This window comes from Gopherus flavomarginatus, chromosome 9, assembly GCF_025201925.1.
Source record: "Gopherus flavomarginatus isolate rGopFla2 chromosome 9, rGopFla2.mat.asm, whole genome shotgun sequence".
In the NCBI taxonomy this organism is placed as follows: domain Eukaryota; kingdom Metazoa; phylum Chordata; order Testudines; family Testudinidae; genus Gopherus; species Gopherus flavomarginatus.
The window spans coordinates 53,140,635-53,195,685 of NC_066625.1; the positions used below are offsets into that span (position 1 = coordinate 53,140,635).

The 55,051-nt window shown below is 49.5% G+C and overlaps 3 long non-coding RNA genes and 2 other non-coding genes across 5 annotated transcripts; 4 read left to right on the plus strand and 1 right to left on the minus strand.

Annotated features, from left to right (window-relative positions):
• Positions 1-1,732: 1,732 nt before the first annotated feature.
• On the plus strand, positions 1,733-1,804 carry TRNAH-GUG (transfer RNA histidin (anticodon GUG)). The gene has a single exon. It is a non-coding gene; the product is annotated as a tRNA-His (tRNA).
• A 23,737-nt stretch (positions 1,805-25,541) lies between these two features.
• Positions 25,542-33,966, plus strand: LOC127057788 (uncharacterized). The gene is made up of 4 exons (XR_007776173.1): positions 25,542-25,650; positions 27,837-27,987; positions 31,322-31,413; positions 32,385-33,966. It is a non-coding gene; the product is annotated as an uncharacterized LOC127057788 (long non-coding RNA).
• Positions 25,634-25,705, plus strand: TRNAH-GUG (transfer RNA histidin (anticodon GUG)). Its single transcript has one exon. It is a non-coding gene; the product is annotated as a tRNA-His (tRNA).
• Positions 33,967-36,795: 2,829 nt separating the features above from the next.
• Positions 36,796-39,588, plus strand: LOC127057792 (uncharacterized). The gene is made up of 2 exons (XR_007776178.1): positions 36,796-37,752; positions 39,149-39,588. It is a non-coding gene; the product is annotated as an uncharacterized LOC127057792 (long non-coding RNA).
• Positions 39,589-40,156: 568 nt separating this feature from the next.
• LOC127057789 (uncharacterized) lies at positions 40,157-40,569 on the minus strand. The gene is made up of 2 exons (XR_007776174.1): positions 40,499-40,569; positions 40,157-40,383 (listed from the first exon to the last, which is right to left on the minus strand). It is a non-coding gene; the product is annotated as an uncharacterized LOC127057789 (long non-coding RNA).
• Positions 40,570-55,051: the final 14,482 nt, after the last annotated feature.

Consider the following 55,051-nt stretch of genomic DNA (forward strand, 5'->3'; position numbering starts at 1 on the left):
CCACTCCTGTGGCTCCCAGAAGCAGCCGCATGCCAGCCCCTGGCTCCTACATGTAGGGGTAGCCAAGGGCCTCCACGCTGCACACTACCCGCACCCCAAGTGCCACCCCTGCAGCTCCCATTAGCTGAGAACCACAGCCAATGGGAGCTGCAGCAGTGGTGCCTGCGGATGGGACAGTGCACAGAGCCACCTGGCTATGTTTTCACATAGGATCCAGAGAAGGGACATTCCGCTGCTTCTGGGAGCCACTTGAGGTAAGTGTGACCTGAGCCTGCACCCAAGCCTCTCCCCACACCCCAGCCCCCTGCCCTGATCCCCCTCCTGCCCTCCAAATGCCTTGATCCTAGCTGAGAACACCCTCCTGCACCCCAAATCTCTCATCTCCAGCCCATACCCGCAGCCAGAACCCTCACACCCCAAACCCCTGCCCTGATCCTCCTCCCACCCTCCAAACCCCTCAATCTCAGCCCAGAGCATGCTTCTGTACCCCAAACGCTTCATCCCCAGCCCCACCCCAGAGCCCACACCCCCAACCATAGCCTCACCCCTTCCCACAACCCAACCCTCCCCAGCCCTGATCCCACTCCCATCCTCCAAACCCCTTGATCCCAGCCCAGAGCACCTTCCTTCACCCCTTATCCCCAGCCCCACCCAGAGCCCTCCCCCCTTTCCACGGTGAGCATTCACGGCCCACCATACAATTCCTATTTGCAAATGTGGCCCTGGGGCCAAAAAGTTTGCCCACCCCTGCACTAGCCCCTACACTGCCCGAGAGCCAGGAGCCGAACCCAGCCAGGTTGTGAAACCGTCAGGCCTGCTCCTCAGGGGCGAGCACTGCCCTGCAGCTGCCTGTTGCAGAGCCCCCGCTGGCTGCTGACCCCTGCGCGGGAAGGAGTCCCGGTCGCTCTGGGGCTGCTGCAGGCACCGTGCGGAGACGGGCAGCCGGGCCCAGCTTCGCTTTACAGGGGCGGGCTCCGCTGCCTTGGCTCAGCGAGCGCCGGGCCCAGCAGCAGGCAGCGCAGCCCGAGGCTGGCAGCACGCAGGGCAGAGCTGGCTGGACGCGAGCGGGGACCTGCCCCAAGCCCGGCCGGGGGCTGCGGAGGGAACGGGGGTGTCTGCCCCGCGGGCGGCCCCCCTCGGCCTTGGGCGCTGCTCTGGGCGGGGCTGCTGGGCCCCGGCGGCGCTGACGGACAGGCCGGGCCCGCAGGCCGGCCGGGGCGCGCGGGGGGCGGAGCCTGCCCCTCATTCCAGACCCTCGCCCCGCCCCGGGGCTCCGATCCCCGGCGCGCGACCGACCGGCTCCCAGGTCCCCGCGCGAGGGAGGCGGTGCCAGGCGGGACGGCGAAGGCCGCGGCCGAGCAAACAGGCCCCACCTGGGCTCGCCCCCAGCGCAGGGGCGGGAAGAGCGGCCGGCCCCACCGCCCAGCCTAGCCCCGCCCTTACCATTCAGAGATGGCTGCCCGCGCGCGCCTGACTAGAGCGAACACGCGCCAACTGTTCGCGCCTAACGACACTTCCGGCTCACCCCTCCTCCCTCTCCGCAATCCCTTGGCTTGGCGCTGTGTGGAGCTCTGCGCCACGTAGAGCGCGCCCCCTTCCCATTGGGGGCCGCATGCGCCGTAGCTGTTCTGAAGACGGATCTTAGATAGGGCAGGCACTCGCGTGGTGACGTCATCAGCACCGCTCTGAAGAAGGCGGGCGCCAAGCGCTTACCACACATCCCCAGTAGCTCGCCGTGATCGTATAGTGGTTAGTACTCTGCGTTGTGGCCGCAGCAACCTCGGTTCGAATCCGAGTCACGGCATCGTTTCAACAGCGATAGCACGGCATGGGGGCTCTGTGACATTTTTGCTGGAGGAGCGCAGGCAGCACCCGCTTCTTATGGGTCACAGGCAGCCTGGCACAAGGTCGAGGGGCACCCTGGCACTGGGGAAGGAGCAACCCAGGCACGGCTAGCTGGTTGGGAGGCGCCTGGTCACAGCCAGCACATTATGGGGGGCAGGGCGCTAAGGCACAGCCAGGCTGTTACCAGGGCAGGGGGAACCCAGGCACAGCCAGCCTTTTTCCTCAGGGTTCAGCTTTTATAGATGTGGTGGCTGCAGAGAGTGAGAACCAAAGACTAATTAGGAGGAGCTGGTCACTCTTTTAGGTGACTGGCTGGTACCCAGCCATCTCCTTAAAGGCGTTGGACCCACATTGCTTATCAAAAGAAATGTAACATAACTTTTATTAAAACACTTAAAAACAAAACCAAGAAAACATTTTGTGACCCCCAGACACCCCTGGGTGCCAGCTGGCAGAGAGCACTGTGAGTGCACAGGGATTAACCGTGATCCCCTGGATCAGATATCTGCATAACAGTTCACAGAAGGGGGGCATGTGAGGTCACTACCGAGAGCCAGGCACCCACAGGTCATCATACTGCGAAGTGTCTGTGCCAATAATATTTCAGGAGTTATGCATATCCTCTTATTCTATTTAATGTTAATCATATTTCAGTGGGTTCGGCTCTGTCGGCTACAGTCTCAAGTTCAACAAGATTTAGAGTTCATAGGAACACACGAGAGCATAGGCAAATAACACAATTACAAGAGCATCTATCTTTTAGCAATGTTATTAAAGTTACCAACAAAGCTATAAATGTCATAGCATATACAATTCCTATAGATACATATAATGAACTGGTTATACCTACTCACATCCTCCTAGATAGTGTTAGAGTCTGTTGGCCCTCCCATGAATTGATCATCAATGTGGGAGCGGTTCCTGCTGGAGTTTCCCATAGGAAGTTCTATTTTCCTGCTCTGGGCACCCCTTTTTATATTCAAGTATAAGAGGGGTAGCTGTGTTAGTCTATACCCACAAAAACAATAAGGAGTCTGGTGGCACCTTAAAGACTAACAGATTTATCTGGGCATAAGCTTTCATGGGTAAATAAACACTTCTTCAGATGCATGGACTGAAAATTACAGATATAAGCAAAAATATACTTTACCCCTGAAAGCTTATGCCCAAATAAATCTGTTAGTCTTTAAGGTGCCACCGGACTCCTTTTTATACTGTGAGTCTGTCTATACTGTGAGGCTGGCTGTGCTTGGGTTCCCCCTTCACCGGTAATCTGTACATGAAAGTGTCAACCCTCTCTTTCCTATTGGTTTGTGTCCCCTGGAAACACAAGGGATCCCAAATTCTATAGGCTGGGTAGGTTTTGTCAACATTGACATACCACCTTTGTCTGTGGTTAAGGCATGTGTTAGAGACAATATTTGTTCTTACAGCATTTTATGATTTAACTTTAATCTTCCCAGCTATACTTTCGCCATATTACCGATTGGTATCTCTTTCCCATTATCTTTTGAGTTATCTCTCGGTCACTGACTTGCACCATCATTTCTTGTCTCCAAGGCCTAAAATAGCTTAGCTAGAGTCTTGCAGGCCTTGACCTACAGGTTTTTGCGTTTCAGCTTGTCTTATTCATGTCTACTACATAGTTCCTCTGAATATTGATCAATCTTATATTTTTATAATCCTGCAAATCAACTCTAACATACAGAGAATATATGTAATATAACACACTGATTAATCATAACATCACATGATAAATGGATACTAAACTAAAATCACTGGCTACATATGCGTCTATACAGGAAATGGTGTTCTTAAGGTCTGGAAGTTAAGGCAGGTCACCAGCAGGTGATGTACCTCAGATGTGTCCTTGTCAGGAGGTAACAGACCCTTATCTCTCTGGCTGGCCATGTGTGGATTGTCTGCCTCTCAATGGAAACCTATTTGCATACTGTGTCAGATACCAGTCAAAAGATGGAGAAACCTACAAGAAAATCTACAGGAAAAAATCATCAGGGGGAAATGTCCTGTTTATGAATAAAGACAAAGGATGGAACGCATGGGATCCTGCACTAAGGAGAGAAGCTAACAGCATGTTTGTCTTATGAAAGGAAGGTCCCAGCCAGCCTGGTGGTCAAATGCTGCATGGACTTTGGGTGAGCATTGCATAGCTTGTTAATTAAGTCAAAGTTCTTCTGGAATGCATGTTATGATTCTACTTTATATGTAATCATTTCTTTCCAATACTTTTACTTGCTATTACTTAAATCTTTGTTAAAATAAACTTTTCCTTACTTTCACTATAAACCTATCCAAGTGCTATGTGAAGCAGGGCGGTGAGCTGAAGTGGAACTGGTAAGCTGGATCAGTGACTCTGTGAATACTGTTGCAGAGTAGCAGCCATGTTAGTCTGTATCCGCAAAAAGAACAAGAGTACTTGTGGCACCTTAGAGACTAACAAATTTATTTCAGCATGAGCTTTCGTGAGCTACAGCTCACTTCTTCGGATGCACAGAATGGAACACACAGACAGGAGATATTTATACATACAGAGAACATGAAAAGATGGAAGTATGCATACCAGCAGGAAGAGTCTAATCAATTGAGATGAGCTATCGTCAGCAGGGGAAAAAAACTTTTGAAGTCTTCAAAAGTTTTTTTCCCCTGCTGACGATAGCTCATTTCAATTGATTAGACTCTTCCTGCTGGTATGCATACTTCCATCTTTTCATGTTCTCTGTATCTCCTGTCTGTGTGTTCCATTCTGTGCATCCGAAGAAGTGAGCTGTAGCTCACGAAAGCTCATGCTGAAATAAATTTGTTAGTCTCTAAGGTGCCACAAGTACTCTTGTTCTTTTTGTGAATACTGTGAGTGTTCAGTGGACCAAAAGATGGACACTCCAGGGAGATGCTTGAGGGCCTTGAGGATAGAGGGGTGCCTATCGCTAACTTCTAGAGAGAAAGAGTGAGGCCTAGAAGGGAGTGTTGCCCATGGCCAGAAGAGCTGGGGGGCTGACCACCTGGCAGGCACTGGCAAGCCTGCCTCATGCTAAAGCCAGGTGGTAGCGAGGTGCCACATAATGGGGTACTCTTGGAAGTGTTACACATATCACCAAAGCTCTGCTACTATTAATTCAAACTAAGAATATACATATCAAATCAAAGTCACACTATCATCATGTTAGTTAAATCATCAAATTAATATTACAAATAATTGATCCTTATCAATTCTAAGAAAGAATCTAAGGTGGCTATCCATTTGGCTATAAATCCCAACTAAAGAATCTTACCAAAGTCAGGCAGATCTTTAGTGTGGTGCTGGTCAAATAGTTTAATACTGAAACCAAATTATCTAATGTCTAAATCACAACTTCAGAGCCAGTTAGAGCTTCCTTTTTTAGATTTCAGTTCTAGGGTGGTGGTGTGAAGACGTGTCACACCGGCCCTGAGAGAGCTGAATTTGGCCAGCTAGGACCAGTCAGTCAATTAAGCTGCAAACAGAGGAGACAGGTTGTGCAGAGCAGTAGTTCCCAACCAGGAGTCTGGGCCTGCTGGGGGGCTGCAAGTAGGTTTTGGGGGTCCACCAAGCAGGGCTGGCATTAGTCTTGCTAGGGCCAGGGCAGAAAGACAAAGCTACAATGAATGAGGCTGAAGCCCAGGACCCCGAGCCCTGCCACCAGAGACTGAAGCAACTTAGCTTCGCGAGGCCCCCTCTGGCATGGGGGCCTTGGGCAACTGCCCAGCTTGCTACTTCCTAGCACCGGCCCTGGCTTTAATATGCAGAAGAACAGTTGTTGTGGCACAAATGGGCTGTGGAGTTTCTATAACATGTTGGAGGGCCTCAGAAAGAAAAAGGTTGAGATCCCCTGGCATAGAGGTTGCTAGTTAGGAGGCCTGTAGTTTCTCTCCCTGAGGTCAGGGAAAAGGAAGGGGGATAGGAACCCCTGAGAAAGGGTTTACCTAGTAAGCCTAAGAGAAGGGTCTGACTAGGAAGAATGGAGAATAAAAAATGGAGAAGCACCATAGGAAGTAGTCCACAGGGGCAAGAGCAGTAAGGTTGGTGTAGCTGCAGACCTTAGCTCAGGGATGGGTAAACTACGGCCCGTGGGCCATATCCGGTCCATCAGGGCCTTGGATCCAGCCCACGGGATTGCCACCCCCGGGCACTGCGGGCCCCATGCTGCTCCCAGAAGCAGCCTGCACCACATACCTGCAGCCCCTTGGGGAGCAGGGACAGAAGGCTCCCTCTGCGCGCTGTCCTCACCTGTGGGTACCTCCCCCAAAGCTCCCATTGCCCTGGCCCCGCTGTGTGCCCTGTCCATCCCAGACCTGCTCCAGGTAAGCGGCGCCAGGCCGGACCCACTCCCCAACTCCTCCTGCACCTTGCAACCCAAATCCCTGCCCTGAGCTCCCTCCTGTACTCTGCACCCCCTCCTGCATCCCAACATCCTTCCCTGAGCCCCCTCATTCATCCCGCACCCCTCCTCTGCCCCAACTCTTTACCCTGAACCCCTTCCTGCACGCCACACCCCCTCCCACACCCCACATTCCCTCTGCATCCCAACCCCCTGCCCCAGCCCTACATTCATGGCCCTGCATGCAATTTCCCCACCCAGATGTGGCCCTCAGACCCACCCCACCTTAGCTGCTTACTACAGATATAGGCACCAACTCCATGGGTGCCTGGGGCTGGAGCACCCACAGGGGAAAATTGGTGGGTGCTCTGCACCCAAAGGCAGCCAAGGTTCCCCCCCCTGCCAGCTCACCTCCTCCCATGAGCATGCCGAGTACCTACTTCTCCCTCTAGTTCCCAGCACCAGGGCCGGTGCAAAGATGTTTCGCACCCTAGGCGAAACTTCCACCTTGTGCCCCCCCCAGCAGCTCCCCTCCTCTGCCCTGAGGCACTCCCCCCAGTGGCAGCTCCCCACCCTCCGCCCTGAGGTACCCCCCCGCCCCAGCTCGCTGCTGCTCCGTCTCCACCCCAAGCACGCCATCGCTGCTTCACTTCTCCCGCCTCCCAGGCTTGCTGCACCTAAGCTGATTGGTGCCGCAAGCCTGGGAGGCGGGAGAAGTGAAGCAGCCACGGCATGCTCGGGGAGGAGGCGGGGCAGGGGTGAGCAGGGACAGGGAGTTACCCTGCGTGCTGCCCCCCTTACTTGCTGCAGGCGGCCCTCCCTGCGCCCCCCTGCCCCAGCTCCCTCTGCCTAAATGCAGGTGGCGACCGGGGCGGCCGTAGATCTGCCCACCGCGGTCGCTGCCGAAGAAAATGGCACCCCCCAAATCCTAGCACCCTAGGTGACCGCCTAGGTTGCCTAAATGGTTGCACCGGCTCTGCCCAGAGCTTCCCACCGCAAAACAGCCGTTTCGCAGTGGCAAGTGCTGGGAGGGAGGGGAAACGCAGCATGCTTGGGGAAGAGGTGGGGCCAGGGCGGATTTTTGGGAAAAGAGACCAGTAGGGGCTGGAAGGGGGCGGAGTTGGGGCAGGGACTTCGGGAAGGGGTTAGAATGAGGGTGGGGGTGTCGAGCACCCACATTGCTGGGAAAAGTTGGTACCTATAACTATAGGGCCCTGGACTGGAACCCAGAGTAGAGGACAGGCCTGGTTTCCCAACAGCCATTGCAGAGAGGTATTGCTTTGGGGCAGTGAATAGGAAGAGAGCCTGAGTCTCTATGGGAATGACATAGGGTGGAGGGCATGAGACTGCCTGATGCTACTTGACGAGAGAGACTTCGAAAGACTCCCCAGGAAGGGGAATCACAGCGTGACCTGGATGGAGGGCCGAGTCATGAAGCAGCCATACAGCGAAAGCAGGAGGAGAGCCAAGGGCGCCAATAAGGTAGGGTGCGGGGGCTGCTACCCCCACCCTGAATTTCATACAGGAGGTGTGCTCCCAGGTGAAGCTCTTAACTGCACATGTGAGTTCTGCAGAGAGGTGCTTCTCCCAGTTTCTGTCCCTGGGGCAGGGAGTCAGTGTTCTGTTTACAAAAAGAGGCAGAGTGATTAAGATAAGAAAAGGCTGGTAATTAAATTAAGAGTCTGGAAGTCCTTAGATGAATCTGTAAAACAGGAATCCCTCTGCAGGGGGGCAGGGTTGAAGAGAGAATGCAGAAGAAATACAGCTAAGCCCTCTGGGCCAAGGTTACATTCAGAAAAGAGGAAGCTGTGAGGGGCATAAGTGAAAAGAAGGGGCTAAAATCCAGGGAAGGACTAGCAGTGGTATAGAGAAGTGCCGTTCTACCTGGGGTACTTATGTGGCCCCATCACTATAGTATCTGAGCACCTCACTTCACAGCGCCTCGGTGAGATAGAGCAGTGCTGTTATCCCCATTGTACAGGTGGGGCACTGAGGCACAGAGAGACTAACAACCAGATTTTCAAAGGTATTTAGGCACCTAGTAGGATTTTCAAAAGTGCCTAGAAGGTTAGTTGCTTTGTAAACCCCACTAGATGCCTAGCTGCATCTTTGGGTGCCTAAAAACCTTTGAAACTCTGTCCCTAAGGCATTCCAGGGGGGTGGAGGACAGAGGGGGAAAGAGAGTAGAACCCAGGTCTCTCAAGGCTAGATCCCTATCCTCTGGACCAGAATTTCTCTCTGCTGCAAAGAAGAGGCCTCTGATGAATGGGAGCAAAACTAAGAAGGCCAGTTCTCTGAGACCCCAGCAATGGTCCCGGGTGATTGGGAAGGATGTCATGGTTGACAGTATAAAAAGCAGCACAGAGGTCAGGAAGGATGAAGAAAGAAAAAGAATGAGAGTCAGATGAGAGGAAAGCACTTAACCACCAATGGGTGGCAGATTCTGCCCCAGGCTGACTTGTACAGCATGTCTGCTGTGCAATTTTAGATTGTAAATGAAAACCATTTTGTTTTGTCATTTTTTGTTCAGAGTTTGAGAAAAGAAAAGAATGAGAAAGTGTCATATGAGTGTCAGATGTGATTATATATCAAATTCTTAGGGTTTCAGCTGTATTCAGGCCACTTCCAGAACAAAGAACAGAAATTGCATCCACAGAGTCCATAAAGTTAACAATTATTGTCATGATTTGTATTATTCACTGGGCACGATCTGTGTGCTCAGCACTGTTCAGAATATGCCAGAAAATGGAGTCTCTGAGCCAATGCATATAAGATGTGTAACTCTGGCTCAGATGGGTCAGATATTGAAGTATGGAGTGTATAGTTATTGATCACAGTTGTTATCACATGTTCACTGTGATGTTTATATCTATGAGTGGAGGCATTGATGGCAATAGACGTTTTATTTGATTAAGGACTAGAAGATTTGACCCTCCAACTTTCTTTCAAGAGGAAGAGCTGTCCAGACCACCTGTACCTGTTTATTTTCCTTTCCTGCCTGCAATGGCCCTGATATACCTCAGAAGTCTCAATTTTCCCCCCAACTTTAAAACGTGGAATTTTCTTGGTGTTTGATTTAAAATATTCTCATGTGAAAACTGCAACTCAATCACTGTAGTGTTGTGTTTAAGACCCTTCTCGAAATTAACTAGCCTTTAAACAGAAGTGAAAGCAGTGTTGCCAACTCTTTTGATTTTTGTCATGAGTCTCATAATTATTGTTTTTCTTAAAGCCCCAGCTCCTGGAGTCAAGTGATATGTGATGATTTCAGCCTTCATTCTTAAAGAAAAATGAAGTTTCTAGCTCTTGCGGCTGTGGAGAAAGCTTCAAAATGTGATCCCCATGCATCTTAAAGGCTCAAAAAGCAAAATGTAAATTAAAAAAACCACCACATCTATTATTTTTACATAATATCATTATTTTAAAGCCAATCTCATGATTTTTGGTGAGCCTGATTCTTGATTTTTGAACATTTGGGGTTGGCAATTCTATGAAAGTGTCAGTTTCATTGCTGTTTAAAGTCATTTTCTAGTCTATTATTTGTAATGAGGTAACACCCCTAGTGCTCCAGGTAGTGCAGTATAAACTCCCGGAACCTTACCCTAATAGAATGTTTCCATAAGTTAATGATCTATTCCAAGCTTGATGAACTGCAAAAAAGTGATAGAAAGTAATCTAGATTTTTCTACAATTGTTCCAATTGTTGTATTCAAGAGTTAGTAACAAATTAAGAATATACATTAAAATTTTAAACCTATTCAGTGCCCCTTAAGTGACTTGACACAAGATGTCAGAACATGTTAGCATTAGAGCTGAGTAGGTCTCATATTTATTTAATTTTCTTTCTTTGTGTAGGAATTAGAAATTATTATCTGACAGGAGCACTGTATCTAAGTTATTATCTGCAAAAAAACAAGAGTTTTCAGGTGCTCAAGTAGCCTCTGGAATCATGGTTAAATTTGCCCCTCGCCCCCAAAAAAATCTGAAATGGCACCCCTGAGGAGAGTTGCAATGGTGGAAGAGTAGAAAGGAGATGCTGAACGTGGTGGAGCGAATCACCAGAAGGGGGAACCACTAAGCAGTGAGTTGAGCACCCTGTAACTTTACTGGACAATATTTAGGGCTGTGGGGAACTTTTCTTTTTGGCACCTTCCCCATCTAAATGTTATAGGTGATCCCAGGCACATGGCATGCACACAGTCATTTTTACTTTCACTCCACAAAACTAAAGAATATGAAAAGGGTGGGTAGTCTCGCAGCTAATAAATATAGAAAAAGGAAAAATAAGGTACTTCAGATAACGGGGCTCATGAACTCTTCAGTTCTCATAGTCTCTTTTGGAGTAGGGGGTGGAGCTGCAAGCAAGGAGCCAGATGTCAATATTCTGCTGGTGCAGCGTTTCTTATTAGCAGGCCTCCTTCAGGTGCCAAGAGACTGATCAATGGCTGGAATGGCCTGGTTGTTGATGTCATGACTCTCTTTCCCCAAGGAAACCCTGGGGGTTCTGGAACATCAGTCTGGCCTCGGATGGCTTGTTGATCCACTAGGCAGGGAGGCATCTTGGCCTTCCTTTGTACTTGCAGTTTATGAATTTCACCAGCTTTGCCTTGTAGAACCTCCCTCTAAGGTCTTTGGAGAAATCAGATGTGAGGCCAACCTTGGAAATATGTGACTTGGTCCAATCATGTTCAGGTCATCCATGGTGATGGTCAACTTGGAAAAATCCCATTTAAATTAAGTTTTCTAAAATATTTGGTGTTTTGCACACCACAGGTCTGTGAACCCAGGGGGCGCCACCTCAGACCCCCCCCCCCCCCCAAAAAAAAAATCAAAAATCCATGACAGCACTTTTGAGGAAGGTGGCATGGTCTTATTGGGTCTTAAGGTGACAGTTTACTGAAAGCTCTGTATAAAAATCCTGTAAAAAATAGCTAATTAGAAAAACCCTAGCAACAAAACCTGTCACTCAACATTCATTCATCCATCAGAAAAAAAAATTACTTTAAAGTTTAATCAGTTTAATCATTTCCAGATTCTTCTCTGCTCATCTAAACACAGACACATATTCTTTCAAGATCTGGGCTATTGATCAAACAATGTATCTTTTGGAATCTGCATCTTGATAGAGAAAAGTTACTTTGAAGCTTATCAATTTGAAACTCATTTAAAATATACTATTTTAATTTGATACAATCTCTGTGTTCCCATAAAAGCTGTTCTCCTCACAGAAGCACCAAAGCTGTTGGAGAAGGTACAAGATCACTGCAGCCTCCTGCTGCAGCCCCCTAAGATGCCCAGCATTGGGGCTCAGGTGGCATGTAGCCAATAGTTTCAAGTTTCTGTAATTTACACAGCTTGTCATTTGGTGCAAACACAGCAATGCTACATCCTGCAGTTCTGTCCCTGGCTCTTATGTTCGTTCCTTTTATAAATTCAGTATGAAACACACTGAAGCTGATAAGGTTATAGGTTAAGCTCTCTTTTACAAGTTAGGACATGCTAATTAGCACATGCAATCTTAACTCTGTCCCCCCGTTACAAATTATAACAGTCTGGTTGTATGTTATCACACTGGCTTTCATCTATAATATAACCTCACACGTTTTTTTTCCTTCAGTCTTCGGAGCCTATGAAATACCACTTTCTTAAATTCATATCTGCACATCCCATGGAACACTGAGACGTCCTCTATTCAATGGCAGTAGTCACTGGGCGTATGTGCACATTGCCAATAGCACACTGAGAGGGACACTAAGCTCTGATAGTTCAAGCTGCAGCTAAATTTCTGTTTTAAAACTGAATTTTTTACCTTCTCTAAAATTCCATGCAAAGGCAGGTTGTGTGCAAATTGGAATGTCTGCAAAGGGGCCGGACAAGACTTTATAAGGACATTTTGAAGTCAGTTGAACAAAGTGTTCCCAAGATAAGGCACCTTCAAATTAGCTGTTTTCAAAAGTCTAACCCACGACACAGACCTCTACACCTTGAGCTAAAGGGGTACTTCCTTTAACTAACAGAAGAGTCTCTTATGAGTGTGATGCTGGCAAACCAGGTGTCATCTTATGCCAAGGTCCCTAGGCCTTACTTGAATACTGACAAACACATAGCAGGAATTCATGTAGTTCACCTATGTGCTAGTATTGTTAACATAGGTATTAGAATTGTAAAATGTGCTAAGTGTTTAGACTTTATTGAATGCTTGCACATTGTCCCATGCATTAATCTCACTTATAATATCTGTATCCCATTGTCAGAGTCTGGGGTGCAATCGTGTCACCGCTTACCCTGGAACCTTGAGTGCTTCACAAATGCTTTGCTGTTGTAGCTCCCAACCTGGGATGCTCACAAGCAGCCTCTGGTGACTCCCTGAGTGTGAGCTAGACAGCCCTGGTTCAGCAGCTCTGACCCCAGCAGCCTATCTACAACCCCACTCTGGCTTCCACCAACCTGGGTTACTACTTATAGGGCAACCCCAACACACTCTTAGCCCTGAATTTTCCCAAAACTCCGTTCTCTGCAGTGTCCAGCCAAATCCTGGGCAGTTCAGAGAAATGACGAGATTCATGTGTTCCTTTGTAGATACACAAACACATCACAGATGATTAACTTAACTAGGGATAAGTACCCCCTTCCTTTTAAAATGAATGGTAAAAATGAAATACATTTGTTAACATACACAGGATTAAGTGAGTTCAAGTATAAGGAATGAAGAGAGAAACACATCACAGATGATTAACTTAACTAGGGATAAGTACCCCCTTCCTTTTAAAATGAATGGTAAAAATGAAATACATTTGTTAACATACACAGGATTAAGTGAGTTCAAGTATAAGGAATGAAGAGAGAAAGAGTTACATGTAAAACAAAACAAAATACATTTCTATAGGTCTGAAACTTAATTTAGCAAGATACAGACTTTGTTCAAGATGGTTTCTTGCTCCAGTCATTCTTCCCAGCCATGACTGACTTTCCCTCGGTTAGGATCTTCCACAAAAGTACAAAGTGCTGGCTTCCTGTGTCTTCTTAGGTGAAAGATCTTTGCCTAAGCAAGTTTCTCGCTTGCATTCTGTTCCAGAGACTTCAACTCCTCTTGGTTGAAGGACCCATCTTTCTCAGCTTGCAGGGGCTCTGTTCTCCTATCTGTCTAGTGCTGGATGCCAAAGATGGTTTCAGTGCTTGCCTGTATCTTCCAAAGTTCAATGAGCTTGTTTCAAGAAGCAGGATGATCTCATGCTGCTCTTACCTTCCTGCAGGCCTCCCATCCCCCTGTCTGATTTCTATGTAAATTGGGCTTCCATTGTTTCTGATTCCACCAGGCTTAATTTACATGGGAGACAGGTGGATGGCTGTGACATTCCCTCCTGTCTGGGCAGACTGTACAGCCTAATATCGGTGAGTATCCATGATTCCTTATATAGTGTTAACACAGACATTTCACAGTGATATTAATTACCAGTGCATCATTAGCTTTCAGAAGACCTCACTCTGTACACTTTTATAAGACAGTAATATTGTGCATAATCAGTTGTTTGAGCTACTTATCACTTGAGATTCAGCCCTGCACCCTGACCCCGTCTTTATAAACCAGTAAATTGTGAAGTGGATTCTTCTGAAAAGTAAATCCCAGACCAAAATTCTCTCTCCTGCTAGGTCTAGCTGCCATTCTCTCCTCTCCCTCGCTTGTCAGTGTAGCTTTGCTTCCACCCTTGTTTATGGATCTGTTTATTGCTTTTAGGTAAATTGAGGGTAAACACACATTCCTTTGTTTAAGATAGACTTGTTTAACAACTTCCCAAGGTACCTTGTTCACCCACACTTTAGTTATAATTCTAGTGTACAGTCATGACTCTTAATACCTGTTGTGTACAACATCACACAAGAATAATAAGGATCAGTGAGTTATTAATTTTCAAAGGATACATCATAAGGTATGTTTTGTACAAAGATTATTACAATGGTGTGTAGTGTGTGAATACAGGGGTGCTTACTGTCACAAACCTGTTATCAGGTAGGATTTGAGTGTTTGCTAATCTCCAACAGGAGGTGTTATCTCCTGCCCAGCAAAGAATCAAAGAGGAGATGTGCAAGTTCCCGCCATCAACTGCACTGGAAGGTCAGAGAAGGGGGGAAAGGGAATATCATTGACAAGGAGAAACTTTATCTCTATGCTGCTTGGACTCTCGAGGACATGGTTTTCTAGGCATAAGCAAGAGATCCCCAGTATTTTAGCCTGGGTTAACCCTGTGAGACACATAAAGCTTGCTTATTATAGAAGTTTCTTAACTTTTGAAATTTAAGATTGTAACTCATTTGTGTGTGTGGGCTTGTCTACATCACAAAGTTGCAGCGCTGGTGAGGGGGTTACAGCGCTGCAACTTAGGAGGTATACACATCTGCAGGGCATCACCAGCGCTGCAACTCCCTGTTTGCAGCGCTGGCCGTACTCCCGTTTTGTCTCGGGTGTAGAGGATCCAGCGCTGGTGATCCAGCGCTGGTAATCAAGTGTAGACACTTACCAGCGCTTTTCTTGACCTCCGTGGAATAAGCAGGTATCCCAGCATACCTGAGGATACCTCTCTGGTAATCAAGCAGGTCTCCTTCCCCGCGGTTTGCTCCGGTGTTCTCCGAATCCCCCCCCAAGCGGGTCTCCTTCCCCGCGGTTTGCAGGGGGGTTCGGGGAACGCGAGAGCAAACCGCGGGGAAGCAGGTCTCCTTCCCCGCGGTTTGCTCTCGCGTTCCCCGAACCCCCCTGCAAGCAGGTCTCCTTCCCCGCGGTTTGCTCTCGCGTTCCCCGAACCCCCTCCCCGCAAGCAGGTCTCCTTCCCCGCGGTGTGCTCTCGCGTTCCCCGAACCCCCGTGCAAGCAGGTCTCCTTCCCCGCGGTTTGCAGGGGGGTTCGGGGAACGCGAGAGCAAACCGCGGGGAAGGAGATCTGCTTGCAGGGGGGTTCGGGGAACACTGGAGCAAACCGGGGAAGGAGACCTGCTTCCCCGCGGTTTGCTCTCGCGTTCCCCGAACCCCCCTTGAAGCCGTCCAACAGCGCTGCAGTGTGGCCACATCTAACACCACTTGCAGCGCTGGTTGCTGTAAGTGTGGCCACTCTGCAGCGCTGGCCCTATACAGCTGTACTAATACAGCTGTAACAACCAGCGCTGCAAAATTGTAGATGTAGACATACCCTGTATGTTTACCTGCGTTAACTTTTAAATAACTCTGTTTTCTTTTCCTATATAATGCATCTTTATATAGTTGATTATAGGATTGGCTACAAGCATTATCTCTGGTGTGAGATGTAAAGTGCAGTTGACCTGGGGTAAGTAACTGGTCCTTGGGACTGGGAGTGACCGGAATATTGTTGTGAATTATGGTGTAAGGGACCATCTATCACAAAGGCAAGTTTACCTGGGTGGCAAGATAGATTGGAGTACCCAAGGGAACTGTTTTTGTCATTAATGTATGTGCGGTTTGGACATTGTGAGGAGGAGTGCCAGCAAAAATCCACGAAGAAATAAAAATGTTCATATTCTTTGCAGGGTGGGCATTAAATAAGGCAGGGGCCACATGTTGAATGAGGGAGATAAAAATAAAAATCGCACAGCTACCTTGCACTCTGAGCCCAATCCAACCTGGGCAATGAATGAGGTAGAGGTCCTGTGGAAAAAATTAGATATGATCACATAATTACAGATTGCATCATGTTGTTAGTGCTGCGGAGTGTTGCTGATGCAGCCGAGTTGTAAATGCTGCTAGTGCTGCTATTCTTGGAGCTCCGGCATTAGCTGCGCTAGCAGAGAATGAATCATGTTGGTTCAGAAGGCCTCGAAGTTATTCATAAACAAAGACCACAAGCTCAGTCCGGTGGCAGAGGTGCTTAGCCAAGTTCATTGTCAGCAATGCACAGTACTAGCACCCTGTCCAAAGGGTCACAGGGACACTGACACATGTATGCCAGTGACAAGGTAAAGGCTCGGTCAGAATAACAGGATGCTGTTCCCTTGGCCAATACAAAGATGTCCCAATACTTCTCCTTTTGGGCACTGATACAAACAAGTTACATATTATACTGCAGATATTGTTAGTTATCACTAAAGCTGCAAATCTGTCATGGAGGTTACAGAAGTCACAGATTCCGTGACTTTCTGGGACTGCTACAGCTGCAGCTGTCTGTGCAGCTGACCCCAGGGCCACCCAAGCAGCTGGGGTCAGCTGCACCAGCCGCTGGTAGGGTGGCCCAGGGGTCAGCAGCTCGGGCAGCTGCTGGAGCTGCCCTGGGGCCAGCCGCACTGGCCACTGCTGCAGTGGCCCCAGGCAACTGGCCCAGGGGCTGCTTGAGCAGCTGCTGGTACCGCTGGCCCTGAGGCTGCCAGAGCAGCAGCGGTCCCTGGGACCGCCCCAGAGGCCGTCGGAACAGCAGTCCCTGAGGGCCTTGGAGAAGCAGGCAGTGGGGGGTAGGCAGACCCCACTGTCAGAGCAGGGGACAGTGGTTGGCCTGCAAGCGCCCTCCACCCCCCAGAGCAGCGGCACCCCAGGAGCTGTGAAGTTTTAGTCAAGGTATTTATAGTGAAAGCCCTGGACAGGTCATGGATGTGAATTTTTGTTTATTGCCCATGACTTGTCCATGATTTTACTAAAAATACCTGTGACTAAATCTTAGCCTTAGTTATCACCTTTATATCTCGTACCTGCTAGTTTGAACAAAACATCCTCATCCATTACCCTGTCATCCCTTCCTTCTGAGGGGTCGGTGTGTTTCTGTACAATCTTTTGGGAATTTGTTTACGTAGGTACTTGGGAATGCTGGGTGCTCCTGTACCATCTTCCCCAGTCAGGAATGTGCTTGCTTGGTTAGCCAGTACCTGGTGTGTTACTACTCTGCCAAGCTTAACAGCTGCTTCATACTCTTAGTTACAGCTAGGGCTCCAGCAAGGCCTACCTGTCTGTCATAAACAGATAGCTAAGGGTTAATGTCTCTTTCACCTGAAGCACCTGACCAGAGGACCAATCAGGAAACCGGATTTTTTCAACTTTGGGTGGAGGGAATTGAGTGTCTTTGTCTTTGTTTTCTGGCTGCCTGCTTTCTCTGAGCTTTGGAGAAGTAGTTCTACTTTCTAGTCTTCTGTTTCTGAGTGTAAGGACAAAGAGATCAGCTAGTAAGTTATATGGTTTCTTTTCTTTGGTATTTGCATGAATATAAGTGCTGGAGTGCTTTGATTTGTATTCTTTTTGAATAAGGCTGTTTATTCAATATTCTTTTAAGCAATTGACCCTGTGTTGTATCATCTTAATACAGAGAGAACATTTGTACTTACTTTTCTTTCTTTTTATATAAAGCTTTCTTTTAAGACCTGTTGGAGTTTTTCTTTACTTCAGGGAAATTGAGTCTGTACTCACCAGGGAATTGGTGGGAGGAAGGAATCGGGGAGATCTGTGTGTTGGATTGCTAGCCTGATTTTTGCATTCCCTCTGGGGGAATAGGAAAGTACTTTTTGTTTCCAGGATTGGGAACAGAGAGGGAGATTCACTCTGGTTGGGTTCACAGAGCTTGTGTCGGTGTATCTCTCCAGGAGCACCTGGAGGGGGGAAGGGAAAAAGGATTATTTCCCTTGGTTGTGAGACTCAAGGGATTTGGGTCTTGGGGTCCCCAGGGAAGGTTTTTCAGAGGGACCAGAGTGCCCCAAAACACTCTAATTTTTTGGGTGGTGGCAGCAGGTACCAGGTCCAAGCTGGTAACTAAGCTTGGAGGTTTTCATGCTAACCCCCATATTTTGGACGCTAAGGTCCAAATCTGGGACTAAGGTTATTACATGAGTGGCAGCTGGTGGGAGATAGACAGAATCCAGAAGCCAGTAGAAATATTATATTTTTCTTTTCTCTGCTAAGGGCTTTTTAGCAGAGAGAAACAGTTGGTTTTAAAAGGGAACCAGAGAGAATTTTTTTTTCTGCTCTCTCTGGCAGTTTGTGGCTTGCATGTTAAGGGTCTTTTGTCATGCAATAGCCCTCCCATTAGGAGGCAAGTACCAGCACTTATAGGCATGCAAATAAAGTGGTTTTTCTGGTTTCCCTTCATTGAACATTAGCTAGAGAGAGAAAAGGAAAAAAGCACTGTTGCTAGGCAGACTCCAGGAGGGAACAGAGCCTGCAGTTCAGAAGATAAACACCGGAGGGCACCCCAACACAAGAAAACAGGAACCATGACTTCTAAGGCAAAAATTGACGCCGAAGGACAAATCAAAGAAGCTGAACACAGGCGACAACTGGAAATAAAACAAAAAGAGATGGAGATGAAAGAAAGAGAAGAACAGATCAAAGAGGCAGCCTACCAAAGAGAACAGGCAGCCTACCAAAGAGAACAGGCAGCCAAAGAGGCAGCCAAGGAGGCAGCACACAAAAGAAAACTAGAAGAAGAAGAGGTGGCCTACCGAAGGAAACAAGCAGAAGAAGAGTTGGCCCACCGCCGAGAAATGGAAAAGCAACAAAAAGAAATGGAAGAGAAGGAAAAACAGAGGAAACATGAGCTGGAGTTGGCAAAAGCTGGGCTGCATGTGCCAGCCAACCCTAACAACCCGGCGCCAATTATTGCTCCACAGCACAGGAAATTTCCCACCTACAAGGCAGGTGATGACACCGAGGCCTTCTTGGAAAATTTTGAAAGAGCTTGTCTTGGGTACAAGATTCCCGAAGACCAGTAAATGGTAGAATTGAGGTCACAGCTCAGTGGACCTTTAGCAGAGGTGGCAGCTGAAATGCCTAAGCAGCAAATGAATGACTATAAACTTTTTCTAACCAAGGCCAGATACAGGATGGGGATAACCCCAGATCATGCCCGTCGGCGCTTCAGAACCCAAAAGTGGAAACCAGAGGTGTCATTTCCCAAACACGCCTACTACATTGCAAAAAACTATGAGGCCTGGATAACAGGAAACAACATTCAAACCTTGGAAGAACTGAACCTCCTCATACAAATGGAGCAGTTCTTGGATGGTGTTCCTGAAGACATCACACGGTACATACAAGATGGAAATCCCAAAGATATCGCTGAGGCGGGGGAGATTGGAGCCAAATGGATGGAACTGGCAGAAAGCAAGAAAGCTACTGTCAAGGGGAACGATTACCCCAGGGGGCACACAGACCATAAACCCTACAACCGAGGACAGCCAAAGACCCCACATACCACCCAAGTAAAGCCACAGATACCCTACCCTTCAACCTCACCAGTCTCCAGTAACTCACCTCGGCCCAGTGACCCATCAGATGGAAGATGCTTTAAGTGTAATGAACTGGGACATATCAAGGCCAACTGTCCCAAGAACACCATGCGAGTGCAATTCATTACACCACCATCACCCCAAAGATCCCCAGGCCCGGATGCCTCTCAAATACCCTTGGAGCGAAGGGAAAATTTGAGAGTGGGCGGAAAGAAGGTTACTGCGTGGAGAGACACGGGGGCACAAGTGTCAGCTATCCACCAATCCTTCGTTGACCCCAAATTCATCAACCCAAAGGCCAAAGTTACAATTTACCCCTTCATGTCACAAGCTGTAGACTTGCCTACAGCTCAACTGCCTGTCCAGTACAAAGGCTGGTCAGGAATGTGGACTTTTGCAGTCTATGACAATTATCCTATCCCCATGCTACTGGGGGAAGACTTGGCCAACCAGGTGAGGCGGGCCAAGAGAGTGGAATGGTTACACGTAGCCAAACCAGGCAAGCTTCCAGACCCATTCCTGTTCCTGAGCCGTCCACAGAGGCCCCGTCTGTGTTACCAGAGACCCAGACAGAGGTAGTGGACCCGGATTCCATGCCTACCACTGAAACAGCCACAGCATCTCCAGTCCCAGGCCCGGAACTGGAACAACAACCAGCACCAGCAAGTGCAACTACATCTTCAAACTCAACGCCAGAGGGCGCCAGCGAGCCAAAACTGGCAGAAGCAACAGACAGCCATACCCAAAAGGCTCAGCCAGAGCCTGAAATACCCTCAGGTGCACCAGCGGAGAGCGGTTCATCAGCAACGGAAACAACCCCATCACCTACATCGCTTCCAGAGGGACCAAGCCCAAGTCCACAGTCTGAGGAAGAACTGGTGACCCCAGCCTCAAGGGAACAGTTCCAGGCTGAGCAGGAAGCGGATGACAGCCTTCAGAAAGCTTGGGCGGCGGCACGGAGCACCCCACCGCCTCTCAGCTCTTCTAATCGATCCCGGTTTGTTATAGACCAAGGACTTTTGTACAAGGAAATTCTTTCTGGTGGACACCGGGAAGAATGGCAGCCGCAAAAAACAGTTGGTGGTTCCAACTAAGTACCGGGGGAAGCTCTTAAGCTTAGCCCATGATCATCCCAGTGGCCATGCTGGGGTGAACAGAACCAAGGACCGGTTGGGGAAGTCCTTCCACTGGGAGGGGATGGGCAAGGATGTTGCCAAGTATGTCCGGTCTTGTGAGGTATGCCAAAGAGTGGGAAAGCCTCAAGACCAGGTCAAGGCCCCTCTCCAGCCACTCCCCATAATTGAGGTCCCATTTCAGCAAGTAGCTGTGGATATTCTGGGCCCTTTCCCAAAAAAGACGCCCAGAGGAAAGCAGTACGTACTGACTTTAGTGGACTTTGCTACCCGATGGCCAGAAGCAGTCGCTCTAGGCAACACCAGGGCTAACACTGTGTGCCTGGCCCTAACAGACATCTTTGCCAGGGTAGGTTGGCCCTCCGACATCCTTACAGATTCAGGGTCTAATTTCCTGGCAGGGACCATGGAAAAACTGTGGGAAACTCATGGGGTGAATCACTTGGTTGCCACCCCATACCACCATCAAACCAATGGCCTGGTGGAAAGGTTCAATGGAACTTTGGGGGCCATGATACGAAAATTCATCAACGAATTCTCCAATAATTGGGACCTAGTGTTGCAGCAGTTGCTGTTTGCCTACAGGGCTGTACCACATCCCAGTTTAGGGTTTTCACCATTTGAACTTGTGTATGGTCACGAGGTTAAGGGGCCATTACAGTTGGTGAAGCAGCAATGGGAGGGGTTTACGCCTTCTCCAGGAACTAACATTCTGGACTTTGTAAGCAACCTACAAAGCACCCTCCGACACTCTTTAGCCCTTGCTAGAGAGAACCTAAAAGATGCTCAAGAAGAGCAAAAGGCCTGGTATGACAAACATGCCAGAGATCGGTCCTTCAAGGTAGGAGACCAGGTTATGGTCTTGAAGGCGCAACAGGCCCATAAGATGGAAGCATCATGGGAAGGGCCCTTCATGGTCCAAGAGCGCCTGGGAGCTGTAAACTACCTCATAGCATTTCCCAATTCCTCACTAAAGCCTAAAGTGTACCATGTTAATTCTCTCAAGCCTTTCTATTCCAGAGACTTACAGGTTTGTCAGTTTACAGTCCAGGGAGATGATGCTGAGTGGCCTAACGGTGTCTACTACGACGGGAAAAAAGACGGTGGCGTGGAAGAGGTGAACCTCTCAACCACCCTGGAACGTCTGCAGCGGCAACAAATCAAGGAGCTGTGCACTAGCTTCGCCCCATTGTTCTCAGCCACCCCAGGACGGACTGAACGGGCATACCACTCCATTGATACAGGTAATGCTCACCCAATCAGAACCCCACCCTACCGAGTGTCTCCTCATGCCCAAGCTGCTATAGAACGGGAGATCCAGAACATGCTACAGATGGGTATAATCCGCTCATCTACCAGTGCATGGGCATCTCCAGTGGTTCTGGTACCCAAACCAGATGGGGAAATACGCTTTTGCGTGGACTACCGTAAGCTAAATGCGGTAACTCGTCCGGACAACTATCCAATGCCACGCACCGATGAGCTATTGGAAAAGTTGGGACGTGCCCAGTTCATCTCTACAATAGACTTAACCAAGGGGTACTGGCAAGTACCGCTAGATGAACCTGCCAAGGAGAGGTCAGCATTCGTCACCCATGCGGGGGTGTATGAATTCAATGTCCTTCCTTTCAGCCTTCGAAATGCACCCGCCACCTTCCAGAGGCTGGTAGATGGTCTACTAGCTGGACTGGGAGAATTTGCAGTTGCCTACCTCGATGATGTGGCCATTTTTTCAGACTCCTGGCCCGAACACCTACTACACCTGGAAAAGGTCTTTGAGCGCATCAGGCAGGCCGGACTAACTGTTAAGGCCAAAAAGTGTCAAATAGGCCAAAACAGAGTAACTTACCTGGGGCACCAGGTGGGTCGAGGAACCATAAACCCCCTACAGGCCAAGGTGGATGCTATCCAAAAGTGGCCTGTCCCACGGTCCAAGAAGCAGGTCCAATCCTTCTTAGGCTTGGCCGGATACTACAGGCGATTTGTACCACACTACAGCCAAATCGCTGCCCCACTGACCGACCTGACCAAAAAGACCCAGCCAAATGCAGTTAAGTGGACTGATGAGTGTCAAAAGGCCTTTACCCAACTTAAGGCAACGCTCATGTCTGACCCTGTGCTCAGGGCCCCGGACTTTGACAAGCCATTCCTAGTAACCACGGATGCATCTGAGCGTGGTATAGGAGCAGTGCTCATGCAGGAAGCAACAGATCACAACTTCCATCCTGTCGTGTTTCTCAGTAAGAAACTGTCTGAGAGGGAAAGTCACTGGTCAGTCAGTGAAAAGGAATGCTATGCCATTGTGTACGCCCTGGAAAAGCTACGCCCATATGTTTGGGGACGGCGGTTCCAACTACAAACTGACCATGCTGCACTAAAGTGGCTTCATACTGCCAAGGGGAACAACAAGAAACTTCTTCGTTGGAGTTTAGCTCTCCAAGATTTTGATTTTGAAATTCAACACATCACAGGAGCGTCTAATAAAGTTGCTGATGCACTCTCCCGTGAGAGTTTCCCAGAATTCAGTAGTTAAAAAGTGTTCTTAAAATGTAGAAGTCTGTTAGTTATATACTTAGGAGTATATGTAAAGGTGTATGTGTTGTATTAATCTGTTTATTTTCAAGTTCTAGAAGGAAATCGCCGCCAGTGAGCTTCCCCACTGTCTGCAATTTGGGGGGCGTGTCATAAACAGATAGCTAAGGGTTAATGTCTCTTTCACCTGAAGCACCTGACCAGAGGACCAATCAGGAAACCGGATTTTTTCAACTTTGGGTGGAGGGAATTGAGTGTCTTTGTCTTTGTTTTCTGGCTGCCTGCTTCCTCTGAGCTTTGGAGAAGTAGTTCTACTTTCTAGTCTTCTGTTTCTAAGTGTAAGGACAAAGAGATCAGCTAGTAAGTTATATGGTTTCTTTTCTTTGGTATTTGCATGAATATAAGTGCTGGAGTGCTTTGATTTGTATTCTTTTTGAATAAGGCTGTTTATTCAATATTCTTTTAAGCAATTGACCCTGTGTTGTATCATCTTAATACAGAGAGAACATTTGTACTTATTTTTCTTTCTTTTTATATAAAGCTTTCTTTTAAGACCTGTTGGAGTTTTTCTTTACTTCAGGGAAATTGAGTCTGTACTCACCAGAGAATTGGTGGGAGGAAGGAATCGGGGAGATCTGTGTGTTGGATTGCTAGCCTGATTTTTGCATTCCCTCTGGGGGAATAGAAAAGTACTTTTTGTTTCCAGGATTGGGAACAGAGAGGGAGATTCACTCTGGTTGGGTTCACAGAGCTTGTGTCGGTGTATCTCTCCAGGAGCACCTGGAGGGGGGAAGGGAAAAAGGATTATTTCCCTTGGTTGTGAGACTCAAGGGATTTGGGTCTTGGGGTCCCCAGGGAAGGTTTTTCAGAGGGACCAGAGTGCCCCAAAACACTCTAATTTTTTGGGTGGTGGCAGCAGGTACCAGGTCCAAGCTGGTAACTAAGCTTGGAGGTTTTCATGCTAACCCCCATATTTTGGACGCTAAGGTCCAAATCTGGGACTAAGGTTATTACACTGTCATACTGTTTAAATTCAGCGTGCAGCAGTTCCCTTACTTTTGGTATTTAATAATGTTCTTCTAATATAGTTTTTACATAGAATTTCCTTGGTTTTGTTTTTAAGAAAAATGAATAAACAGAAAAATTATATTGTGTGCAACTATTTGTCAGGCAGTTGTAGAATGCAGTAGAATGCTGGGAATCTGGGCTCCCAGACTCAATTCCTGGCTCTAAGAAGGGAATGTTCTCAGGAGTGGTTGGTACATGGAACTTCTGCTCCTGAGTGGTATGCTGTGCGTTTACATAGGGCGCTTTCCCCTGTGGGCTTGTAGTGCTCTATGCAGGAAGGAAGGAGTAGCCCAGTTTCACAGACAGTCTAGCCAAGCACATGGATGTGGCATATATTCATTCAAAAAGGCAGTGTGGCTAAACAGACAAGACTTGGTTTCAATTTTCAGCTCTGCCAGGAGTGATCTCATGCAACCTGTTTGATTCTCAGTTACTTCATCTGCGGTGGGGATGGGGTGAGGGGAGGATCCATATCCCCTTGGAGCTTAGGTGGAGGATGCCTTCCCTAATGGTAAGGGCTTAAAGAGCACAAAGATGAAGGGACTCGGCAGAAATGGGCTTTTTGTTCTTCCTGGTGATAGAGAACAGCAGGGAAGGGCTGGAGGTGAGTGCATGTGTGTGCAGATGTGAGTGTGTGCAAGTGTATGTGATGTATGTGTGTGGATGTCATTGTGCCCATGTGTGAGTGTGTGGGGTGCCATGTGTGTAAGCACTGTATGAATGTGTGTGTGCCCATGTGAGTGCATGGCGAGTGTGCCCACGTGAGAGTGCATGGTGTGTGGATGTGATTGTGCCCATGTGTGATGCCAGGGGAGGATATGAGTGAGCCCACGTGTGAGTGCACAAAGTAGTGTAGGGAGGTCTGTGAGTGCACCTGTATGTGTGGGGATATGAATGTGTGCAGATGTGATGCACGGTGTGTGGGGACGTGATTGTGAGTGTGTGACTATGCCCGGGAGAGGGGGAGAGAGAGAGAGTGAGTGTGTGTGAGATGCAGATGTGACTGTGCAGCGTGTGCCTGCCCGGGGCGGTGTGTCACTGTGCCGTATGCGGATGTGTGCGGCTGTTCCGCCACCAGCGGTGCGGGTCCTGTGTAGGCTAAAGACAGCCCTGGGTCCGGTCCGGTCCATTCCCCGGGCGGCGGAGCAGCACGTGGGACCCGGGAACACACGCACCCGCCCAGCCGATAACGGGGGACGCCCGCGCACGCCCACAACTCTCAGCAGCAAAAGCGCCCGAGTACCCCAGGCGCGCGCGGAGGGAGGGTTTCCTCCCCGCTGCTCCGCCCAGCGGTATTTCGTACATGCGCAGTCTCTGCAGGGAGCTCCGTGCAGGATAGAACACGACCCTGCCCCCTTGGAAGCCGCATGCGCAGTAGCTACTCCAGAGATGGTTCTTGGAACGGAGTTGGTGGCGCACTCGCTCCGTGGTGACGTCATCCGCACCGCTCTGAAGAAGGCGGGCGCCAGTCGCCTATCGCAGAGCCCCAGTAGCTCGCCGTGATCGTATAGTGGTTAGTACTCTGCGTTGTGGCCGCAGCAACCTCGGTTCGAATCCGAGTCACGGCATCGCTTTAATAGCGGTAGCACGGCATGGGGGCTCTGTGAGCTTTTTACTGGGAGGCTGGAGTCCAAGCAGCCCCCGCTTCCTATGGGCAGCAGCCTGGCACAGCCAGCCTGTTTCAGCGTTTGGATGATACAGGGCTCGGCCAGCCTGTTACAAGATTAGGGACAGTGTCACTGACCCAACAGTCACTAGGCCACAGAAGAGGGTGTAGCTGGACAGTCCACACCATTCCCTGCCTGCCCCTTGCCATGGTTGTGGCTTGGTCCCTGTGCAGCTGTCCAGTTTCCTGGGCTCAGGACCATCCCAAATGTTCTGGGTTTTGTACCTCAGAGGAGGGTGCCACTCCACTTCCAAGGAGGACTGAGTGAGGACCCGGTGCTCTGCTAAACCAGAGCCTGAGCGAGGGCTATACTGTTCTGTACAGAGACCTGGCCGTGGCACATCTGGGCTGCTGTGCAGCTGGGAAGGGGAGCCCCTCCCAGACACCTGGGGAGAGGACTGCAGGAGCTGTTCCTAGCTGCCGGTACTGAACTGTCCTGCAGGCTCCACATCCCACTCCTTTCTGCCCATGACTGAGGTCACCAGGCACTGCCCAACTCCCTGCCGGTTTCTCCACTGATCCAACACTGTTCTGCTAGGAAGATATTTCAGCTTCATGTGTGAGGAGGGCCCAGGGCTAGGATAGTGGGGGATCTGCAGGTTGGGACTGAGGGACAGCAGCAGAGCTGTGCTGCTGAGGGAGCCCATGGCTGGAGACTGCAGGTTGGGATTGAGGGGCACTGGCAGAGCTGTGTGTGGGAAGCCCAAGACAAATGCAAATGCCTGCAGCCTGGCATGTGGGTGCTTGTGCCCATGGTGCCTTGGTGCAGATGTGTAATGCCTGCTCTGGGGGGGAGGGTGCATGTGCTACCCGAGTTTGGCATCCAGGAAACCTATGATGCCAGGCTGCAGCCATACATGTTGCCTGAGTTCCTGGACTTGTCTATGTTTTGAGTGGCCCCTGGCCCCATGCACAGTGGACTCTGTCCCTGTGCTGCTGCAAATTGGTTTCAGCAGGGAGAGTTCCTGTGTAGGGAGCTTGGTGGAGGGGTGCTCTGAATCAGAGCAATAAGGAGAGGCAGAGGCAACCTAGAGGCCAAATTATGTTTGATCTCAATCAGTTGGGGTAAAATAGAAATCAATGGGGTGGGGAATAATCACACATAAATCAGGATTGGTTGTTTTAGCAGGAACTGCTAATTAGGGTCACGCTGTAAACTCCTGTAAACTATTACTGCTGTGTATTGTATATGAAGTAATATCTTAATTAAAACTCACTTTGTAGGTAACAATTGACATTTATGAAATTACAGGCTTTGACATTAGAGAATACAATGCACTGGAACAGAAATACTTTGCCTTTTCAGTTTCTCAGTTTTCAGTCTCTGTGTGCCCAGAGTTTGGAGGAAAAGTAGTTTCATTAATGGAGCAATCCTCTTGTGCAATCTTTGTTGGCTGTTTTGAGTTCCAGCTTAAACAAAGACATGGATTCCTTGATGCAACGCATTGGTTTCTTGATTGAACAATTAGCCCCAGCTCTTTTCTGCTTTACAAGCCGTTTGCTGTCTGACAATTTCTCTAGTCCTGCACTTCACCTTGTGCACCTTAAGATGCTGCCAGATGGTTTGTGTTAGAGGCCTTACTATTTCTTACTTTCACTACAGCTCACATCCCCCTTATTTCTTAAATCTGTGTCTCTTTAATTAGGGTGTATTTCCTTCACATTTCATTCTTACATTACTCTTCTTGCAGTTTTCTAATGATGTTTTTCTACTAATTTCTTCGCTTACTTGGAGACTCTTTATTTATTTGTCCTCTAGTTTAACTGTACTGTTCTTGAACTTCCCCTCTTTTCTCCTTGTGCTGCTCTCTTTCCAGGCACTGACCCTTTTGCATAGGTGCTGGAACTAGGGGTGCTGGGGGTGCTGCCGTATCCCCTGGCTTGAACTGGTTTCCATTATATACAGGGTTTACAATTTGGTTCAATGGCTCTCAGCGACCCCCAACAAATTGTTCCAGCACCCCTGCCCTTTTGTGGCTATTCCTACTATCTGTTTTTCCTGGCCCTTCTGAACTGGACTTTCTCCCTTTCAGCTCAGTGCCTGGTGACTTTCCGACACTGGAAGAGGTGGCAATGTCATCTACATTCTTCCTCTCTCTGGCCTGGTCTGCTCAGGACCTCTCTCAGGATCAGGATGGTGAAGCTCCAGGGTCCCAGGAGATGGCGGGCCTGGCAGTCATGATGGTGAAGTTCATTCCAGTAGCCAATTTTTTCTCCCAGAGTCTCTTTCTTTAAGGACCGCAAAGAGGGTGATGCACAGAATAGCCCATCTCTTATTATTGTGTCCACCAGTTAGGCCTAGTTTTCACCACACTAATTTTGTTTAACTGGTTTCTGATTCCAGACTTTTCTTGTCCACCAGGCATGACCTTAACATAGTCCTTGAGTTACATCAGGAGGCCTTTTTGCTTGGATTAAATCAGTCTGTCTGTCTCCCTTTCGTACCTTTCCCCACTAACATTTGCTGGTTTTGGTTGTTGTGACATCTTATGAACTTACACTAACTTTTGACAATTGAACCCGCAATTAGTGCACTGTTGTGATAACTGGACCTATCTGCACCAACCGCTGGGCATCCGGCCATTGTAAAAACTGAGCCAGCATGCATCCCCTTCCCCTCTTCTCCCTGTGATCACTCTATAAAAAGTTCTGATTTAAGGGACTTGCCACAGTATGTATTTTTTGTACCAATAGGGTTACCATACGTCCATATTTTCCTCCTGGATGGCGATTTAAGAACCACTCTGGTTAATCCTGACGTGTCTAGCCCTGGGGAGGATCAGGGTCCCAGCATGGGGCCTGGGACAAACCCCTAGCAAGGTACTCAGGGGGAGGGATAGCTCAGTGGTATGGGCATTAGCCTGCTAAACCCAGAGTTAGGAGTTCAATCTTTGAGGGGGCCATTTAGGGAACTGGGGTAAAAATCTGTTTGGGGATTTGGTCCTGCTTTGAGCAAGGGGTTGGACTAGGTGACCTTCTGAGGTCCCTTCCAACCCTAATCTTCTATGACTCCCTGTCCATCCCTTCTCTCTATGTCAGGGATAGATAACCTATAGCATGTGTGCCAAAGGCAGCACACAAGCTGATTTTCAGGGGCACTCACACTGCCTGGGTCCTAGCCACCAGTCCAGGGGGGCCTCTGCATTTTAATTTAATTTTAAATGAAGCTTCTTAAACATTTTAAAAACCTTATTTATTTTACATACAACAATAGCTTAGTTATATATTATAGACTTATAGAAAGAGACCTTCTAAAAACATTAAAATGTATGACTGGCACGCAAAAGCTTAAATTGAAGTGAATAAATGAAGACTCGGCACAGCACTTCCGAAAGGTTGCCAACCTCTACTCTATGTTATACCCAGCCTTCTGAGTACAGGACTCCTCCACCTGGTCTCTCTCATGCCCATGCCCTGCTCACATCCACTTCCCCTCACTTGTTCCCCCAGCTCCATTCTTCGGGTGCAGATGGTACTATCCCTGTTCCACACAGACAAGCTGAGAAATGCCACGGAATGGCGTATCAGACTGTGCTTTGATCGGCCAGTGCGCACCGGGCACAGGTGTGGGGCGCTTACATCTAGTTAGGATAGGATTCTTGACATCACATCAGAGCAGCTGCATCCCTAGTGGGTATTGCCAGCCTAATGCATCCAGCACATGCAGTGCTCTGCTCAGTGGTGGGCCAGTTGCTTTGATTGCCTTATTACTTCTCATCCCGTCACTGATTTCACTATGACTGGAAATCAGTCACTCAGGAACCTTTCCTCTCTTCCCCCTCACCCCACTCTTGCCTGACTGGGACAGTCGTGAGACGGCTTGTGTGGGGAGTCCCCTGGACTAGCTTATAAGCAGCCGTGCAAACAAAACTCCTTGTAGCTGGAGCATCCTCCTGGTTCATCTCAGGTCAGAAGATCCAGGTGGGATTCAGTTATTTCAGGTGGGATTTGCAGAAGGTCTCATTGCTGGCCTGACTCTACAACAGACACAGAGTTAGCCAATGCCAAGTGCTTTGAATTTGTCCCTTGTTTAGTTGTGGGACTGAGCAAAGTGACAGAGCCAGTTTTATGGCTCGGGCCATCGGAGGGTGAGGTGGAGTGTAGGGTGACCAGATGTCCCAATTTTATAGGGACAGTCCCGATATTCGGGGCTTTTTCTTATATAGGTGCCTATTACCCCCCACCTCTGTTCCAATTTTTCACACTTGCTATCTGGCCAACCTACAGGGGTGGCACTCAGAGACATGGCCCCTTACTGGAACTTAGTGGAGGTTTTTGGTTGGCCCTCTCCCAGCGCCAAAAGGAAGGGGAAGGGTTGATGAGAAATCAGGACCTTGAGACTGACAGTCCCCAGGGCCAATAGAGAGAGGCCAGTGCCCCAGGTTAGCCAGATTGACAAGGCAGGTAGGCCAATGGGGGAGTCAGGAGGCCAGGGGGTCCTGTCCTCTGTGTGAGCTGGAGCTGCCTGGGCAGAGGGGCTGAGCTAAGGAGAGAGCAGGAGCCTGAGGGGCCAGAGAAGCAGCCCAGGGAGCTGGGGGCAGAGCAGCCGCAGTGCCGAGACAGCTGGGGCTGGGGCTGGGGCTGGAGCTGGGTGCAGCTAAGGAGAGTGAGGGGGACCCTGGGCAGAGGGCCCAGTGCAGGGAGATACCTCCAGCCAAGAGGCCTTGCAGGCCAGACTTGGGGGGGGGAGGGTAACCCCAATGGGGGGGTGGCGAGTGACACTGGGGGGAAGGGTCCTGCCAACTAGAGCCTGAAGGTGTGTGGCCACCGCCAGAGCAAGTGTCCGACCTGCAGCATCCCTGGTGCCTGCGCAGGGGCCTGGGACATGTGAGGAACAGGCTGTGAACTGCCCTGACAGTCCAGCCACCAGGGCCGGATTAAGTCTCCTGTGGGCCTGAGGCTATTAGATTTTGTGGGACCCCCGTATACAAGTCTTTTTCCTGGGAGGGAGATTGGTGCAGGAGGGGCAGGGGGCTGGGATGCGGGAGGGGGTGCAAGATGCAGGCTTTGGCCAGGAGGCGCTTACCACAGGTGGCTCCCAGCTGGCAGCACAACAGGCCTCAGGCAGGCTGCCTGCATGCTGTGGCCCCAGCTTCCACTCCCAGAAGTGGCCAGCTGCTAGCACATCTCTGCAGCCCCTGGAGGGAGGGGGACAGTGTGTCTCCGTGCGCTGGCTGTGCCCGCAAGCACTGCCCCCGCAGCTCCCATTGGCCGGTTCCGGGAGTGGCATGGAACCACAGCATGCAGGCAGCCTGCCTGAGCACCCCGCTGTGCTAGCAGCCTGGAGTTGGAGATTGCTGCCTGTGATTTATTTTTGTGGGGGTCCCCTTGAGCCGGGGCCCTGGGCTGCAGCCCCTAAAGCCCTTGCCTTAATCCGGCCCTGCTAGCCACAGCTGGTTGTAATGTCTCCATGCCGCAGAGTGGGGTGACAGGTTTTCCTTTCACCTTTCCCATTGTTTCCTTATTTTTTTTTTTAATTGATTGCTCTTTAATACATTGTATTTGCTTTGAACTCTAGGCAATGATCAGTGCATCAGGGAAGTGTCCAGTGCGGAGAGAGCAGCCCAGAGTGGGGACACCCAAGCCCCTGCCCTGAGTGACCATGACAAGGTGGGCGGTTGAGCCCCCAGGAATCCTGGGCCCACCCTTGTTGGGGTTACAAGGACTCTGCCACACAGGAGAGTGGAAGGGGACCCCTCGCGGTCAGGCAGGCCTCTGGGTAAAGGGAGTGGGAGCGAGGACTCGGATCCTTTCGCTAGCCCATTTCACTGGGGTAGTGTATAAGCCAGGAAAGTTCCCCACAATAGCAGGACTATTCCCCCGCTCACACCAGCTCTGCCAGACTCCCTGTGTGACTGGGAGCAAATCCATCTCTGGGCTTCACTCCCCATCTGTGAAACGGGGAGAATAATTCGTCCTTTCTCCGACCTGTGTCCTGGCTCAGTTATTGAGACTGGAAGCTTACATGGGCAGAGCCTATGTCTGTGCAAGGCCTGGCATGATGCGGCCTCTCTGGGTGCCACAGTAATGCAGATCCTACCGATGTAAGCAGGTCCCCTAGCTCTGGCTTTGCTATAGAGGCCCTGACACTAGCCTGAGAGCCCGCAACTGCCTGGCTCAAAGGTGTGAAGCTCCTGCCTTTCTAGTGCAGAAGCCCCTTTGATAAAGTTCTTCCGCTAACACAGGAGCAGCAGCTTGTCAGTGGCCCTGTGAAATGTTCAGTTGCTGGGCATCTGCAGTGAACTCTGGGCTGCTACGGGCCAGGAGACAGGAACAGAACGGGTGGGGAGTTGGTCTGCATCCCTGCTCCCATCGCCAAACCCTTCTAACTTCAAATGGTCGTCCTAGAGCCCCCACTCCAGTGACATAGACCTTCCTGGCTTCATCCTGCCCCCTGGAGTACAGACAACAGCATCCCTGCTCCCAGGCCCTCCCCAGCAGCTGTCGCCCTTTCAGAGCCAGAGCGCACAGACCAGTCGCTTCCCAGCAGCTGCCTTAGTTTGAGCCTCAGCCCATTCTCTACTCACGTTTGTAACCCTTTCATAACCAGAACACATGCATTAATTGTGCCTCCCCTGCAGGTGTGTGTCACCGTCTCAGTGCCAGCATCATTCCAGGCTGAATTCCCAGCACAACACCTCCAAGCTCCCCTAACAAGGCATGTACCTGCACCGTGCAGACATCACACCCGCAGGCAGCCATATCCTGTATCCCATCCCCTGAGCTGACGCTATTCTCTGAGAGCCTTAAGGTGTGGCTCAGATTGTTCCTTCCAATGGGCTTTGCTCTGCACCTATCAGCACTGTCATTCACCTCCCACCGTGCTGCTCATTCACCTTGCTTGGGCTGGTCCCTTTGGAGTTCCTCAGTCTTCCCCAGTCATGGGCACAGCAGGGCTAGACAGCACCATCAGGAGCAGGGATGAGGGCTTCTCCACCCAACCTGTCTGAGCACTGCCCTGTGCCCAGGCTAAAGGGGTTAGCCTAGGTAGAGCTGTCGTTTCCTCCAAATGGATTTGTGCTGGATTTTGGGGTACCAGAGCCTCTCTGATGCCATTTTAACAATTCGTTTGGGGCACCAGGACCAGCATTGGCTTCCCAGTAATTGGTGACATTGGCTAATTACCTGTGATTTCAAAGGTGCCGCTGCCCAGTGTCAAACTCACTGCCGGGATTTGCCACAATAGTCATCTCAGCAAGCAGAAGCTCCGACCTCAAGGGCACTGAATATGTTGACAGCAGCTTAGCCAATGGCAACTGGAAGCCAGGGCAGAGGGAGTGGGCCAGCTGGTTAATGGGGGATCCAGCCTGCTGCTTCCCCAGGCCCGGCAATAGCCGAACTGTGTAGGGGACAGGGGACCAGTATCCCAGCGTTGCCATGACAGTGGAAGCCAGCATGTGACACCAGGAGGCACTGGCCATACCTGCGGGGCATGACCAATGGCTGCAGACACTCTCTTTGGCCTGCTGGGCTGCTCCATGTCTGTGTCATTTCCCTGATTCCATCTGTCCATCATACCCCAGGGCAGGAGGCTTGGCAGAGTGATAACAGATGGCCAGTGGATGTCTATCAGATACACACCCTGTGGCCTGAGGGAGCTGGGAGCTCCTGGGGCTGGGTATTGAGCGAACTGATCCTGAGCCCATTTGCTGTTGAGTGTGTTCACAGCCAGACTCCCGCTCCCTTGGCAGCAGGCAGGGGCTCCCATGGGGATGCTCTCTGCACCCACTGCCCCCTGATCTGCCAGCTGTGCTGAGGAACCGCCTTGCTGCCCTATTTCCTGCTGCAGCTGAGACTGGAACCATCTCCTATGCTATATGCCGGGCCTTATCTCCAGGGGCCAATTATTTCCCCACTCCTGACCAGCACATGGGGGTGTTCCTCGGCATGCAGATCTCCTCCTGTGCAAAGTGGGGCTTGGCTGTCTCATAGCACTGACCCACAACACACATGCAGGAGAGGAGCAGACTGTCTTGTGACATTACTGACATGAACTGGGACCGTATAGATCATTGTTGCAACCAAGATCCTGTAGTGGCACCAAATCTTGTATAAAGGGGGTCAAATAAGGTGTCTAAGAAAAGCTTATGGTTTGCTGATTATGATTATGCTAGCTGTATGTATGTATCATTTTTATATTTAAAGTTGTAAATATTGGCTCTATACTATTTGTATTTCAAACTTATGCTGTGCTTCTGAGTGACGTCTCAGACAAGCTGGTGTCAGCTCTGCCTAGCCTGCTTGATGGCCCATTAAGGACTATCAGCTATATAATGGACCCATTGAGAGAAGGCAGACACACCTTGTGACTCAGCAAGGTATGCAAGGACCTGCCTGTGGACAGAACTCAGGTTTTTCTATGCCACGTGCTGGATAGCAGTCCTTGGGACAAAGAAAGCAAAGACCACATGGCAAAAGACTATAAAAAGCTGATGCCTCATCTCCATCTGGTATTCAGTCCTGCTTCTTACCTTTGGGACTTTGCTACAAATGGAAGCTCTACACAAAGGACTGATGACCCATCAGTTGGGGGAGGGATAGCTTAGTGGTTTGAGCATTAGCCTGCTAAACTCAGAGTTGTGAGTTCAACCTTTGAGGGGGCCATTTAGAGATCTGGGGCAAAAATCTGTCTGGGGATATTGGTCCTGCTTTGAGCAGGGGAGTTAGACTAGATGACCTCTTGAGGTCCCTGCCAGCCCTGACATTCTATGATCCCAGCTGTGGGTGTACTCTATCACTGCTATAAGCCTGAACCAAGAACTTTGCCATTATTGTATGTAATTGATTCCATTTAACCAATTCTAGCTATCATCTATACCTTTGTTCCTTTTATGAATAACTCTTTAGATTTTAGATTCTAAAGGATTGGTAACAGCGTGATTTGTGGATAAGATCTGATCTGTATATTGATCTGGGTCTGGGGCTTGGTCCTTTGGGATTGAGAGAAACTTTTTTACTGGGGCATTGGTTTTCATAATCATTTGTCTCCCTAACGAGTGGCACTGGTGGTGATACTGGAAAACTGGAGTGTCAAAGGGAATTGCTTGTGACGTTTGATTAGCCAGTGGGGTAAAACCAAAGTTCTCTCGGTCTGGCTGGTTTGGTTTGCTTAGAGGTGGAAAAACCCCAGCCTTGGGCTGTAACTGCCCTGCTTTAAGCAATTTATCCTGAATTGGCACTCTCAGTTGAGTCCCGCCAGAACCAACATCATTACATGTAGATCTCCCCCTGTGCAAAGTGGGGCTTGGCTCCCCCCATAGCACTGACCTGCAACACACATGCAGGAGAGGAGCAGACTGGCTGGCCTGGGGACACAGCTCAGTCCCCTCTGGACCCATGGGGAGGACCCACACCCAAGCTGTTAGATCTCTTGTGCAGCCCATTGGACTTTAAAAGCTGCTGTAGCTAGATGCGTGCCCATTAGATCACAGGGCCCTGGTGGCCCAGGTTGCCCATGGTGAACAGAGCACAACTGCTTACACGATACTGTCAGGTGGAGGCTCTCAGGGCTGGGAAAGGGTCCTGGGTCACAGCTCCTGCACAAACACCAGCCCTCCAATGGAAGTCGGGCCTTCTGTGGCCAACTGCTTGCAGCTCTCTAGTCCCCATAATAGAATGAATGTTCTGGCGGGAATGCCAGGGTGTTATGCAGATAAAACTGCACAGGATCTTTTTAGGGGGCAATTCAAAGACACCACATTTATTATGATAACAATTTGATTTATGACCAATAACTAATATCTTAATCCTTATACACACACATTATATCTAAGGCCATGGCTACGCTAGAGAGTTGCAGCGCTGGTGAGGGGGTTACAGCGCTGCAACTTAGGATGTGGCCACACTTGCAAAGCACAGCCAGCGCTGCAACTCCCTGGTTGCAGCGCTGGCTGTACACCCAGTCGAGCCTCGGGTGTAGCGATTCCAGCGCTGGTGATCCAGCGCTGGTCAGCAAGTGTGGACCCCACCAGCGCTTTTATTGACCTCCGGGGTATAAGGAGGTATCCCAGAATTCCTGTCCACAACAAACTGGAAGAAAGGGGGAGCTCGGAGTTCAGCCAAACTGCTTATTTAAAAAACAAACACAGCTCCTGTTTGCTGAGCGAGCGGAGGCAGGCAGAGCAATTACTTTGGAATGTTCACAGCTGTTTGCTTGAAGAGAGAAACAGCAAGCTCACACGGCAGAGGGGGAGGGGGAAGTCCATGTTGAGCAGATGCTTATCTGGTCTGACGGCTATTTAAGAGTGCATAATTTGCATTTAGTGAATGAGAGAGGGGTGGGGGAAGGGGTCAGAACTTTTAAAATGATTGAAGGTAGGCACTGTGTGTCTTCCAGTCCTTAGAACTTGCAAGGCAGGGAGCTGAGAACAGTGTCAGCTCCAAAAATCCAATCTCTCTGTCTCTCCCACGCTCCCTGTCACATTCCACCCCACCCCCCTCTTTTGAAAAGCATGTTGCAGCCACTTGAATGCTGGGATAGCTGCCCACAATGCACCACTCCCAACAGCGCTGCAAATGCGGCCACACTGCAGCGCTGGTAGCTGTCAGTGTGGCCGCACTGCAGCGCTGGCCCTACACAGCTGTACGAACACAGCTGTAACTACCAGCGCTGCAAAACTGTAAGTGTAGCCATGGCCTAATACCTATACACACACACCCATCAGATGTTCTGCAGCTGCTTGATAGTTACCAGTCCTGAATGTAGCTTGAGTTTGTGGCTTGGGTTCGTAGCTTGTGGCAGCTAACTGTAGGGATTGATCCTGGCTGGCAAACCACCAGATAGTTAATCCCTGCAACCCCCCGTTACCCCCCCTGATCATAAGACCAGGCAAGTACAGCACTACATGCCTGAGTAGAATGAAAAACATAGCACGTCACGCTTGCAAGCAGCGGGTGAGAAGCAGGGAGATAAGGGAGATCCTCCGCCAGTAAGAAACAAGTAAACAGGGCTGTGATTCATGCTGATTCATGCTGACAATGTAACCAGAAAGAATAAAAGGGCTGCCACGCCGGCTAACGGGGCGCCTTCCTGAGCAAACAAGCTGTCTGTGTCTGGTTCCTTCCCGCATCTGGTGACCCCGACGTGATTCCAGCCCTCCGTACCCACCGGCTGGCCAAGCCGTGGTGCACCACAGTGCGTCGTCGCGCACTCCCTCGTGAGTATGGGGGGGGATTTGTCCGTGCAACAGAAGGCTCATGCGAAAGAGCTGGTTCAAGTACTCAAGGTAACCGGTCGCACGACAGCATCACAGCGACATGTGGAGGAATTGCTCCATGTGATTGAGGTTAAATGCCCTTGGTACCCCGAGAAAGGAACTCTCGAGGTTTCTGACTGGCAAAATGTGGGCGAACGGCTCCTAAGGGAGCCACGAGCGCCCATCCAACACATCTTGCTGTGGCAACATTGTGCAGAGGCAATCGGGCGTTTGCGAAAGGAGGCGCCCCCGCTTGCCTCTCCCACCCCTACCCCACCTCCCTCATATGTCACGGAGGTTGAAACCCCAAGTCCTGCACTCAGGGCGACACCCCCTAGTCTAGCCCCCTCTGAGTCCTTGCTGTCGTCGCCCTCCCCCTTTTGCCCCCTCCGGCTCCGAGCGCAGTACAGGCTGCTTTCGGCCCCAGCTGGCTGTGAAGGAAAAATATAGACAGAGGCGGAGCAAAAGGAAATACAAGTTACAGAACTGAAATTACGTTTGCAAAGCTTAACTGTCCAGTAAGACCCAACAGTGTGCCTTTGTGACCCTGGAGTCGGCTGCCACAGGCAGCCGACCTGGACTGGAATCTCTGAAAGAGACGCCGCAGGAGATTCCAGGGTGTAAGAGAACAGCCCTCCCAAGAGCAGAAGCATGTTGGAAATTCTGGACAAGCTGTATACAGGATAATCTCCCTTCCACCTCTCCCCCTCCTCTGAACATTATACACAGAAGTGGCCAGTCGGGACGTACCTGTGTAAGTATAAAAGGAGCTTCGGGCTTGGGGCATTAATATTTTCCTGAGTGATGTGGGAGCGTTCCCAACACTCTCCATTGTTGTTTTATTATTTTATTAATGAAGCTTTAAAATTCAGTCCTATGGTGTGTTTTCTTTATCTTCCCCCAGCGATCCTGTAGTGTCAGCCTGATCACCTGACACGAGGGATAGATTGGTAACAGAAATTTGTCACAGTTTGGTGAGCAATTAAGAAGGGGGGAGCACTGCAGAATTTACACCATCTATTTGTTTTACCCTTGTTATTTTGTGTTTGCTTTGCTTGGTACTGTTGGTGCTATATGTTGAGAATTGCATGAGTAAAAGTATGCCTTAATAGGATAAGAAAACGCTATTTGGTTTTGGTTCTGTTCTGTTTAACCGGTTACTGTTGTTTTTCTGCTCTGTATACATTTGGGCGTTAGGAGTGTGGGCGGAACTGAACCTCTCGTTCGTAATTCCTTGGAGTGGAAGCCATGAGTGCGAGGAAGCTCTGAGGTTGAATTGAGATCCTTCTGTCCCGTCCCCTGTAGCGGACAGTGTATAGAAGTGGGAAAGTCTGACTTAGACTGTAATTCCCTCTGCGCTCTGTGTAATTTCTTTTTTCTGTTTAAGTGTCAGCAGACGGATGGGTGGACTCTAGGTAAACTCTCTAAAGGGGTTTGGATTTTTGTCCAGGTGGCAAGCCTCATGAAGGAGGACTCGGGTAGTCTTGTGAGTGAGAATGTTTAAAGGAAAAGACCAGGAGGGGTGGGGGCTAGTTAAGAAGCCCACCCTCCTAGCTAAACTGGTAGTGGAACAAGTTGGTGCCCATGGAAGGGACGGTTCAGCAAGAAAAGCAGGATCGGGCCCAGGCAGGCAGGCAACAGAGAGAGAGATTGGAAAGCAGGTTGGAAAACTTTAAGGGTGTAGTGGAAGGAAGGAGTCAGTAAGTGTAAGCATGGGGATTTCAAATACCCAGGACTTACTTGGCATGGTGATTTAAGTTGATAAAAGTGGCTGTTGGGAGACAAGCAAGTGATTTAAGGGAGAGTGAGAAGTTAACTCTGTAGTTGCTGGAGGAAACAGCAGTTGAACTTTGTAAAAATGCTAAAGAAAAAAGTTCTTGGTGTCTGCGAAATGTTTGTAAATAAATTTAGGCAAAGAAATTATTGGATTGCTATTATTTGGTTTGGCTATGAACAATTTAGTTAAATTAGCTGAAGAATGTATACAGTGTTATGTAATTGAAAACCTAGGCTGCTTATGAAACAAATGTAAGAAAATATGGGGTAATTCCTCTGGTTTTGCCTGAAGTCAACAAGGGTATTTGTATATTTCAAGCGATGATTGTCTGCCCAGAAGGGGTGGGTAGACCTCTGTTTTTTTTGTCTTTCAGATAATCAGAGAAAACTGATGCCAGCTGAACAGCATTCAACGTATCATGCATTTACTGGCACAACAGGACTTATGTTTTGTGTTCTATGTCCTGTCTTGTGGTGTTTGTCTCGTGGCCAAAATTGTTGTGTTTAATATTTTTATAGGATAGTCTAGTTAAAATTAAATAGAAGGGTTAAATGCAGATACTTGTTTTATTCAACTTTGGAATACAAGGTGTTTGGATAAATCAGGAGAATGTGATACACTAAAGTCTAATGCATTTGCTTAAGTAAGAAAAAGAAGCTTCATTGGCCAAATTGTTAATTAAAGAAATTGTTGTTATAATTTGCATGCCAACGGTCTTTGAAAGCAAAGACATGAAAAGTTAACCCACTCCCCATATTGTACATGGGATCTTTCTGGCTACCTCAAATTTCTAGCCAGAGGGCTGGGGATGGTGGAAGGCTATTGGACTAGAGGTTGAATTGAATGACCTCCTCAAAGTGGGTGTGCTTGTTTTAGCTCGTTGCTCCAAAGTTCTGTAATAAGGTTATTTTAGTAAAAGAGTATGTGTGGCATATATTAAATAATAAGACTAATGTACTGTATAATGGCAATGTTTACGTGTTCGTTGTTGGGCAAAGGTGTATGAGTGAAGAGTGAAAGTTTCCTTTGCAGGTTAAAAGAAGCCAAAAAGGGAGATGAAAAAAAGAACAGAATGAGTTAACAGAAAAGAAAAACGTAGCTAGGAGACTGTAGATAAGACACTGTCTCCATTCAAGGACACTGCTCACAGCTAAGACTTGGCTAATAACCAAGGAAAGGGGGGTGGGGCTTGAATGTGCCCAAGCAGCTATGAGATCTGCAAAACATTGCCAGGCACTAATGAAATGTGTTAAGTTTCTTTTCTCACAGGTAAAGAAGCGCTACCCAAAGACCGAATCAGCCCTTGCCTTCCCGGATGCCCTTCAACTAGCCCTGGCAGGCTTTGTGGGCTCCCTGTCCTATCATATTCAGAAAGATCCTCGCCTGCATGCCATTTGTCACATTCCCACTGTATTTTGTAATTTTTGCCAGCAAACCCCCATAATTGATGCGCTTACAGTATTCACTGATGGCTGCCCAACCCGTGGTGTTGTTTCTTGGTGTACTGCCACGCAATGGCACTCGTGGTTTACCACTCCTCAAACAAGCCCTCAACGGGCAGAACTTGCTGCCCTTTGTTTAGCCTTTTCTCATTTTTCCATTGTCCCCCTTAATGTTATTACAAATAGCCTTTATGTTGCTAACGTTGGTACCGCTATAGCTGGAAGCTATGTGACCCCACTTATGGAATAACCACTTCTTGCCCTTTTTCTTACCCTCCAACAGCTTCTGCGCTCCCGGTCTCACCCGTTTTTTATTGCACATATTCATAGCCATCTTCTCCTTCCCGGGGTTTTGTCTAAGGGCAACGCTTACGCTGATACACAAGTGCGTGTTTCCTGGGTCCATTCTCCTGCTTCCCCTACTTCCAGCCACGCCTTTCATCATCGAAAAGTTAAAGCCCTCGCCCGGGAGTTCTCCATTCCCTTGGATAAGGCTAAAGCTGTTGTTCAACAATGCCCACAATATTCCTCTCTCCGCTCTTACCCCCCCCACCGGCGTCAACCCCCGCGGTCTCGGCGCTAATCAGCTTTGGCAAATGGATGTCACACGTTTTTCACCTTTTTCCCCGTGGAATTTTCTTCATACTACTGTCAATAGTCCGCTGTTTTTCTGTTATGGGCATCCCAGCCAAGCTGAAAACAGATAATGGGCCAGCTTACTGCTCTCAACAAATTGCTGCCTTCTGCTCCCGTTGGGGCAGGCCAAGCTATCGTTGAGCGCGCGAATCGTACCCTCAAAACAGCTCTCCTCCAACAAAAAACAAAAGGGGGAATCCCGCCCACGCTGCCCGACAAGGAGGTGTGGTTAGCACATGTTCTTTATACAATCAATTATTTAAATCTTGTTTTTGATGGTGCCCATTATACCTCCCGTTTACAGAAACACTTTAGGTGCAAGGAAGAACTCCCCGCCCCTAAAGTAACGTATAGACAACTCCCTGGAACCACGTGGAGTGCCCCAGTCCCCTTGATTACCTGGGGGCGGGGGTACGCAGCCGTTAACATACCTAAGGGGCCTGTGTGGGTCCCAGCCCGTTACATCCGTCCGTGGAAAGAGGACCCCACAGGCGGCCCGCAGCATGGCGTGGCACCAGGGTCTTAACAATCCCATTCCTGATTTCAATCAGTTATTAACAACAACAGTTACGCTGTCTCAAGAACGGCGCCGCAGTACTCCCAATGCACCAGTGACGTGGGTACAAACAAAGTCCCTCCCACAGCAAGCTGAGCGTCTGCTGGAACAGCAAGAAAAGGAGAAAACCCCAGAGAATTTGTTAACTGCTTTTATTGCTTGCCTAAATGCTAATTCTTGTGTGATGTTATGTATAATGCCTTGGCCACCTCCTTGGTTGGCATACCTGGCTTAATAATTAGTAATAGTAAAAATCTTAATTGGTTAGCTTGCTCAGCGGTTAAAGCTCTTAATGCCACGTCTATTGCAGTGGCATTGCTTAATGAGGAGCAAACAGAGCTGCGTCATGGAATTTTGCAAAATAGAGCTGCTATTGATTATCTTCTTTTGCTACATCACTATGGTTGTGAAAAATTAATGATATGTGTTGTTTTAATATTTCTGATCACTCCCATGCTATTAATAATCAAATAGCTTTAATTAAAAATCTTACTGCTCAAATTCAAATTTACAATGACCCATTCTCCTCCTGGTGGGACTGGCTATCTAGCTGGCTACCAGGATGGGGTTGGTTACATCAGGTAATAACCTATGGAGGACTTTGCCTTTTATTCCTCATACTCACCTGCTGTGGCGTTCAGTGTATTCCCTCCTTAATTTCATTGTGCACCCAAGGGTGCCCTTGGGCAAGAAAAAAACCTGCCCTTTCCCTTTAAAAAGTAAAGGGGGAGATGTAGGGATTGATCCTGGCTGGCAAACCACCAGATAGTTAATCCCTGCAACCCCCCGTTACCCCCCCTGATCATAAGACCAGGCAAGTACAGCACTACATGCCTGAGTAGAATGAAAAACATAGCACGTCACGCTTGCAAGCAGCGGGTGAGAAGCAGGGAGATAAGGGAGATCCTCCGCCAGTAAGAAACAAGTAAACAGGGCTGTGATTCATGCTGATTCATGCTGACAATGTAACCAGAAAGAATAAAAGGGCTGCCACGCCGGCTAACGGGGCGCCTTCCTGAGCAAACAAGCTGTCTGTGTCTGGTTCCTTCCCGCAGCTAACTGGCTAGGAAAGCCAGGCACAAGGACTAGCTAGGTCTCTGTTGGGCATGCACCAATGCCCTTCCATGTTGGCAGCAGAATGTTACCCTCCAAAGACTTCCATCTCACCCATCCTCTTTGTAGGCTTTAGTTTGAATCCAGAGTCTATAGGTCTTGCTGTGTTTTGCAGACGTGACTTTTAGCCTGGGACCTGGCTTTGATCTTCCTTCTATTGTACCTTTTCTTTTTAGGGTGGACTCTTCTTACTTTGTTAGGGCTCTTGTCTGCATCTTCAGCCGGTGGGGTTTGAACTCCATTTCATCAGGACAGGCTGGCGCTGGAGGCTGATTCTATCATCCATACATACCTCAGTCACACATCTAAACTTAACTAATGAGATTACAGTAGGGTTTGCAAAAATGAAAGTTGGAGCCAGCTTTTACAAAATGGAGTAAGTGTTTTTAAATGGGTGGGTATTCACCCACAAAAGCTCATGCTCCAAACGTCTGTTAGTCCATAAGGTTCCACAGGACACTTTGCTGTTTTAAAATGGGGTTTGAATTACAATATGGCAAACAGTGAACAGAAGTTACAATGTAGGCAAGTGTAATGAATGGTGAACAGAAGTTACAATCCTGAAACAGTGCAAGTCTCAGTGATTTAAGCAGGAATTGGATTGATAGTGAAACTTACAAGAGCAACTGGCTAAACAGCTATGGCTCTTAACAAGCATCTTAATTGTCAATTAGCCAATTATTGGGGTAACTGGTTTTATGAATGAATGTTATTTCATTCATAAAACTTTACTTATGTAGCTACATTAATAAAGTAAACAATTAAAAACAATTTAATTCAGCAGTTCTACAAGGGCTGGAGCCTTCCCCTTCCCCTGGCTAATCAGAGAGTACATGGAGTGGGGGAGAGCTCTGTACCACTCATTACAATGCCCTGCAGCTGGGCTGGCTCATGGGTGCCCCGTGGCAGGGGCAGGCTCGGGGGGAGGCTCTGTGGAGGCAGCAGGCTCAGTGTGGGGGAGCCTGCAGCAGGCTCAGGGTGTATGTGTGTCCTGCAACAGGCTGTAATGGGTATACAAACCTCACACTTCACCCAGAATGGTTAAAAGGCATTACTGGGCCCTGGTTGCTCTGTCCCTGGAACATCTTCTGGAAGCTGAAGAAAGATCTTAGTTACTGGAACAGGGGTCAGTGAGATACACACTGCAGCGATAAGGAGAAATTAGGCAAACAGTGGAAGTGAAAGAGCAGGTGGAAGGCAGACATGGAGATAAGTGCTGGCCACGCCGCTGACAGAGATGTGCTGCTACTTGGACATGAGACCCGGGCAGCTGGAGAAATCACACGGCCACAGCAGTGCTGTCACATTATAAAAGCTCTGGGGCTGGGATACAGCCAGGCTTAGTAACAGATGGGCTGAGATGTGTCAGGAGCAGAGCCAGGTGGTAGGGAAATTAATTGCGAAGGCTCCTATTGAATCTCATGGCAAGGAGCTACGGAGTGGCAGGACAAGCTCTCTCTGGATCTGTATACACCAAGGAGTTAACCTGCAGTGAGCTCTTGGAACGGCAGTAACAGCCAATAGCTTGCATGGCCCAGAGGCCATGGTGCATTCCCACCCTTCCTGGGCTCCAGCTGTCCGTCCAACCTTCCTCCTCCCCCCTTCGCTCTCTCTCATAGTGTCTCACCCAGCCGCATGCTGCCCTTAGCACACACCCATGTTACACTGGCTCTGCAGTGGGAGTGCAGGAAACTTGGCTGGGGAGGTTTCTGCCCCCTGGAGAAGTGCTAGAGGATTTGGGGGTGCATGTGCTTTGGGGGTACAGCCAAGGGAAGGATGGCCCTAAGAAGGCATTTTCATGCTTTTGCAGGGTTTGTGCTCACTGAACCGGAACGGTTGGGGCGGTTGTGATCATTGGGCCTGCCCGGTTAGCCGCATTGTGAGCTGAACTGTGAAAGGTGAGTGTGAGTTCATACACTGTGTAGCATGGCAGAGTGCTCACCGGCACGGCACCTCCTGTGGGTTGGTCTAGGAATTAGCTCTTCCAGCATTGGAGTGCCTCCTGTGGGCCAGTGTCTCCCTTGCTGCCGCCTGCTTCTCCCTTTTCTAGTACCACCCTTTAGTTCAGGTCCCACATCCCTCCTGGCCCATGGTACCCCTTATCAGGGGTACTGCCCTGCAGCTGTTCCCCCACACTAAGGGATCCTCCCTGGGGAACCCCAATTCCCCTCTTTCCTCAGTGACAGACTGCCAGTCTTCATCTAGCCCTTTTTCTCAAGGGCAAACTGTAGTCTGAAATGGCCGCTCATCATTGGCAAGGGGGTTTGAACCTGCTGTCTTTTCCTGGCCTGGCTGCACTGCTGCAGCCTTCATACCACCACAGGCCCTTTCAGCACAGCCTCAGCCTGGGGACTCATCTGGCCAAAGTTCCCCAGCACTGCACTGTTTGAGGTACCCTTCTCTAACCAGCAGCCAGGCCCTTCCCACTCCACCACTGGAGTGAGACACCCCTTGCCTAGCTCCCAGCCCTTTTATCAGGACCAGCTGGACCCTAATTGGGTGTGGCTGCACCTGCGGCTGCCTACCCAGTCAGCTGCCCTCGGCTGCTTTCAGTCCCAGCACTCTCCAAGGGCCGGCTTTTACCCCTTTCTGAGTCAGAGTGGGGTGACCACCCCGCTACACACTGTCACAGTGACCTAAAACAGCAAAGGCTGATGGGAAAGGTCTGATAGGCCGACAGTCCAAAAAGGCCACCTGCTTTAACTCAAGGACTGTATTAAGATCACATCTGATAAACAAGAGATGGGTGGGTGTGAAATCAATGAACAAGAATTGGTGTGTTGGAAACTAGGCCTAACTGGTGGACAAAATAATGAGGGGATGACCTGGTCCAACCATCACACTCTTTGGACATCTTTTTATTTTTTAAAGAGAGATTTTGGGGAGAAATATGGATGGAAGTGACAAGTGAATTCTGGCTAATTAAAAGATGAAAGAAGGAGAGGAATGAGCTTCACCTTCATGGGTGCTACCCCCACCATCTTCTGAAGCCACAGGATCCACAGTAACACAATTGGGCCTTCATCATCCAGATCCTGGGAGATGTCCAGTCCCCATCAGACTGGGCCAAAGAGCAGGACCCAGATGATGTCACCACCTGCTCTGTCTCTGGCTAAATCCCGAACATCATTTGGGATGTGAGACTGTCACCCCCACCCACACTCCATGTGTCCTTTTCCTTCCCCGCCTTATTTTCTTTCCTATCCTTCTCCATTTGCCTTGTGTCAAATAAGGGCCTGGCCTAGCAGGCCAACATTTGCAACTGCTGTAAGCCTGGGGCTAGAAAGAGACAATGCCCTAAACAGCCCGATGCTGGTACAAGTGTGGCGGGTCTCAGAGCAGCCGATCAGTCCATGTGTTGGGCTTGTGTTTCTCCAGCAATTGAGGTTGCGAATAAAAGTCAACACCAGAGCCAGAAGCTGCATTTTCTATCTTTGCTGTTCTCTTCTTTCGCCTTTTGCGTGCATTTGTCTTTGTCTTTCTTTAAGGAGGCAGGAGCAGATTTTAACAGCAGCGGCAACAATGAAAGCCCTACCCCATCTCAACTAATTTCTTTTTCCCCAAATGGGACAGTTATTTCCATCTGTTAGGCCATCAAAAAGACTTTCAGATGAGAGCTTCTTTAAAATCCCTCCCCAGTGATGTTTTGCAGTGTGCTTGCCATTGGACTAAGCGGGCTGGGGTCTCTGTATAAGCTCCGAACCTTGTGTAACACTTTTTAATGCTAGACAGTCACAGGCTTGTGTAACATCTTTGCCTCTTTGGGCCCATATATTCCATCTAAATTAATACAACACAGGATGACAGTGAAAAGAAACTGAAGCAGTGTCTGACCCCAGGCCGTTCTGAGACAGCTAGCAAATCCCTCTCTCAGCCTGTGGAATCCCCAAGAGCTAGAGCCTGCACTGAGCTCCATGCCCATAGGCAAGGCACACTGCAGGCAAATGCAACAATTCCTGCACTCCCTGTCCAGCCAGCTGGGCCCCTGGCACCTGAGCCTGGCTGCAAAGTCAGGCACCATCTTTGCTCTCTCGAGCCCAACATCCACCCCCTTGATTGCCTCCCCTGCCCCTGGGCAGGGGGCTTGTACATTGACAGCTAAGGCAGGTGGGATGCAATGTTCAAACCTCTTCAAGGTGCCGCTGAAGCTAATAAATGTACCTAGCTCTGCCTCACTCGCTGTCTCTAACACAGAGCCCTGTGCAGAGCAGCTTGCAGCCATCCAGCAATGGGGAGCCCCCTGCTCTTTTCCCCTCGCTTGTCGCTTTACTCCAAGACCTGGAAGTTTTGTAGTTTGCATGTGGCAAGATTTAAAAGGCGTCCTAGTGAGGGAACAACAGCAGAGCGTGTGGCGTCCCTGAAACGCAGCCACTCTGCTGCGGGAACATCAGTCTTTGGGCTGGCGTGGCGACAAGCCCCATTAACCACAGCACAACTCCCACTGGTGCTCTCCTGCACCTGCCCCTGATCTCGCAGCTTGGGCAGCCATTCATTTCTCTCCCCTGGGGGAAGCAGACAGAGCCCAGAGGTCTCTATTAGGGTGACAGCCATGACTGATGCTTCTGCTAGGTCTGGAGAGAACATATCGGGCACATATGCCTGCACAGCCCGTTCCATCAGCCTAGAGGGGGAGAGCAGCAGGGATGGCCACTGCTCAGGCCCGTTCACCCCGGAACATGGCTCCCCCACTCACACCTGAGGGGTTGTCTCCCACTCCTCCATGTCTTAAAGGTCCTAGAAATCCACTGCTGACTTGGACAGCAGCTCCATGGGCCCTCCACCTCTGTGGCCTCCTCCTTCTGCCTCAGAGCTGAGAGCCAGAGGGTACATCTATCCTGGGAGCTGGAGGGGTCATTCCCAGCTGAAGGAGACATACTCATTGCAGCTCTCGTGGAGCTAGTGCACAAAAAATAGCATGTAGCTGTGGCAGCACAGGCAGTGGGAAGGGCTAGCGGCCAAGGTGCTACCGACCGTCTCAGACAGGTACAGACTCACTGCTCGCACCATTATGGGCACACTCTGTTTTTAACCTTCTAGCTCAATAAGAGCTAGCACGGATATGTCTGTTTGGGAGCTGGAAATTATACCTCCAGCTCGAAGAGTAAATGTTCCTGACAGACTGTGCTAGGACCTCCAGGGAAGCCAGCAATTGGAACTCAAGTTGGTTTCAAGTGAGACACTAAAGAAACAGAGAGTCTGAAACTTGGCACCGTTCTAAAAACCAGTGTGAGTTGGAGCAGCCTGGCACCCTGCTAACAATTCCCTTTCCACTTGGACAGGGGCGGTTTGGTTCCCTTTTGGTGTCTCTTGTGGTTTGTACAGAAAGGGAGACTTAGGTCAATGCCCAGCAATCATTCATTGTTTCAGAGAGTTTAAGGCCAGAAGGGACCATTAGATTTTCTAGTTTCACCTCCTGTACGTCACAGGCCAGAGAACCTCTCCCAGTCACCATTTACTGAGCCTAGTCACTTGGGTTTGACTAAAGCGTCTCTGAGAAAGGCATCCAGTCTGGATCTGGAGACCTCAAAAGATGGAGAATCCATCATCGCCCTTGGGAGTTTGTTCCAGCCCCATTCTCACTAGTATAAATCTGTGCCTTATCTCCAATTGGAATTTATCTGGCCCCAGTTTCCAGTCACTGGTCTTTGTTTCTGCCTTTCTCCACTAAGTGAAATAGCCCTTTAGAACCCATTATTTTCTCCCTGTAATGGTACACTGTAATCAAGTCACCTCTCAGTCTCTTTGATAAGCTGAACAGATTGGGGGCTTCAAGTCTCTCACTGTATGACATTTTATCCAGCCCTTGAATAACTTTTGTGGCTCTTTTCTGCACCTTCTCCACTATTGTGTGTCATGCCTCAGTGTAGACTATGCCCTTGGGCGAGCAGCCAGCCTGCCAGTACCTTCTCGGCAAGGTCCCTCTCACAGCCTTTGTTTAGCTACCCTGCCGGCTTCTTGCTCTGATGCCCATCAGAGTCAGCACTAATGAGATCGGACATCCCTTTACAGCTGCAACCAGCCATCCCAGGAGAGAAGGTAGATGCCCCAGGCCTCAGATAGCAACAGCCAGGAGACATGGCCAGCAAGGGTGCTATGAGCCAAGGGGCAGCCAGGGGCCTGTGTGCTCACGCTCATCAGAGGAGTGAGATAGTGGCAGGGCTCCATGCCCTCTGCACCTGGTTTCACTGTTTGTGCAATTTATGTGTCTCCCTGGCCCAAGCTGGGGCCAGGCCCTGTCCCCACACTTGCCCCTGTGCCAGTGCAGTGCTGGTGGCTCTGTGTGCTGGGCCCGTCTCATTCCTGGCACTGCTGGGCTGAGCTGAAAGGCAGTTTCCAGCACTCAGTAGAAAGTAGCATGCTGCCTACTTGTCAGCTTTGTGTTCTTGTACCCATGTAATTACCAGAAAGACATTCCCTGGCCCAAGGGAAGGGAGGAACTTGATGCTGATGCATCTACTTATTAAAGGCCTAACCTCCATTGCAGCAATGCTGAGGCTGCATAGTTCCAGCACAACAGTAGCTATCCAAAACCTGATCAGAATGGCCTTCAGCACGGGAACAGGGCTGTGAAACGCGACTCCAAATCAGGCTGCAAAGCGTGGTAGATTGTCAGCAGGGCAACAAGCTGGCTACATTCAACCACAGTCTGTCCCTGGGCTCTTCTGCACAGGCATGCAGTCCCAGGAGGCACAGTGGAGAAATGTGGAGCTCGGATTAGGATATCTCTGCTTCATACCTGTTTGGGCACTGAATACAGATTACATTCCTGCAAACCTTCCCCTTCCAACAGTGCAGACTCAAATCCTCCTGAAATTCTTCCAGGGCTCATAAGCTAAATGTCCCTCTGGCAAAACTGACATTGCTGGTGTGATGGAGAAACAGGCTTTTCCCTGTTATTTATGTCAGCCCTGCACAGATTCCTAGTCATATCAGGAGGCCTGAAAGGATTCAGTTTTTATTGGGCAATGCCAGTAAACACCGATTTCACCAAACACAGCCATCGATAATCATTGAAATTCACCAAACACATTTCTATCAATAATCATTGAAATTCATAGCTAGGCAAAGGAAGAATGCTGCTTGAGAACCTTTTGGAGTTTGATTTAAGAATATTTACAGTGTCTGTTTGGACATGTGATGTCGGCAATTTGTGTTTTAAAGGTTAGAAAGCTTGAACTTTTCTAATTGTAACATCTACTGTCTTTACATAAATATTGTTTAACTCCCCATAATTCCCAATAACTATGAAAATGTAAATAGATAAAAACAGAAAACATGCTTAAAAGTAACCATCGATATTACACGTCACATTTATAAAAACATAAACATCATATTCTGTCACACCTACATAGCTGTCATCCCTGCTTTGCGGGCATGCAGACCAGCCATTTTCCAGCACAGCATCACTAGGCAGGGGGAAATGAAGTTCTCTACAATTCTACACACCTCATCAAGTGCTAATGAAATGATGGATCAGACACTGCAGTAGCTCTGAAGCTCAGGGTCATGGCCACAGCAGCTGATTCTGTAGTGCTGAGAGGAGAATGCGGTGGAAAGTGTTGTTCCAAGGGGATGGGATGAGGAGCTGTGTATCTTGCTCAGAACAGGCCAATGTCTTTGGTGATTTGTCATGTCTACAGTCCGGCGATTAGCATCGTTTTGCTTAAACGGGTGATGAGCTCTGTTGACAGGAAGAGAGGAAGACTGTAAAAAATGTCCACAAGAATTTGCTTGAATTTTTAAATAAATGTGCTTCAAGTATGACTGCCTCTTATTTGGGTTCCCTTTCCTGAGAACAGTGGAATCGGCCTGGCCCAAACACCTGTGGAAAGCACATTTCCAAGCTGCGTATGCAAGTATTCTTGGAATGGGCGGTGAAACACTTGCTTATATTCATGTGGAAGTGCTTGCTTGCTTGCTCACCCAGGCCATGTCTACGCGATAGCCACGGCACTGCAGCTGTGCCATGTCTACACCAGGGGTTAGTTCGACAAAACTACAGTGCTCACAGCCCTGAGCGATGTAACTAGGTCAATCTAAATTTTACACATAGATCTGGCCCAAGTCAAGGGAGAAGGACACACTGTATAGCGTATCACAGAGAATCAATTACCAGTAATCTATATAGCTCAAAAAGTTTGAATTTAGAACTCACCACAATTATCCCACAGTTAAAAGAATCAGTAACTAACTAACCGGTAGAGTGTTGTGATCAGTTTGTGGAGATTGTGTGTGCAGAGAAACAGGCCAAATTCAAGCAATAATAAGTCACTGACTGTGCACCATTCCCCTAGCTCTCATCAACGCTGAGTTTAAGGGGGCTGTTGTCGTGAGTTGGGCTAGCTAGGATCTGGCAATTGGATTGTGATGAAACACTTTGCTTTTATATAGCTTCCTTCAGACAAAGGGTCACCAACTGTTTGTCAAGCAGAGTCAGATTCCAAGGCCAGAAGGGACCATGATGGTCATCCAGCCTTACCTTCTGCATCACATGGGCCTGAGAATCTCACCCAGTAAGTCCTGCACGGAACCCATAACTCCTGATTGAATGAGAGCATGCTCTTTTCTCCTCCAACATTTAGCCAAAGACAGAGACTCCCCCACACTCCTAGGTAAATCATTCCAATGGTTAATTACTCTCATTGTTAAACATGTGCACCTAATTTCCAAGCTCCATTTGTCTCACTTTAGCTTCCGGCCTTTGGATCTTGTTATGCCTTAATCTGTTAAGTTAAAAGAGCCGACTACTGTCAGGATTCCTATCCTTGTGTAGTTACTTACAGAGGGAGATCAAGTCACCTCCTAACCCTCTCTTAGGTAAGTGAAATAGATTGAGCTTCTTTGGTCTTTCCCTGGCAGGCTGTTTTTCCATCCCGCCACTCAGTCTTGTGGCTGTTTGCTGCAGTCTTTCCAATTTTCCCAGCCTCCTTTTTGTGGCGTGGGCACACCAGAACGGGATACAGTATTGCAGCAATGGTCTCCCCAGTGCTGCATATGAAGGTAACATCACCTCCCCTGCTCACACAGCCAGGTTGGGCTGGACCTGTCTAGGTCCTGCTGATGGATTTCACCTCTTTCTGCTCAGGAATAATCCAGGACACCTTAGGACTTTCTCAGCTTGACTCATTATTCAAAGTTATTTTACCCATAAGTTTGTGGAGAATTCTTGCTTTGCTGATTTCATCTGACCCATGCCTGTTCCATGAGCAGCAGACTCCTCCCAGACCGGAGAAGTGGGGGCTTCATAGGGGATTAGATCGTATTGGAGAAGCAATGCTGTATGTCACAATCTCAAGAGAGGGCTGTGGGTCAGGGCTGAGCAGTTAGATCAGGAGGTCATGGCTGAGCTGCAACCCTGGGGAAGGGGCTAAGGGCTCCCCAATTCTCACTCCACATGCTCCATGCAGCTTTCCATTACCACAGCTTTCTAAGTGCTCACCATCCTGCACCTCACACATACACCTGACACTGCTGTCCCAGTGCTCTTCATCAGCTGCTCCCCATGCTCCTAACCCTGCCCCACACTCCCCTAGACACCTCACCCCACAGATATCCTCTGCTGCTCCCAAGAGCACTCCCTGTTCTGACCAGCTCTTCTCCCCCAAAAGCCTCTCAGCGCCATAGCCCAACAGTGCAGCCTCACCCATTCCTCACACCTCGTACCCACCTGACGTGCTACTTACGTGCTCAGGATAAACCACTGCCTGTACACATTCTGAGCTGGCCCACTGCATGCCATAATACACCCCCAACCCCATCCCACATGCTCACCCATGGACCTTCCCCACGCTCCCTGAAACCACTCCTCACAGCACTGGCCCCCATGTGACTCTGGGGCTCACCCTAATCCTTGCCCTACATGAGTGACTTTAGGGGTCTGTCTAGTGCTCACTATAAAAGCTCCCCTGTGGCAGAGGAACCAGCACTCTGCTCACCACAGCTCCAGTGAGTGCCTGGGAGCAGGGGTGCCGGAATAGGAAAGGCCATGGCCCTCCCACTTTTTACCAGCCATAAGAGTAAGCAACGGGGGAAGGGAGCAGAGAGGAGAGAGCAGGGGCGAGGTCTTGGGGGAAGAGGTGGAGCAAAGGTGGGGCCTTGGGGCAAGGGGCGGGGTGGGGGGCAAAGCCTTAGTTCAGGTGCCAGTGGCCCCCCACACACACACTTTTAGGAAGCTTCTGCCACCCCTGCCTGGGAGTAAACCTGAGGGTGACAGTTGTGCTTAATTGACCGGGCGGGGATGGGCTGGAGAGAGCTGCGAGGCTCAGTAAGCCACTCGGCCAGAAAGTAGAAAAAGTGTGATGGGGGAGAGGCAGAATCTCAGAGCTAGTCCCAGGAGACTGCTCCTCCCCCCTCTCCTTGGTCTAAGGGGACAGGAGTTACGTGCTATCGTAGATAAAGTGCTGCACACCGCTGCAAAGGCAGCAGGGAACGGTAAGTAAACCACAGTAGAGAGTCTCTGGGTGGTCTGTGCGTGCACAGAAGATGAAGGAGTGGAGGCAGGATGGGACTGCCTCCAATGGCATGTGGCCCATCTGTGACTGATAGTAGCAAATATCCCCATGTCCAGTGATGGGACACTCAATGGGGAAGGCTCAGAGTTATTACACAGAATTCTTTCCTAGGTGTCTGGCTGCTGGGTCTTGCCCACATGCTCAGGGTCTAACTGATCGGCATATTTGGGGTCGGGAAGGAATTTCCCCCTTGGTCAGACTGGTAGGGACTGTTGGGTTTTTTGCCTTTCTCTGCAGTGTGGGACACGGGTCACTTGCGGGTTTTCACTAGTGTAAATGGTGGAGTCTCTGTGACTTGAAGTCTTTAAACCATGATGTCACCAGGCCGACTAGGTCCAGAGACTCCTGCTGGAGGCCTCACGGCCCTGCCACACTCCGCCTCAGCAGGGAGCAGCCAACAGGGGCCCACCTGGCTAGTATGAGAAGACTGCAGAGCCGGTGAGGTCAGTTCCTTGCTGGACCTGGAGGAGAGTGGCTAGTGTGCTTGGCTGGCTGAGGGAGCTACAGGACCTTGGACAGAGCAGTGCTGGTAGAGGCCCAGGGGAATGGGAAGGAGTTCCGGGCTGGCTGTTGGGATTGCACCCTAAGGCAGCAGTCAGCAGCCTTTCAAAGAAGAAGATCCATGTTTTTGTTTTTGTCTTTGATCAAAATATTTTGAGAGCCGCATCACATGCAAGGCTACTTGTACACTTACACAAAGATAGCAAGTATACAGCAAGTGACAAACCAATTCTGATTTAAATAAAATAGATAATGGAATAAACTGGCCTCTGGGAGGGAGTTCGGTACAGGAGGGGGCTCTGGGCTGGTGCAGAGGATTGCAGTGCAGGAGAGGATAAGGGGCATGGGCTCTGGGAGGGAGATTGGTGCAGAAGGGGGCTCTGGGCTTGGGCAGGGAATTGGGGTGCAGGAGAAGGTAGGGGTCTGGGAGGGAGTTAAGGTGCAGGAAGGGGTTCTGACCTGGGGCAAGGGATTGGGGTGCAGGATGGGATGCAAGGTTTAGGCTCTGGGTGGGAGGTGCTTACCATAGGTGGCTCCTGGCCGGCGGTCCAGCAGGGCTCAGGCAGGCTTCCTGCCTGCTGTGGCCCTATGCTGCTCCCAGAAGCGGCTGGCTGCTAGCATGTCTCAGCCTTCCCCTTGGGGAGAAGGGGGGGCAGTGGGTCTCCATGCACTGCCTGTGCCCACAAGCACTGCCCCCGCAGCTCCCATTGGCCGGGAACCAGCCAATGGGAACTGTGAGGATGGTGCTGGAGGCAGCAGTGATGTGCAGAGCTTCCTCCCCGCTGCCAGGGGTGCACAGAGACATACCAGCAGCCGGCCACTTCTGGGACCAGTGTGGGGCCACGGCGTGCAGGCAAAGCCTGCAAAGAGCCACAAGGGGGCAGCCAATGAGCCACATGCAGCTCCGGAGCTGCACGTTGCTGACCCCTGCCCTAAGGGAAGGGTGAAGAATGGGCTAAAGCCATGGGGAAGTGGCCCAGGGAATTAGAGCAGCAATGCGGCTTAGATAAAGGGACATGGCATGGCTGCTATCTACAGAGCCCTAATGTACCCCCTGCTCCCCCTGCCATGCTCAGTTTAGCACCATAGCTCAATAGCTCACCCTAATCTGTTGTCCAGGAGCTCGCTGTGAATGGCCTCCATGTTGCTCATCCTAGACCAGGGGTCTAGCAGCCAACCTATGGCACGTGTGCTGAAGGCAGCATGCGAGCTGATTTTCAGTGGTACTCACAGTGCCCGGGTCCTGGCCACTGGTCTGGGGGGCTCTGCATTTTAATTTAATTTTAATTGAAGCTTCTTAAAACATTTTAAAAACCTTATTTACTTTACATACAGCAATAGTTTAGTTATATATTATAGACTTATAGAAAGAGACCTTCTAAAAACATTAAAATGTATGACTGGCACGTGAAACCTTAAATTAGAGTGAATAAATGAAGACTCGGCAAACCACTGCTGAAAGATTGCCAACCCCTGTCCTAGAGTATTCCCCACATTTTCAACCCACACCAGCAAGG